The sequence below is a fragment of the Sceloporus occidentalis genome, unplaced genomic scaffold (genome assembly GCF_023333645.1).
Source record: "Sceloporus occidentalis isolate IW3139 unplaced genomic scaffold, rSceOcc1.0.p SCAF_5, whole genome shotgun sequence".
NCBI lineage: Eukaryota > Metazoa > Chordata > Lepidosauria > Squamata > Phrynosomatidae > Sceloporus > Sceloporus occidentalis.
Genome location: NW_028316985.1, coordinates 35,268,948 through 35,338,068, shown reverse-complemented (window position 1 = coordinate 35,338,068; position 69,121 = coordinate 35,268,948). Strand labels below are relative to the sequence as shown.

The 69,121-nt window shown below is 46.9% G+C and overlaps 2 protein-coding genes, 2 long non-coding RNA genes and 1 pseudogene across 4 annotated transcripts in view; 2 read left to right on the top strand and 3 right to left on the bottom strand.

The window, feature by feature from the left end:
* Positions 1–32,487: 32,487 nt before the first annotated feature.
* Positions 32,488–33,275, bottom strand: LOC149311943 (uncharacterized). Its single transcript, XR_016281392.1, has 2 exons — positions 33,037–33,275; positions 32,488–32,891 (listed from the first exon to the last, which is right to left on the bottom strand). It is a non-coding gene; the product is annotated as an uncharacterized LOC149311943 (long non-coding RNA).
* Positions 33,276–36,404: 3,129 nt separating this feature from the next.
* On the top strand, positions 36,405–38,371 carry LOC149311942 (uncharacterized; annotated as a pseudogene).
* A 283-nt stretch (positions 38,372–38,654) lies between these two features.
* LOC149311941 (uncharacterized) lies at positions 38,655–44,101 on the bottom strand. Its single transcript, XR_016281391.1, has 4 exons — positions 43,830–44,101; positions 42,836–43,123; positions 41,830–41,946; positions 38,655–39,213 (listed from the first exon to the last, which is right to left on the bottom strand). It is a non-coding gene; the product is annotated as an uncharacterized LOC149311941 (long non-coding RNA).
* A 4,190-nt stretch (positions 44,102–48,291) lies between these two features.
* Positions 48,292–53,919, top strand: LOC149311940 (uncharacterized). Its single transcript, XM_089526616.1, has 10 exons — positions 48,292–48,324; positions 48,404–48,454; positions 48,583–48,647; positions 49,164–49,242; positions 50,550–50,605; positions 50,680–50,761; positions 53,086–53,219; positions 53,315–53,444; positions 53,548–53,717; positions 53,838–53,919. The coding sequence occupies exons 1-10, from the start codon at positions 48,292–48,294 to the stop codon at positions 53,917–53,919; spliced, it is 882 nt and encodes a 293-aa protein (XP_089382742.1).
* A 9,641-nt stretch (positions 53,920–63,560) lies between these two features.
* Positions 63,561–69,121, bottom strand: part of LOC149311939 (germ cell nuclear acidic protein-like) — a 6,321-nt gene continuing 760 nt past the window's right edge. Inside the window, exons 2-6 of the mRNA XM_089526615.1 lie at positions 66,573–66,729; positions 65,849–65,993; positions 65,218–65,356; positions 64,350–64,554; positions 63,561–63,980 (exon numbers count right to left, since the gene is read on the bottom strand). Coding sequence (XP_089382741.1) covers positions 63,728–63,980; positions 64,350–64,554; positions 65,218–65,356; positions 65,849–65,993; positions 66,573–66,729 — 899 coding nt within the window. The 3' untranslated portion in view covers positions 63,561–63,727. The remainder of the gene's footprint in view (positions 63,981–64,349; positions 64,555–65,217; positions 65,357–65,848; positions 65,994–66,572; positions 66,730–69,121) is intronic.

Below are 69,121 nucleotides of genomic sequence, written 5' to 3'. Positions count from 1 at the left end.
TCAGTCAGTTAAACAGTTTGGAAGCAATAAGACACAGGGAACTGGAAACACAAAGGACTATACAGTAGTTTAAACTGTAGTTGCAGTTTTTGAGGAGGTTGTGGGAAATGAAAGAGGACCAGTGTGATTGGGACCAGGCAAGCCTTTCCAAGACAAATCAACCAGTCCAGTAGTCCCCTCCAGCTGTTGTGGCAGTCTGCTAATTCTACCCACACTTCTTTTTTGACTGGCAGTAACATCTGCAAATCCAGCGCTGAAATGTGGACTGCGTTGGAGTATTTCTAATCCATTTGTACAGCTGCAGCTGCAATTTCCAGTGGTGGACATGGCAATTCAGAACAGCATCAAGGTTTGACAAGACACGCTCAAAAAACTGTGATGCAGCCAACTTACTTTGGTAACACCACCAACAAACATTTTTTGAAATATCTTTACGTAGATTCTTCCGTTAGTGCCAAATGCACTCTTTCAAAGCATTACCATTCTTCTCTGATTTCACATGTTCATATTCTTATTTTAATTTTTTTAGCATTATGTTTACTTATTTTTTGAGAAAAAGAAATGCAGGAAACACACATAGTCAGACTGAGCATACTATCACAGCACAGGAAACAAATTAGATAAATTGCAAGTCTCAAGAAGAAGAGGCAAACTCCTACTTTACTTTATGAAAGAATACAAAATTTATCCCAGTTAAATCAACAAAATATACTCACAGTGTCATCAAGGCAGAATCAGAACATGCTTTGTTGTGAAAAGGCCTCATTGAACTCAGTAGGACTTCTTTTTCTCTAAGCACAGGGATGGGAGCGGGCACAAACTCTCTAAACAGAAAGGAGATAGGAGTTTGCTCCTTTCTTGATCTCCATTTCTGTGCTTATTGAACATACGCCAGTGGCTTGGGAGTAGAGTGTTCTGTATACAAAAGGCAACCAGGTCAATCCCTAGTAGTATCTCTAGGCAGGGCTGGGTAAGACCCCTTTCTAAAACAACTGCTCATCAATATAAACCATTCACTTCCAACCTTTTAAGGCTCAGGTCTCATTTTTAGAACTCATACTTTGTGGCGCCGCTTTACCATACTTTCCAAACTTCAACAAGATTTTCTTTTGAACTACTTCTCCTGAATGTGCCAACAAACATAAGTGTTTTTTTTAAAGAAAGAATTTGACCATTCTTTGTCCTTTGTGTAAGCTGTTATTGGAACTTCCCTTTGATAAGGCTGCAGCCCACTAATATAGCCTAACTCACTAGATGAAAATCAGTGGTATAGACTAGACCATTACATCTCAAGCTATCGGATGTGGGGAGACTGGCAATTTTCCCCCAATTCACTGGAGACTGGTACCATGTCTGTACCCATTGGCTACAATTACAGTGGGCCTTTGGTATTCTCTAGGGTTTGGTTCCAGGACCTACCATGGATACCAAAATTTGTGGATGCTCAAGTTCCATGATATACAATGGTGTACATTATATAAAATGGCAAAATCAATGTTTGCTTTTTGGAATGTATATATATTTTTATAAATATTTTCAAGCCTTAGATGGTTGGATTCATGGACAAGGAATCCATAGATACAGAGGGTCAACTGTATTTCTTTCTTTCTTGGAAACTCACCAGAGACTAGCAGCCAATGGCTTGAGGACCAGCACCAGTTTATGGGCTACTACTTGCACTGGAATAGTCCATGCAAACAGCATAATAATGATAGCTGGGATGATAAGAGTCATAGAGCCCATCTATAGGCAATTAAAGGCTTGTATAGACCCTACTGGAGTAGCAGAAAGTAAAGACCCAGTATGAGAATTGTATAGCTCTCTAGATGCTGTTGGACTGAAACTCCCAATATTCTGCACCATTGGTTCTGCTAGCTAGAGTGCTAGGAATTGCAATCTCTCAGCATCTAGAAGGCTGCATGATACTTACCTATGCTATACAACATAACTTACAACTTATTCTGTATTTATTTAAATATTTGTGTAATATTCAGAATTAATAGTACTGCATGGGGGGTTTGGTCTTTACATCTGTTTACATTATGAAACTGAATGAAACTTTTATTTATATCCTGCTTTTTGTTAAGACAATCAAATATGGTTTAATATCAAAAGCTAAAGTATGATCCAGTTCCCACTTGGTCAGTTCAACAGGAGAAACTTGTAACAACTTTCCCACTTTTACTGATTCACATGCAATAGTCAAGTTGTCTTGTTTTATGAATTTACACATTTTCCCATAGATTAGCTATGTTAGTTTAGTTGCCCAACATTCCATCCAGTGCTCTTAGTACAATACCACCGATTACATTCCACCGAACATAGTCCATCTGTTCAAGAGTAATATGGAATATGGTTTCCGACTGAGAACAGGAATTCCTGAGAAACTCAGGACTGTTTCTCATGTTACATTTTGAAGAGTGAGTATGGGTGGGGAGGGTGTGCACTGATACAAGTCTAACATACCACATGGAAAAACTTAATTAAAAAAAGTGGGGGATTACAAGAGTTTAAAACTTACTGATTTTTCCATATTCTTTAGGACATACTCAAGTTCAAGAGAAGAAATTAATGCATTATATATTGTTAAGCACCCCCCATTTCCTCAACATTGAAAAGTTCTCTGGCAGCAAGTTAGCCTTTTGTTTCCTTTAGATGTGAGAACTATGGTGGGGTGTGTGAGTGTGGACGCATGTATACTCAAGGTAAATTCATGTTGTTTTTTTAAGATTACAACTATCACAGTATTCCAGATAACATCATCAGCATCATAGTTATTTCTTACATGCCTCTCTCACATGGCAAGTGGCTTCTGGATTCTGGGAGCTGTAGTACAATAAAGAGAGAAAGTTTGGATGTTTCACTGATTAAGCACAAATACAGACGCACACAACACATACAGAGTTTCAATTGTGTAAGAGGAAGAGTGGGGTTGTGTTTGGCCCCACACTCTCTGGAACATGGCTGACAACCTGACCCTACTGTATGCTATGTGTCTGAAGGCAGCATGAGGCAGTTCTCTGAACAAATGCTAGTGGACAGCTGTTCCTCTTAAGGTCCCAAGAGCATTTGCCTCTTTTGGAGAACTGAGCTGTGTGAACCACTCAAACTGGCACCTCTGAAAGGAGTCTTGCTCCCCTGAGGTACAATAAGGATACTGTCTCACTGGCAGTGCAGAAATAAAATCCAGCTGAGTTTTGGACATGGAATGTCATCTGTCTTTGGCTGCAATGTATCTTGGATATGATCCTTATGAGATTCAGAGTCTTGCATGATGAAGATTCCAAAACGTATAGGAAGACTGACAATGTGGAGCAGGGTTCCCTCTTGTCCCTCTGGTGCCAGGCTGTTAAGGACAGGAGAGAAGGAAAAAGACCACACAGAACAACTGCAATCTCCCTCAGAAGCAGCTGGAATCTCATATGGATAAGACTCTTGCAGTTATGTTCCCCATTGCAGATCCTGTGTTGAAAAGCAGGTTGGACTGGTGTGGGCGGGGCTACGGGAGCAGGCTGCATGGTGGGAGTAAAGAGTGCTCTAGAACTGCACGTGGGGAAACAAACTTTCCTCAAGCCCAGGTCTGCAGAAACAATAACGCCTTTATTGGCAACAGTCAAGATAACAAAGTAAACTGGTGTAAAGCAAAATAAACGTGGTGGCGTTCACTTCTAGACCCGTCGTCTTACTTCAGACTCCTTGGGTATCACCTTCTGGGACCGAAAGAGAGTTCCTCCTACGTCTTCCACCCGAGTGTTTTTCCAAGGCCTCCCTTTCCGCCTTTTCCCAATCCTGGGGCTTCGGGCTTTGCTCCCAAGCTTCTCCTTTAGGATCCCACCATTCCCCTTCCAGTCCTCCTGGTTCTCGTGGTAACCACTCTCCTTCCCCGGGATACCTAAAGTCCCCTTCCACTCGAGGGTCACTCAGCGTCACTGTTTCGTGGGGACCTAGTCTACGAGGGCTTGCTTTCCCCAAAAAGGAGACAGGCCTCCCCACCCTTCGTGGGCTTTGGGTTACCTTTCCTTCTTTCCTCTCGACCGCCTCACCGCGTCCCCCTCTTCCGCGTCTTCTTCCTCTCCTTCCTCCACCTGGCCGTCTTCAGCCCTCCCAACTCTCCCAGTCTCTATCTCTGTCTCACTACACAACCCCCCCTCTAAGAGAGTTGATGGGCGTGAGACGGTCCAGGTGGCCTGCCGAGAAAAAAAATCTGCATTAGCATGCAACAAACCTTGACGATGTTTTATTTCAAAAGCATAGGGCTGCAATGCCATGTACCAACGGGTTATGCGGGGGTTCGTATCTTTCATGGAGGCCAACCATGTTAAAGGGGCATGATCAGTAATTAACTGGAATGGAGCTCCCCACAGATAATACTTTAATGCCGTTACGGCCCACTTAATAGCTAAGGCTTCTCTTTCGATAGCTGCATATTTTTGTTCTGCTGGTTTCAGCTTTTTGCTCATATACAGTACAGGGTGCTCCCCGTCCTCCCACATTTGTGACAGGACCGCCCCCAGTCCTACCTCAGAGGCATCAGTTTGCAAAATGAATGGTCGTGAAAAGTCAGGTGCTTTCAATACGGGGTAACTATACAGATAATTCTTTAACTTATCAAAGGCCCTCTGTTCTGTCTGACTCCATCGAACCCTACGAGGTTGCCCCTTTTTGGTCAACTCAGTCAGAGGGGCAGCCCAGTGTGCAAAATGTGGGATGAACCGTCGATAATACCCCGCCAAACCCAGGAACTGCCTCACTTGTTTTTTTGTTTGGGGAACCCTGCAGTCCTGCACCTTTACGACCTTTTCAGCTAAGGGCTTTATTAAACCTTGCCCCACCGCATGACCTAGATATTTTACTTGTTTACAGGCAATTGCACATTTTTTTGGATTGGCTGTCAATCCTGCTGCTCTCAGGGCCTTCAGTACCTTTGTTAAATGTTCCAAATGTTCTTCCCAGGAGTCGCTAAAAATAATAATATCGTCTATATAGGCGGCTGCACAGAACCCCAGATCTTGAAGGACCAAGTCCATCAACCTTTGGAATGTAGCTGCCGCTCCATGGAGGCCAAATGGCATCCTCGTGAACTGAAACAGACCTTTGGGAGTAGCAAAAGCCGTTTTTTCCTTATCCTCTGGGCGTAGCTCAGTTTGCCAATAACCCTTTGTCAAGTCAATGGACGACAAAAACTGGGCTTGTCCCAATCGCTCCAACAGATTTATGGCCCCAGGCATGGGGTATGCGTCAAACTTAGACACTCTATTAACTTGCCTGAAATCTATGCAAAATCGCACTGACCCGTCAGGTTTTGGCACCATTACTGGCAAACTTCTCCAAGGGCTAGTAGAAGGTTCAATGTCCCCTAGTTGAAGCATTGCTTCTACTTCCTCATTAATGGCTTGTTCAACCCTCCAGGGCCAAGGTCTAATCAGCATTCTTACCACCGCCGAGGGTTCTGTGAGTATCGCATGTTGTATTAATGAGGTACACCCTGGCTTTCCTTCGAAGACATCTCTAAATTGCTTTTGTAACGCTCTCACCTGTTCTTGTTGTTGCCCAGTGATAGGGGACATGATGGGCACCTCCCCTGTCTGTTGGAATTCTTCCACCTGGGGCCCTATAAGCCATTCTTCCTCCTCCTCTGGATCATCATCCACCTCAGTCCATAAGGCCTCTCTGACCCTCCAAGCCTTTAGGAGATTAATATGAAAGATTTGTTTTTTCGGGGGGTCACCTCCCATGTGCACTTCATAATCGACTGGTCCTACCCTTCGTAACACCTCAAAAGGTCCCTGCCAACATGCGAACAACTTGGCTTTCTGGGCTGGTAATAACACTAGCACCCACTGTCCTACCTGGAGCTCCCGCTCCTTTACCTTGCTATCATAGAGTTTCTTCTGTTCTTCCTGGGCCTTTGCCAAATTCTCTCTAGCTACCTGCCCAATTGCCTTTAATTGGTGCCTCATCTGCAGGACAAACTGGAGCTCAGATCGGGGGTTCGTCTCTTCCTTTTCCCATCCCTCCTTAACAATATCTAGGATGCCTCGAGGCTTTCGACCAAATATCAACTCAAAGGGTGAAAAGCCCAGCGAAGATTGGGGCACCTCCCGAAAAGCAAACAATAACGGTTCTATCAACCGAGGCCATTGCTTTGGTTGTTCGGCTATGAATTTTTTTAGCATACCTTTTAAGGTGCGATTAAATCTCTCCACCAGGCCATTTGCCTGCGGGTGGTAAACGGAGGTCTTGAAGGGCCTGACTCCCAACAACTTCCACATTCCTGCCAAGGTCTGGCTCATAAAATTAGAGCCCTGATCCGTCAAAATTTCTCTTGGGAAACCCACCCGAGCAAAAAGCTTGACTAATTCCTGAGCAATCCTGGAGGCGTGAGTAGTCCTCAGTGGTATTGCTTCCGGATAGCGGGTGGCACAATCCACTACCACTAATAAGTAGCGGTACCCTCCCGCCGCTTGCTCTAAAGGACCCACAATATCTAAAGAGATTCTCGAAAACGGCTCTTCTATAATAGGTAAGGGAATCAGCTTTCCCCCTGGCGCTCCTTTTCCCTGAAACCGCTGACATTGTGGGCATGACTGGCAGAAGGCTTTTATGTCCGCGAAGATCCCCGGCCAATAAAATCTCTGCAATACCCTTTGTGTGGTTTTATCCATACCCAAGTGCCCAGCCATTGGGATCTCATGGGCTAAACGCATTACTTCCGCCCTTAAGGCTTGCGGCACTACCAACTGGTCCTCAGGATCCGAGGGTCCAGTTCCCAAGGGAAGGCGATATAACAAGTCTTGCCTCAACTCAAAACGAGGTCGGGGTCCCCCTCCCCCGGGCTCTTGCGCCCTCCTAAGGGCTTCACTTAACGAGGGGTCATCTTGTTGCCATGCTGCCACCTGCGCTCTTCCCACACCCGTTATGTCCACAACTACCGCCTCTTCAGCCTTCCCTGCCAAGCACTCGGCGTCCTTCAACAGCTTACGCCACCCAGGCCAATCTCTTCCTAACAGGGCCTCTCTACTTAGAGTAGGCACAATGCCCACCTTTAGGCGCCTTCTTTCTCCTTCCACCTCAACCCAGGCTCCCACCGCCCGGTATTCCTTCAAGTCCCTGTGGATACATTTAACCTTTATGCGACCAGTATTTGGGGCCCCTACTAGGTTTCTAACTAAAGTCTGATTTGACCCCGAATCTATTAGAGCCTCCATCTCCTTCCCATTCACCTTTATCATTAACGTTTTTCCTTTGCTGAGGTCTCTCCTTACCTGGGTGGCATCCCATGTGTCGCCCCACGAACACTCCATCACCGGGCAGTCCCGGCGAATATGGCCTTCCATACCGCAAGTATAACAAATTACCGGCTTGCAGGACCCTTCCTTGGCCAAAGGTTTTCCTCCTGCCTTTTCTCCTGAGTCCGGCTTTGTAGTCCCGGGTTCCTCTCGAGGTCTGTGAGGACCCAGTCCTTCTTTTACTCCCAACCGTGGGGGACCGAGGCTGCTCTTCCCTCCTCTCAGGGGAATCCCTTCCACTCCTCGCCGAGGCCGAGCCGCCTCCGATTCCTCCGCCGCCGAAAAGGCTTCCATCAAGGTGACCGCCCTTTCTAAGTCTTTGGGTCGATGACATCGGACCCAGTTCCTTGCTTGGGTAGGTAGGCTCCCTACAAACTGCTCCACCATCACCAACTCCGCCACCTCCAAGGGGGTACGTTCCGTGGGCTTCAGCCACCGGAGAGCACTGGCCCTAATCTTTTGGCCTAAGGTTCGCGGATGCAAGCCCGGCTTCCACTTGAGATCACGAAGCCATAAACGGTACGTGTCCTCCGAAATGTTCAGAGTTTGGAGGATGGTGGCTTTAACCTTGAGATAGTCCTGGGCCTCCTCTGGGGAAAGGGTATCCACAGCCTCCTGCGCGGGACCAGTGAGGCAAGGAGTAAGAATCAAGGCCCACTGTTCTCGAGGCCATTGGGCCGCGGCGGCCACCCTTTCAAAGGTGTTCAGGAAAGCCTCTACATCGTCTTGCGGCCCCATTTTCATTAATTTCAGAGGGTTCAAACCAACCGTCCATGTCAATCCCCTCTCTTCTCCCTCGGCCGCTCGGGAAGTTCTCCATAAGTTCGATAGCTGTGTCACCAGCTGGGTCTGAGCGCTCTGCTGGGCAGCGCATACTTGCTCTAGAACCTGAGTTTGTTGAGCTGACACGTGCTGAAGCATTATTTGTTGCTGCTCAGCAAACCATGCAAACAATTGCTCTTGAGTCGGCTGCGACCCCGCCCTAGGGGCGTTGCCCGCATTCTCCACCAATGTGGGCGGGGCTACGGGAGCAGGCTGCATGGTGGGAGTAAAGAGTGCTCTAGAACTGCACGTGGGAAACAAACTTTCCTCAAGCCCAGGTCTGCAGAAACAATAACGCCTTTATTGGCAACAGTCAAGATAACAAAGTAAACTGGTGTAAAGCAAAATAAACGTGGTGGCGTTCACTTCTAGACCCGTCGTCTTACTTCAGACTCCTTGGGTATCGCCTTCTGGGACCGAAAGAGAGTTCCTCCTACGTCTTCCGCCCGAGTGTTTTTCCAAGGCCTCCCTTTCCGCCTTTTCCCAATCCTGGGGCTTCGGGCTTTGCTCCCAAGCTTCTCCTTTAGGATCCCACCATTCCCCTTCCAGTCCTCCTGGTTCTCGTGGTAACCACTCTCCTTCCCCGGGATACCTAAAGTCCCCTTCCACTCGAGGGTCACTCAGCGTCACTGTTTCGTGGGGACCTAGTCTACGAGGGCTTGCTTTCCCCAATAAGGAGACAGGCCTCCCCACCCTTCGTGGGCTTTGGGTTACCTTTCCTTCTTTCCTCTCGACCGCCTCACCGCGTCCCCCTCTTCCGCGTCTTCTTCCTCTCCTTCCTCCACCTGGCCGTCTTCAGCCCTCCCAACTCTCCCAGTCTCTATCTCTGTCTCACTACAACTGGCTCAGTTGTTCTTAACCTTTGGCTCTTCAAATATTTGGAGCTTCAACTTCCAGAATCTAAATTTCACTATGCATTAAAATCCAAAACATCTGGAGAACTAAAAATTGAAAACCACTACGCTGGATGACCTCCAAGGTTCCTTCCAATTCTTTTGTTACACGATTGCCTGAATAAGGATTTCATGTATCTGATGAAGTTTATTCAACAAATTCTTATGCCACAATAAATCTGTTAGTCTTTCAGGTACAGCAAGGCTCTTGATTATCTTTACCTGTAACAGACTAATCAGCTACCCTTTTGGAATTTGTCTGATTTGTTTATATTTGCAAGCTTTTTAGCAGGGTATTTCGGACTGAGAACTGGATAGCAAACATGGATTACTTTTTAGATATTTGATACGTGCCATGGTGGCCCAAACTGACAAACCAACAAGGATAACCAGTTGATTTTTGTTTTGAAAGTCTGGAATTTATTTATAGGTGTGTTTTTTAAGCAACAAGAAATCTAATGGTGTAATAATTTGTGGTCATGTTTACTAGTAACCTCAGTAAGGTTATTTAGTTGGATCTGTAATGGTGCAATGATATACTCTTTTGGATTAGTTTTTCCTTATTAGAGCTTAGACTGGGGGGGGGGGTCACATCCCTAGGTGTTTGTAAGTATAGTTATCTTTCTTCTTTTCTTTTTATCTTTCTTTCTGGGTGTTTGATATAAACAATATAATTCAAATCAACATAAACAAAGCTGAGAGAGAGAGAATGTAAGTAGACCACTTTGGGAGCAAATATCTTCTGTAAAGTCGAAGGCTTTCATGGCCATTTCCATAGTTTTTTGTGGGTTTTTCAGGTTATGTGGCCATGTTCTAGCAGAGTTTCTTTCTGACGTTTCGGCAGCATCTGTGGCTGGCATCTTCAGCTGGCATCTCTGAAGATGCCAGCCACAGATGCTGGCAAAATGTCAGAAAGAAACTCTGCTAGAACATGGCCACATAGCCCAAAACCCACAAAAAAATTAAACATCTTCTGTTTCTACATTGGAGTCCCAAGATGAGTGTCTGTGCCCTTAAGTCTACTCTGGCTTGACAAAGAGATGAGACTTCTCTGTGGCAGCACCTCCTTTTTGGATTTGTCTCTCGTCTGCAGTATATTTTAGACATTTATTTAAAAACTATCTTTTTATCTTGGCATTCTTCCAGCCACGAGCTGTTTGAACTCTCTCATGTCATATGGCTGCAATTTTATTGGTTTCTTTTAGGGTTTATAGGCCTGTTACATACTGCCAAAATAAAGCTGCTTTGGGTCTCTTTGGAGGTATGCTGTTTAAATGATGCATGCACCCTAAGAATCTGGAAGCTGCACCAAAGCTGCACTCCAGTGCTTAGGAATGGAGTGTGGCTTTGGCGCGACCTCCAGACTCTTAGGACCCATGCATCATTTAAATAGCATGCCTCCAAAGAGACCCAAAGCAGCTTTAATTTGGCAGTCTGTAACAGGCCATGGTGTTACTATAAACCTCTTTGGGACTTGTACAAATGAGAAGCAACATGTCAATATTTGTAATAAATAATAAACTATAGGCAAACCTTTAAGTTCTGTACCTCCATCTGAGTCCAAATTCAGACTCTGAATTCCTTAAAGGTGCCTCTCTGTTCCACACTAATGGTGCCACATTCCAGAGGTCAGAGAGAGAGAGATTTAGAGGCCATTAGGAACCATTAAAACCCTTTTGTTATATCCCTAATCACCCATCAGTTTTGGAGATAAAACCATCTGTTATAGGTCCTTTCATGTTGATTGGGATATAATGTGTCCCAGTCAACCAGGTTTTTAGAGCTAGTTAAAATTTGCACTGTGGACATGGCGTCAAAGGATATTAAAGCCACTGCTGCTGAGTTGTGTGAATAGTACATTACACACTACCAGACACCTCAATGAAACACACACCAATCTCCCTACAAATAAAATGATGCAGTAGCTCAGACTGTCTTCAAATCCTAACAATTAAAACACCTGCTTCATTAGTCGAAATGAAAAATTAAAGCATCTTTTCATACCTTCCAACGTTTCACAGATGAAAACCAGGACACAAGTGGCCATGCAACATCTGCATGTGTCAAGATGGCAAAAGTGATTAATGAGAAAGGAGAGGTTGCAGCCTTCTGCTTTTGCTTTTGCTTGATACTATTGGGAAGGGCAAGATTCTGCCCCTTCCTTTATCCTCCCTCCTGCTGAGTTAACTGAGTGCAAACGACATGGGCATTTTTATCTCAGTTTGGCAGCAACTGAAGTAAACTAAGAACAAAGATGGAAAGTGGCAGAAGGAGAAGCTAGGACCTTTTAAAAGTATCTGGAAAATAGGATGATGGGATTAATCAGGACAATTCCTGTATATTGGATGAAGGATGGAGGGTATGGCATTTTTTTCTGTGGTTTTCTTTCAAAATGTTCTAGGCAAGCCGAATGCATGCTTCAAGTACTTAGGGACAAATTCTATGTTACCTAAACAAATTTGTTGTTGTGTGCCTTCAAGTCATTTCTGACTTCTAGCAATTTATGGAGACCTGTGGGGTTTTCTTGGCAATGTGTGCCCAAATCCAACTTTGCCAAGGATTCACAAATCCAAGAGTTGGGTAGCTTGTATGTGAAATATGTTTTTGTACTTTATATATCTGCATATATCCAGAAGTCTATGGACCTTTAATTAAACGTGTGCAACAAATACAGTACATTAATAAAGGAACAGTCATCATAAGTTCAAAATGACTTAAAGACGCACAACAATAGCAAACCACAAGTGGGAGCTGTATTTGAAGATGAGGACTGGCAGGTGGAATTTCCTTCTGCAGATGACTACAGGATTTCAAGGAATGTATGAAACTGCCTTAGAAGCTACTACAAACTGCCCCCAAAGGTGTGGTCTGCAGCTGCCCCTTTACTGGCTGGATTGGGGCCATGGCAACCTCACGCCGTGGCCCTGATCCAACCTCCGGAGAGTGCAATAAGCATCTGCAACAAGCAGTTCCTTTTTGCACCCTTCAAGGGCCACCATAGCCATCAGAACGCGGCTTTATGATGCCCCTTCGGTGATGCATTATGTGAATGTAGCACCGGAGGGGTGTCATGATGGTGCTTGCTGTGTGGACTGGCGCATGCCAAAATGGCACCCTGGGGGCAGGATTAGGGCACTCAGTTTGTGGACACTGCACCCTAACTCCACCCACAAGCCAGCACAAAGTGCAGGTCTGTATAGGACCTTATTCTAACTATTTAGTCTTTCTGACTCAATGTTGACTAGTCTGAGGGAAATATTTCACAACATCTACTACCAGATCCGTTTTAATTAAACAAATTTAATTAAAACCTTTTAATGAGAGGTGCCAGGAAGAAATCTGGAATCTTCTGCATGCAAGATGTACAGCCTTATCACATGAGGAAAAAAAGAAGAAAGGGGATTGGGAGGGTAGTAGCTTTCGCCTTTCTGCATGCCATCATAGCACTTCTGTTCTCCTTCCCAAGGGAGACAGTCATAAAAGTGTGCTTTTTGCCAAATGGATTTTTCCAGTGTGACAAAAGACAAACTTTTATGGCCACTTCCCTTGAAAAGAGAATGGAAGTGCTTTGTTAGCATGTGGAAAAGCATGGAGAAAGTTACTACTCTCCCAGTCCCTTTCAGTTTTCTTTCCTCATTCAATAAGATTCATTCTCATCAACTGAGCTACTTTCCCTTTCAAATTTTCTGCTTTGGAACTGAAGAAGACTTTATTTGAAATAGCCAGGGAAGTCTGTGCTTTGTGAAATGAAACAAGGCTACCAGTGGTGTACTAATTTTCTTCTAGAAACTCCCCTCCTCACTCCCCCCTGCATTAGCAAACATGGCTTAGGGAAACCCATTTGTCTCATAACATGGATTTCCACCATGTTCTAAGACAAATTAATTCTCCAAAACTGTGTTTGCTAATGGGGTGAGGGTGGCGGTCAATAAAGAATGAATTACGTACTGCCTTTTTATGAGGCAAGTGTGGAAGAGCTCAGTGTGCTAGCTACTCTTATGGGAAGAACAGAAAGGAAGGCTTTCAGTTTGGAGCAGAAACTAGGGAGATGATTGCATTACAAAAAAAGTGACTTATCCCCGATGGGATACAGTCACATTTCAGATTGCAAGCGGGTTTTATCTCACTCAAAAACGCCACTGAGCAACCTTAACCCACATGCAGCCTGGATGATTTTCAAATATGGGAAGCTCTAGTCTTTGAAAATTGGTCATCTAAGCACCGCAGGGCCAAGATTGCATGTGGGTTGCCCAGCAGAAGCAGCAGCAGCAACAGCATTTCTTAGTGTGATAATATCCGCTTGCAATCCAAAACACGATTGTACCCATTAGGGATAAATTGCGGGGGTTTTGTAACATGATAATTTCCTAGGAAATGCTGTTGGGGCCTGGTCTGCCTCCTTGGATGCCAGGACAACTCTGAGCCTATTTTAGTTACATTTTATGCTTCCTTAACATCACCTCTTGGTTCATGGTGGGGAGATTTTAATAAACAATGCAGGCTTGCAATGAATTTTTTTAAAAAATATTGTTCCTGTTTTTAATGTATTTTTGGATGCTGAATTTGAAAAAAAAAAGCAATAAAAATACCACATACAAGTCTTTCAAAATTCAATATTTTTATCAATTCAGTTGTTACTTAGCTTTGTTTACGTGCAGATCCTGATGTTCCAGTGCCATTACTTTAATTGCTTTTGAACAGATTTTTGCATTTCATATCAGTGAATTGAAATGTTTTGAAACTCTATTAGAAGATTTTAAACTCCTTTTGACTGTTTGCAGGATCTTTCATTCAGCGAGATATTATAGCAGTGGTCCCTGCATTTTTTTAGGGCTACCACCTCCTTTCTTTTTGGGTAACAACTCTAATGCCATCCAGTGCCTATTTCTTCATATAAGATCTACTGTTTATGCAGAAGCCTGCTGGCCAGCAGCATCCACCTCAGTCTCATCCAGCTTGCCACCGCCGCCTCCTCTGCCTCCTCATGTTTGAATACAGCAGCAAAAGCAGCCCAGTCCTGCTCTTCCCTCTTGCCCACACCAGCCTTATAGCAAAAGGAAGGCTTGCTGACCAGCTGCTCAGTTGCTGCTTCCAGGGTGCCTGGTCACCTTGGAAGCAACAACCAAGCAGCTGCCTGAGCAGTGACCAAAAAGCTTCTTCCCTATGCTGGCCTTGTGGTAAAGGCCAGAGCAGGTGAGAGGCTTCTCAGTCACTGCTTGACTGGCTGCTCCTTCTCCACCCAGGCACCTTGGGAACAGCAACCAAGCAGCTGGCTGAGCAGTGACTGAGAAGCCTCTCATCCTTGCAGGCCTTGCAGTGAAGGCCAGCATGGGCAAGAGGCCTCTTGGTTGCTGGTCAACTGGTTGCTTGGTTGCTGCTCCCAAGGTGACCTCATGCAAAAGAAGAAGCTTCTCCCTAGTGAGGAAGAACTCACAATCCTTCTTTGCCAGGGTGGAGAGGGGCACAGCTGACTTCCCATTTTTCTCCCCTGCGAAGAAGGACTCTCAGTCTAAGAGAGGCATGAGAGACAAGTCTCCTTCAAAGAATCAACCCCAGATATTCTTCTCCTTCCTTCTCTAGAGACATGCCTTCCCCATAAAAGCTTGAAATCATCCCTTTTCTTCACACAAATATTGTTACTTCTGCTACCTCTTCTCTCGGCCTGTCTGGTGAAAGAAAGTGGGTGCAGCAGTGCAGGTCAACCTGCCAGCCAAGTCCCAGCAAAGCTCACAAAACTTAAACAGGGTCCCAAATGTGAAAGATCCTTTTTGCCACCACTTCTCCCCTGCTGCTACATGCTCTAACCCTTCATCCACACCACAATCCTAAAAGGTGCTGGTTCCTCTTGTCTTTCCTGCATGCCAGTACTTTGACTGAAGACTTCCCTGCTGCCACCTTTTTCCCTCATTGGCCCTCTAGACCTTTCCACCACTCTCAGGGGGATGGTAACAACCATTTTGGGAATCACTGTATTACAGCATAGAAGTGTTAAAGCAAATTGGAGAAAAAGTGTATATAATGGAGCAAATCTGAAGCAAATTTTAGATTTAGATAAACCCACATATAAAGCCAGCATATAGTTTTTTAAAAAGTTTTTATGACCTGTTTTGCAGGCCCGTGATTAGTTGACATCTGTGTATGCTGCTGTTCCCATATTGAAAAGGAATAGGTCCAGTTTTATGTCCTTGGGCTTCATGACCAGTTCATGTCATACTACTTAAGGCAGGTTTGTTGGGCTTCCTCTAGAACTCAGCGTTGAACAAATGCAACTCTCCCAAAAACTTTTTGGACTAAGACTCCCAGCATTCATCTGATTAGGGTTCTCAGGAATTGCAATCCAACAACACATTGAAGGGCTTCCCAGTCCTAGATCTACTCCGTGATCAATCTACTCCTGACAGAAAGATGGCCAGTCAGGTGCCACAATACAGAACTATACAACAGGCTTCAGAGGAGATATGTTTGGAAAAGATGAATATACCAAAGCCCCAAAAAGCTCCCTGTTCTATCCCTTTAAGGGTGGATGAAAGGTGATTTACATGGAAACCGTGTGTTTCCTTGTTATAATGGAAAGTGTTTGTTTTACTAATTATTGAGAAGAGCGACAGATAGAGGACCTTCCTTCATATCCATAATTTTTTCCCATTAATCAAGAAGAACAAACCAAATGAAACAAAAAATCCCTATGTGGTGAGCGGGAGGAGAGGAAAAGCAAGGGCTCCCTGGTGTGTCATAAACCTGATGGCCACAGGCAAAACATTTTAACCTCAGCAAACCCTGGACTGGAAAGCCTGAGGCAACAGTTGCAACAATAATGAATTATAACTAGGGTTGCCATCCCGGGGGACCTCAAAACTGGGAAAAAATGTAGGACAAGGCTTAAATGTAGGACATTTTTTTAAAATTTCCTGGCCAGGAAATTAACCAAAAAAAAGGTCCTACATTTTTAAACCTTCTCCAAGGCCTCTCTGGGCCTGGGAGACAGCCTCTCCCAAGCCCCTCGAGGACTCTAGGGCCCCGCTGGGGCCTGGGAGACTCTGTAGGCAAGAGGTGCACCATGTTAAGAACTGCATTAAGCAAACTTAGGCTGCTGCACACTGCTTTCACTCTCATCACTCCATCCTATGGAATCCTGGGATTTGTAGTTTGTTGTGGTGCCAGGGCTGGGCATTGAAATCTCAGACATAAGAGAGGCAAAAGGCTTGGGCTGCATCTACACTGGAGAAAGCATCTGGTTTGAGACCACTTTAACTGTCTTGGCTGAATGCTATGGAATTCTGGGAATGGTGGTCTGTTTCAGCACCACAGCAGAATGGCAGTTAAACCCCTGGAAAGCTATCTGACCAAGGTGACCAATGCCCTCACACCAAAATGTAGGGCACCCAAGCAAAAAAATGTAGGACATGGCCAAAAATAAAAGCTAAAAATACCCATGTAATTATAAATCCATGCTTCTTAGCCATGATCCAAATGGAGGACATGTCCTGGAAAAGGAGGAGGATGCCTGGTCACCTTGTCTCTGGTCCAAAATACACTGCAGAAATAAAACAATGCTGGGCTGAAATGCCCAGAGTTCCTCACCAAAGCTGCATCCACACTGAGGAAAGAATCCAGTTTGAGAGTGACTTAACTGTCCTGGGTTAGTGCTGGGGAATGCTGGGAATTGTAGTACACTGTGGCCCCAGAGCTATCTCTGACAGGGAGTCCCATAACTCTCCAAACTTAGTTGAACTGCAGTGCCCAGAATTCCTCCCCAGGTGCATTCACACTGAGGAAATGGTCCAGTTTGAGACTGCTCAGTGCTGGGGAATCCTGGGAATTGTAGTCTATTGTGGCACCAGAGCTCTCTGACAGAGAAGGCCAAATGCCTCAGACACCAGAATTCCAGAGCATTGAGCTTTGGCAGTCAAAGGGGTCTCAAAGTGCAGGGGGGGGGGGAGAGAAAAGCCAGGGAGTGTGAATGAGCTTGGCTGTGGGGCTGCTCCGAGAGGAGGAGGAGGAGACGGAGGGAGGGAGGGAGCCAAGGGAAGTGCCAGGACCATCCGGAGCAGCCTCCTCTCTTCCACCGCAGCCCCGAGGCAACGCCTCCTTTGTGGATTATTCAGGCTCCTTTTGTCAAAAGAGCTCTGGTGCCACAAGAAACTACACTTCCCAGAATCCTATAGCACTGAGCCATGGATGTTTAAGGGGGGAGTCAAACTATTTCTGCAGCCTTTGCTACCCCAAAGCCCTTCCTATTTACAAGCAAGGCAAAAGCTCTTCCTTTACCAAGCCATTGAAAACCAACCCAAGCGGAGGGCTGATTGCTTCTTTCCCATTGGTCAGCTTCGGGATAAATTTGCATATTACAATTAAAGGGGTTTAGGGCCTCAAAAACGATACTGTGATAAAGAATTACAAGAATACTGACGCGGTTTACATTTAAAAGATGAGGCAATTTAACTCCCAGTGAAACATGAACGATTTATGGCCTTTTTTTCTTTTCTCACTGTAACCTGGAAAGTAAGGCTTCCTTAGGGTATATATACCAAGTGGGCTCACTTGGTATATAATAGCTCTGAGTGGCAGATGTTTTAAAGAGCTGCTCTCTAGGCTACGCCAGTGCGCCAGGTGGGGAGAGTGGCGCACAGCCGTGCGCGGAGGAGCGGACCCCGAACCGGGAACAAGGCGTGGGGGGCCCCCAAACCGGGCCGTGACCGTGAGGGGCTCCCCAAAAGCGTGATTGTCACAGGGGCCGCCGGGTTATGGCATCCCTTTTAAGCCCCGGCTGGGGCCTCTCTTGGCTGCAGAGGGGAGGAGGATGGTCCGGGGAAGGCCCTGGCTAAGATTTATTGATTCTCATAGTTGCAGGGTGATACCAAGGACTGGAGATATTCAAGAATATTATGATTGCTAAACCCAGTGCTAAAGTCAGTTTTCCTAATTTGTTATTGTAATTTGATGTTTCACAACATTCATACTGTTTATGCTGTTGGATGTAGTTGTTTTACAGAAAATAAGAGCATAGTAATAAATGTAGTAAGTTAACACAATATAATGATAATTTTGTGACCAGAAAAGACAGAATTGCAATGTAACAGAGACAGAGATTGATTTTAAGTTACATAACTGATTTCAGCAGAATTCAGTACACCTAACTCTATGGTAGACTTTAGTCTCAGTTTTTTCCAGGTTTTCTTCAAAATATAAAGACAAGAGTTTAAGAATTCATATTCACGTTTCAAAACTGTGAATTAATACACAACTTGTCTTCATCCAGGAGAGACTTATGGTCTTGAGAAATACACTGGACCCTCAGAGAGATGGACTTTCAGCCATGGTCTGGTGTAGCAGTTAGCTTAGGAAGCATAGAAGATGAAGTGTACAGGTAAAGTTATATCAGGTATAATCAGGAACAATACATCATTAAATACTAAATACTAAAGTCAGAATCATTATGTACGATGCATAGTATTTCCCATTTCTGTGTCTGGTTATGAAAGCTGGAGAGTGAAGAAGGATGACAGGAAGAGAATCAACCCATTTGAAAGGTAGTGCTGGAAGAGAGCTCTATGAATATCATAGTTTGCTAAAAAGATAAATGAATGATTCCTAGAGCAAATCAGTCCTGAACTATTCTTAGAAGCCAAAGTAACTAAAATGAAGTTGTCATACTTTGTGATCCGCTTTGATTCCCTTTGAAAAAGCGGAATATAAATATATTATTATTATTATTATTATTATTATTATTATTATTATTAGATGACATGATTCATTGGAAAATAATGAATGCTTGGTAATGTGGACGGCAGTAGGGAACAAGGAAGATTGTACTACAGGTGGATTAATTCAATCAAGGAAGCCACAGCCCATTGTTTGCAGGACCTGAGCTGGGCTGTCGGTGATGGAGTTTCTTGGAGGTCTTTCATTCACAAGGTCACCACCAGCTGGAAACAACAACACAACAAAGGCTGAGGAACCTCATTCAGTCCAGGGACTGAATTCAGTTTCTGAAGAGTTTCGATATAGGGGTGTATTCTAGAGGTAGGATCAAAGAGTAGGACAAAAAATATTGGTATATTGAGCTTAAAGCCTTATTGCTAGGGTTCTCCAATCTCAGGTACTGGCCCAAAGGCTCAGGGCCTGGATGCTCTACTCTGATTCTCATGGCAAGAGGAAGGAATCTCAGCACAAGTACAAGTACAAGAACCGTCTATTATCTCCTCTGTTGTAAGCCACCCGGATTCCCAGTGATTGGGCAGCATATAAATAAATCCTATTATTATTATTATTATTATTGCCTTGAAAAAATATGTGTTTGTGTGTATGTGTGTGTGTATTCCCTTTTATTAGACCTGTGTTTTTTAGAAATGTGAATGGCATACTCTGAGCAACTGTGGTTGATGTTCAGTCTATCATGCTCAATTCCATAACCAGGACCCAAGCCCAAGATGTCACCAGGGACCATCACTAGATCTCAGGCTTTGACCCTAATCTCAGGGCTTGGGTTGGTACTAAACTGGCAACCCTAGAAGAGGTGGCTCAGTTTTTTGGAATGGGGAAAAACCATACAAAAGCTGTAAAACCAACTGATGATGGTGTCATGAGGAAAGAATTGTGTCATTCTGCAACATCCCAGACAGCCAAAATAGGATCCCTGGTACTTCAGACTATACCACCATTCTTGTAAAAGGCACTTTACGATATTCCCATTCTTGGAGTATAGTAAAGTAGCTTATAACAAGTCAGACTTTACTCTAGTATTCTCTGCACTGGCAGGTAGTGGCTTTTGGAAATATCAAGTAGGCTTTTTTCACATCACCTCTTGTCTGATCATTTTGACTGGAGATGGTAGGGAGTGACTTCAGCATCCTTTGATTCATTCATTTACCATTGAGTAATGGGATAGTGTGGTGTAATGGTCTGAATGTTGCCCTAGGACACTGGGGGATCAGGGTTCAAATCCTGGATCAGCCATGGATACCCACCGTGGGCCACAGACTCTTAGCCTCAGAGGATGCCAATGGCAAACCTCCTTTGTACAAATCTTGCCATTAAAACCCAGTGATAGGTTCACCTATAAGTCAGAAAAGACTTGAAGGCACTCAACAACAAAATAATCTCTCTCTGCACCATCAGAGATGAAAGTGACCCAGATTCCAATACCTAGGTGACAATAAGCTAATTGCTATGATGGCAAAATTTAGGAAGGAATGTAATCTGTGTTGCAGTGGAACTAAGACTCATATGGGCATGAAACACTAAAGTTTTTTAATTAGCAGGGACAGGGTTGTTGTGCCCCCTACACACACACACACACACACACACACACCAGACTTCCTTGTTCACTCTGAATTTAGCTGCAGTACTTCTAGTAGATGGCAAGAAAATTATTTTTTTTCCACTAAGAACAATATAGTATTGTGAGCTACTGCTGTTACAGTGCAAAATATTTTCAAGTTGCTTGGTTCTGAAGGGACAATTATGACTCATTAGCTTTACAAAAATACTTACTCTTGCTAGGAATGAACACTGCCAGAAGAGGTTTGTTGGTACAGATCAACACAGTCTGACTTTTTTTTTTGGCTTGTCCTTGGAGGTGTGGCTATGGAAACTAATCATGAATACCTGCACAAATAGACCAATACTCCATTGTAAATAAGTAACCTGTTCTGCCTTTGGACTTTCTGGTAAAAAAAAAAAAAAAATCAAAACACTTGCATGTTTCCAAGCTGTCCACTAAAACAATTAAGGCTAATGACCTGCTATTATAATTTAAATGAAATCAGACATTCATTCAGTAGTTTCTGAACTGGATTGAACCATGAAAGCCAATCAGTCCTAGCCTCACCCTTATATGTATTCTAGAGTTTCTTGTTACTAAAATCATGTCTAAATTCTTCTGACTTAAGAGACATCACAGGTAAATAATGAAATTGCGCATTTTCTCAGAGGTTGGAATAAGAACTGGCCCTTCTTGGGTTTTGGCACAGATTTTTTTTCCTTGGCTCAGCTATGAAGGGTGGGAACTGTACAGTAGTTCTAATTATGTACTTTCCATTGTACTCCAAGAAACAGAAAGGAGCAGCTGGATAGACTCAACCATTTTTCCTTTAACAAGCCCTTTCTCTCTTTTCCCCCTTCCCACTTCTAATTCCATTGGGAATTGCCGTGCATAAATCTGTATATTACTTCAGTTTTTAAGGTTATGGTGGATACTTTGTTAAAAGAATACATAGGCTTTATGCAGCCTTCCCCCTTCGAGACAGTTATTGTCATTTTTCACAGAGCTGTAAGATTGGGAATGGGAGATTTTATTTGCATATATTAATTGTGTGGTGATGCCCTTGGAGTCAAGCTGGGAAATAAATGTGGTGGTCCTGTTGCCAAGTAACACAGAACACATGAAGGGTAGAGAAGAGGAAAAGGACATCTAATTTTATTTCTTGGCCGGTTTGAGCTCTGCATTTGTTACCGTATTTTATCAAGTTGGCTTTGCATGGGCACCTGTTTGTGTTTGCCCTTGTGTTTTTCATGTTGGTTTTGTATTGAGGCAAGAGCAATATCATTTGATTTTTGGATCAGCTGTTTTTATTCATGTATTATAAAATAATTTGTACAGTGCCTAAAAGGGCATTTTATGGGATTATTGTAAATACAAATAATAAATAAAGAAACAATGCATGCAGTTTGAGTCAGCAAGATATTCCTTTGTCTGGAGGAATATGTCACTCAAGGTGTGAGGAGCGGGGAAAGAAACATGAAGTAGATGTCATCTGGGGAGGAAGCAGGAAATGGGCATTCTCCTGGACAGCTATGTTTAAGGGCTTAGGGCAAGGACAGTTTCTTCCCATCTAGGCTATATAGCCAGAAGTTGAACCAGGAAGGGAAAAGAATATAGAAAAGGATATGATTTGACTGCATTCCTTCTGCCTGAGGTCTGAATGGGAGCCCTGGCCCAAAAACTTACAATTCCTGCCGCCATGTGCTAGCATAGGCCCACCATATTGAATTATAATGCCTTTTTTTCCACCACAGGGTTGGGCTACGCATAAGATTATTATGCAGATGGCTGCATTTTGCACATTTTTATCATCTTCACTTCTCTCTCACCAATTTGCATCAATTCTATTTCAGTGGACACATGCAATGCCTTTGTAGTGTTGTTGCTAATTAAAATGGCACCCAGGAAGGAAGTTTCTCCCAATTATTTGTGGTCATATGTAGGTGGCCACTGTGCTTTAAAAATAATTTATCCGTCAAAGATACGAACATTCAAACTTCCACTTCTGTTGTCACGTACCACTTGGGAAGTTGTGTTTCTTGCTGGAAAGCAATCATGTAAGGGTCTGTCCTGCCTATCTGCCCTTCCTCTTGCAGCCATGCAAAGTGGATGGCCACACATTTGATAATGTTCATCCTGTGAAAAACGTGATTCCAGCTTCTCCTGAGTTTATGGAGTCCCTCCACCACCACCAATGAAAAATCCCAAATTCCTGCAAATTGTGTGTGGCCAGATTGCAATCTATTCAACTAGAAAGATGACTATTCTAATTGTGTAGACAAGCCCATTGAATCTAAACTTTTTAAAACAGCCATACAGTTTTATTTGCAGTATCAAAAAATACATGAATAACCTACATACTTGTGAAATGTTATGTAGGAGCAAAGTGAGAGAAAAAAACTAGATTGAGCAGAACTTGTTCCATCTATCCATGCTGGCTGGGGGATTCTGAAAGTTGTAGTCCAAAGAAGTGACCTTTTCAAACTCTGAATCCAATGCGTCGTGTTGCCAGAGTGAAAATTTAGAGGTCTTGTGAATCTTTAATGGCTGCAAAAATCACATAATTGCAGCAAGTTTTACTTGTTTCCCAAGTTGTGTCAAGCAACACCTGGTGAAATTCCCTGTTTTGAATAGACATTAAAGGTACAGGAGACCTGTCACATTTCACTCTGGCAACTCTACTTGCACCTCTTTATCTTCCAAAAGCATCCAAAATCACCTGATACTAGCTTGCATGTCCTAATGTCAAGCTGGAACCACTGTCCTTAGGCTGGCTGACTGAAAGAAGGGCTGGTTAGTTCAGGATAGCTTTGTCACCTAGACATTATATCAAGTAGTAATTTTTAAAGTCCTCTTCATTCCTTTTACTCTTTTAACCTTCTCAGAGCCATGTATAATATTCTGTTTCCCACCTTGTTTTCATGCAAGGTGCAGGGGACTGGCAGTTAATGTAGCTCTCCGATTAGGGCTGAGCAGAAAGAGAGAGTGAGAGAGTAGCCATAGTTTATTGTGGTTTTTTGGGGGGCTATGTGGTTGTGTTCTGGAAGAGTTTATTCCTGACACGGTGACATAGCCTGAAAAACCCACAGCAAATATTGATGATATTCCCTCTTGTACACAATCGTTAAAGGTTAAGGAGCTCTCTCCAGTTTTCAATCTGGCAAGCCTATGTGTTTAGATTAAGCCACTATCCTTGTCTGCATGTTTTCATTTGCCCATTAAAGTCTGAGAGCTCATAGTTCAGAATTTCTTTTGAAATCTAAAGGAAGCCCTAAGAGTATGGACAGGCTGAAATGCATCAGGTTTTGTTGTTGTTGTTGTTTGCTTTTTACTAATCAAACAACCATCTATTGAGCATCTTGAGACACATCTTATTTCTTCTGTGGATTCCATTTGATGCTCCCCATTTCTTTTACAAATCTAAGGTACTCAATCCCCATAGCATGGTAAAAAGTATTGTTTCCATTTGTTCAGGCCTGAACCAGTAAAAGAAACAATTGCACAACCGAAAGGGGAAATTTCAATCCAACCAATTTCCATTCTCTATTGTTCTTTCATTGCAGGAAGACAAATAAGTAAATCTGTAGAGATTGCAACACTGGCATGGCAAATGTATGCGTAGTAATATTTAATTTTAGCAGCATAAAAGGAATTTATGATAAAAGAAGAAGGGGAAATATCCAGTTAGAAGGGAAGAGGAAACTACAGTAACGGGGCTATATTTATACCATAAAAGGAAATAGGCCAACCCAGTGACTATATGAAAATCATGATTTCAACTCACTAAGTGACTTTGGGTCAGTCACAGTCTCTCTACTTATCCTACCTCATAAGGTTGTTGTGAGGATAAAATGCAGGTGGCAGGGGCTGTCCTAATATCCTTAGAAGATAATAGGATTAAAAATGTAGTAATACCCCTACCCTGTCCTTCCCAATCTGTGTATCTTTTAAGAAATATCTTCTGAGACATAGCATTAATTATCTCTTCAGACAAGAAAGAGAAGCAGAAGGAGAAAAAGAGTGATATATAGCAAAATACCAGCCATTTAATGAGAGAAATGTACTCCTTTTGCTACCAAGGTTGGTTTTAAGGCAGCTGTCATTTGGGTAAGCAAAATGTATTGCTTTGACTTCTCAAGACAGATAGCTTGAGAGACCTGTGTCATAAAAATTTTGTAAGGCTGGTGGTCAGTGTAACAATTGGCATCTTTCTGTATCCCAATATATTCTGATCTCACCCCAATACAGCTATGTAAAAACTTCTATACCTTGGCTCAGGCATTAGTCAAAATGGAAACTCTAGCCAAGAAATCATCAGACTAAGATATTGAAGGACAGCTGTGATGAAACAAGATAAGATCACCCAAGATGATTTGACAGCAAACAACAATCACAAACACCTGTGGCTTTAATATTATATAGTACTCCATCAGTGCATCTGAAGTAGTGGATTGAAATCCACAAAGGTTCATGCTAAAATAAACCCATTAGTCTGAAAAGTTCTGCAAAATTTCTTCTCACCCATTCTGCAACTTTCTTTGTCTGCTAAATTCCAGAGAATGGCGTTACAGTCAGACACCATGTGCCTGCACTGTCTTTCGTCCCTACAAGAGCTTGGCCACCATGGATATTGCTATGATAGACATTCCCATTGTGCCCAAAGAAAACTCTTGCCAGTGGCATGAAATACAACTCCCCAAAATAGAACATGCTGGAGAGTGGAGATGGCACCAGATTTGGAAATACTTTGATTTTAACTGGATTGCATTTGAAACTGATAAACAAAGGGACCAACAATTTCTCAGTACCAAGCTTCTGTATATTTACTAGTATTTCTTTTCAAAACATTGCCATGCAAGAACATTTTGTGAGCTGCAGCTTTACAAAAACAAACACTTTCTCAGTTCCTCATTAATCATGTTTCCCTCATGACTACACAACATCCCGCTCCTTGGCTGCCATGTTTCTTCCTCTTCCCAAGCACACATGCCTGCAGCTGGTGACCGGAGACAGTCTGCTTTTTTGATATGTGGTGGTTTTTATTTTATTTGTAATACTTGTTTTAAAAATAGTAAGGTTTCAGACATGTGCATTCCATTCAGAAAAGTAGCTTAAACCACAAATGGTGGGAGAGGAAACTGGCCTGTTGAAAGAGGAAGGCCCAGGATGAGCAATGCAATCTAATGTTTTAAAATTATGTTTCTTCCCTATTTCAAAAGCATTACTTAAAAAGATTTCAGAAAAGATCACTTGTTTGCATTTGCTCCTCTTTGCTTTATAATACTATTGGGCTGCTATGTGTTATCCCCCTATTTATTTCATTCTGTAATATCAATGCATGTGGACAGATTGAGGCTCCTGTTGTTAAAACAGTAGGACTTAACAAGTAAATCTAAACCTCCAGTGCCAATCCTCTTGCAGTACAAGTTGAGTCTCCCTTATCCGGAAGTCCAAAATCCAAAATACTCGAAAATCCAAAATTGTCCACATAAATGGCTGAGCTAGTGACACCTTAACTTTCTGATGGTTCAATGTACACAATTTTTCATGGACAAAGTTATTAAAAATATTGTCTATACAATTACTTTTAGGGTACGTGCACAGTGGACTCAGTATCCACTGGGATTTGGTTCTAGGATCCCTTGTGGATACCAAAAACCCATGGATGCTCAAGTCCCATTAAATACAATGGCATAGTAAAATGGTAACTCATATATAAAATGGCAAAACCAAAGTTTGCTTTGTGAAATTTATTTTTAAAAAATATGTTCAAACCTTGGATGGTAGACTCCATGGATAAGGAATCTATGGATGTGGAGGGCAGACTTATAAGGTGTATGCAAAACATACATGAATTTCATGTTTAGAGTCAAGTCTCATCTCCATTATGCATAGGCAAATACTTTGATCTGAAACATTTTAGATATGAGAGACTTAACCTGTGAAGTTGTAGGATGGGAAAACTATACTGTAAAAAGCTCGAAAACACTGTTAGTGTCATGTCTTAAAATATTCTGCCGCAAACATAGATTAATTCAGGCAAAAAGTACATACTGATATTAGAATCACAGAATCCAAGTAAAGTAGTGAATGACTACATACACAACCAATAGAGAAATCCTCAGCATTGTATAATCATCATAACTAATCTTACTGGCCAATCAAGGGGTTTGTGGGCAAGATGGTGTTACTTAGCAACTACAGCCTTTCACCTTCTGGCATCTCCTTATACCTGTTTATTTTATGTCGCAATGCAGTATTACAAAAAATGTTGTAGAAAATGCAGGGTTCTTTATGATCATTTGTGTTCACTGGATATCTCATAGGCAAGACACAAAAAACTAGTTCAGGCTGGAAAATAAGTATAAATAAGGTTATTACGTTTCAATATGCTGAATAAAAAATGATTGAATGTCATCTCATTAAAAAAAAAGATCTATTAACATGTATTCAGCATAGTCACCAGCAAAACAGCTGTCCATAGATTTCTTGATTATAACTACCTATGAGGGGGAAATATCCATTTGTGTTTTTTTTAAATCAACTGTGATTTGTTGAAAAGATTTTTTCAGGGGAAACATGGTGGATTTTAATGCTGCTTTAAAAATAAAGAAATATATGCAACAAATCCATGCAAGTGCTAATGTTTGTTTGTTGTTATCCACCCTCAAGTCCATCTCAACTCATGGCGACCCTGTAGATGAGACATCTCCAAGACTCCCTACACTCCACTGCTCTGCTCAGGTCTTGCAAATTCATACCCATGACCTTCTTAATAGAGTCCATCCATCTAGCATGTGGCCTTCCTCTTTTTCTGCTTCCTTCTTCCTTTCCTAGAATTATTGTTTTGTCCAGTGAGTTGTGCTTCCTCATGATGTAGCCAATGTTCAATCAATCTATAATCGATACAATCTTTCTGCATCGTTTAGCACCCTCAGAACTGTGTACGGTTATTATTGTTTCTCCTGCTTTGTCCTTGTGACACCATCTGAATTTCTTCCAGGGTGGGGTTTGCCATTGGCTTCCTCTGAGGCTAAGAGAGTGTGACTTACCCAAGGTCACCCAGTGAGTTTCCATGGCTGAGCAGGAATTCAAATCCTGGTCTCCAGAATCCTAGTCCAATGCTCAAACCACCACACCCCACTGGCTCTCATAGTTAAGAATATGCCTGCCAACATTTCACAGATGAAAATTTGGTCAAGATAGCAAAAGTTATTAATGAGGAATTACACAAAAGCAAGGATAGTATACAGAGAGGGGTAAGATTCTACTTCCTCTTGTCCTCCCCCTGCTGTATACATGCACTCTTGATTGGTCTGCTACAGTTCCTTTATATTTTAATAACTGAAAGATTTTATATACTCTTCTTTGCCAATGTGGTACCCCCCCCATCCACGTTGTACTCACCCATATGTCACCTAGGGCCCCCAAAGGGCCCCCACAATCAATATTTAATAAGACAATTTTATTAGCTCACTTAAAGCAGCTGAGCTGGCTTGGCCGACTAAAAGCAGGGATCAAGTCTCTGTAAATCGGTTCCGAGAAACAGAACTCAAGAGTACAAGGTTCAAATTGACTTATTTGTAAATAAAAGTTGGTGTGAGTGCTTGGATGAGGAACATCTTTCCTTTTATTCAGTGGTAGGAGGGCACCAAGTGTATGTTTACTTCATTCTTTTTAGGCTAGGACCGAGCAAATAAAAATACTGATGTTATGAAGGACCTGGTGCAGATATCTACAGACAGTTCATCACAGAGCAGCCAGAAACATTATGCCAGGGGTAGGCAACCTTTTTGAACCGGGGGCCGGGTTGCTGTCCCTCAGACAACTGGGGGGGCCGAAGCCAAAAAATAAATAAATAATTTTTAAATAAATAAATAAATAAACCGGGACAAATGTAGGACAAAATTTTCAAATAGTGGACACTTTTTTTAAAAAAGTGGAGGACACGTGAAAAAATTTGCTGATTTTTTAAAAAATGTTAATATAAATGCATGTTTCTGAGGCATCTATAGACAATTGCCCCCCTTGCCCCTGCGCGCGAGAGGCCAAAGGCCCCGGCGGCAATCGGTGGCAGGACCAGACTGGGGCCGGTCCCAAGGCCTCGCCGGGCCGCATCCGGTCCGCGGGCCACAGGTTGCCTACCCCTGCATTATGCAGATACTTTTTTTTCCACAGGAACATGAGTTCAAAACACATTTGCTAATAGAGAAACATTGGGCAACACATACCAATCGGGAATCATAGGGGAACGGCTGCCCATAGGCAATCAGGGGGGAACACTTTCCCATAGGGAAACATTGGGGAATGCCTGCCCATAAGGAAACATTGGGGAACATTGGCCCATACGGAAACATTGGGGAACATTTGCCCATAAGGAAACATTGGGGAATGCCTGCCCATAAAGAAACATTGGGGAACATTTACCCATGGGGAAACATTGAGGAACGCTTGCCCATACGGAAACATTGGGGAACATTTGCCCATAAGGAAACATTGGGGAACGCCTGCCCATAAACAAACATTGGGGAACATTTGCCCATAGGGAAACATTGGGGAACGCTTGCCCATAAGGAATCATTGGGGAACATTTGCACATAGGGAAACATTGGGTTCAGACGCTGTTTTTTCTGAGTCAGAAAGAAACACAGATCTTTTGAAAAGAGACCCCCTTTTGAGTGAACTTTACACTAAACTGGATTTGGGCTTGGATCAAGTGACTGAAGCAATGGTAGAGCTGAATGAAAAAGGCAACACTCTCCTGTTGAAATCTGGAGAAGACAGAAGACAGGAGGAAAAAAAGGACATTTTAGATATTATATTCAGTATCACTCAGTGGAATGAGGATGCTAAGAAGGACCTACAAGATTATAACATGAGAAAAAGGCATTTATTAAAACAATCTGCCATGAAGACAAAGCAGGGGAAAACCAAACAAAAGACAAAACTTGGAGGGGGCAGGAGGAAAAAAGCCCAAAGCAGGGATTTACTGGAGGAGGAGTGTGCAAGTGCAAAGAGAGATCGTTCTCCTCTTCGGCCACAGAGGCTCCTAGAAGAGGAAACATCCCTCTTTCCATTTCCCAGAGGAAAACAAGCCCACTCCCAGAGAGCTGAAGGGCAAGGCATTGGAGGAAGAGAAAAGGCTTCTGGTGGGCAGCCTGCATGGACTAGACCTTGCAGGGACTCCACTGACCTCACAAAAGACTCTCAAAGCAAGGAAGCATAGAGCCTGGAACATCCCTCCTTTGAGCAAAGAAGGGAGAGCGAAATGGAGTTCTCTGGCATCTCTTCCTTGGCTGCAACTAGTGACAGTGACACAGAGAGTAGCAGTGAGGAGGAAGAGGAGGAAGAAAGCCCTGGGGACAAAGCCCAGAGGAAAAGGGATAAGAAGAAAGCCAATAAAAGGAACTGGGCCCCTGATCCAGAAGACCAAGTCACTAAGGAGTACCTGGTCTATAAATATGACACGGATTTCCAAAGCGTGGAGGAAGGGGAACTGACGGATCGGGAGAAGACCCTTTCGGAGGCTTCTCAGCAGAAGAGGCTTTCCCGAGAAAGGCAGATCTCTGCAGCCTGGACTGAATGTCTCCATACGCGGTGGGACAAAGTGACCGATATCATCTTGCCAAAGGACTTCGATAGGTATGACACTCTGAAACTCTGGGGCTATGCGGTGGCTCACATTGCCCTGCCGACATCTAGCCATCGCCTGCCCAGCCTAAAAAAGTACAGCAGAGATAAACTTTGGGGGCTCTTGGAGAAAGGTTTCCCTCTCTTGAAGTCTGTACTTTCGGAATTAAAGGTGCCCGAATCTCAGGAGCAAGTGGCTTATGCCAAGACTTTAGCCTTAGACATTGTTCAACGCCTGCTATTGGGCAGGAAACCCAAGACGTCTCTCATCATATTACCGGACTGGCTGAAGGAGGGCCAATTGATAAAAACCTTCCAAGAAATCCATCGAATCTGGGAATGTACCCCTGAGAACCAGAAACCTCCGGTTTGGGCACAAGTGGACAATGAGGGGAAAATGGTGTCCAGAGAGGCCTTGATGGAGTGGCTCTTAAACGTCGTAGAAGACCTGAGACAACGGGCAAAAATTGCTAAACAGTCAGGCTTCGATCCGATGGAAGAAAAGACTAAAGGAACTGGAGCAGGGAGAGCTGTGGAGAAAGTGGAGAAAGCAGAGACCCCGAAAGAACCAGAACGGGCAGAAGGACGTCAGCGGACCGAGCGGCGCTCCAAAGGACATTTGCCATTGACTCCTGTCCTGGGGGTGAGTGCCACGGTGTCACCCCCAGCAATGGGTGAGAATTGCAGGGAGGTTAGAGGAAGAAGGGAGGCAGCAGGGGAAGGGAAGGAGGTGCAAGGAGTGGGATTGGGAAACACTAGGCAAAGAGGGACACTGAGTCATATCAGCAGTTCGGATTTAGAGGAAACGGCTTCCACTTCTCAAGCGAAGAAGAAACCTAGAGGGGAACAGCCTTGGTCAGAGAGAGTAGAGGTAGAATTGGGCCCAGCAACCGCAGCGGATGGAAATATCTTGGGTCTGGGAGAGGAAAACAGGGGATCAGATTCACTGGGTCAGGGTTTGGGGGCTGGAGACAACTTGATGGAAGGTACTGCTGTTTCGGCTGGTGTTCTTTCCCAGGAACAATGGAAAGACCCATCCTTGCCAACCAAGGGACTAACTGTCCAGAAGAAAAGGCTTCTAGAAAATGGTGATGCTGCTGAGAATGGTCATATCTCGGCAAGACCTCGATTGGACCGGGAAACTAACAAAGACACACAGATTGGGAACGTAAGTCTAAACCCTCTGCCAGACAGACACATAAAAGGGAAGGAGGGCAATCGCACGCATGGCAATGGCGCTCACGGAGAGGCACCACAGGGTTCTGGGACTTTGGCATCCGGAGGACCCCTCGGGGTGCCGGGTGACAAGCCGCAAGAACTCAGAAAGGAAGGGAGGACATATGCCAGTATAGCGGGAGAGTTAGGGTCTTCCGGCATGACAGAAGATGAAGAGACATACCTTGACCGGTTCTTTAGTGAAGCCTCGGATGTAAGAAACCCTAGAGCACGCTTTGTAATACGGTTTAAATATTTAGGGTCAGACCCTGAGAAAGGGTCATGGGCCTATATTTCAAAGCGGCTTCTGAAAGACACATTGGATGCTCAGAGGGAAGATATTGTGGCAGTGATTCAGCTTCCGGGATCTACAGAAATAGATGTATGTTTAGCATCTGAAAGAGTTTACAGGCATTTCTGGATTCACTGTAAGAGGGTGAAACGTCCGAACCCAGATCTTCTGTCGGAATATGAGATGTTCCCTTTATTTAGAGGTGATACCAAGGTTCTAACTATAAATTTCAGAACCACTACTACCCCTGCTGAAGACGTAGCGAGGTGGGTGTCTAAATACGCCACGATCCTGACAGGGCCAGATAAAAAGGAAGATGAGCAAGGCTACTGGACAAGGGAATACAGATGCGTAGTCTCCTTTAAAAATGAAGACCCTGAGTACAGACATGGCAAGATACCTAAGTACTTTTTCCTAGGGGCTGATAGAGGGATCACCAGGTACAGTGGCCAACCTGAGGCCTGCTTCCCATGTGGGTCCTATGAGCACCAGAGGCGCCTGTGCACCACTCCTTTGTGTTCACGGTGCGGCACCAGGGGCCACCCGACAGCTGCGTGCTACAGCAGCATCAAGTGCAACTTTTGTGGGGAACTGGGTCACACTTACTTTTGGTGCCCTCAGGCATATTATAACCAGCAAGATGCTCGAGTCTTTAAGAAGGCCCAGCAAGTAGCCAAAACGAGAAAAGAAAGGGCAGAAGTCCAGGAGAAGACAAGGGTTTTGAGGGAGGACTTAAGAACGAGGGGAGAGAAGTTAGCAAATTCAGAGCAGCAGGAGGACAGGGGCAGGCATAGCGACTCATTGCTTGCAAGGGAAGAAAGACAAACTGCAGAAGACAGACTCGCAATAGCTGCTGAATGGAATGTAGTGCTCAGACGAGGGGCAGGCGGAGAAGAGGGGAGGCCACAGGAGAGGAGGGGTCCCCGGGAACAGATAGTCACAGAGAGCAATAGGTTTCATGTTCTTGTGCATGAAGAAGAGGGGCAGAGTAGGTTGGCCAATGAGGAGCCCACCGATAATAATGATAATAACAATAATAACAATAATAACAATAATAACAACAACAATAATAACAACAACAACAACAATAATAATAATATTTATTTGTATACCGCCCTCTGGCAAACCAATCCGGGCGGTTAACAACAGTAAAATATAAAATATGACAATTAAAAACACTTTATCCCTCCCCCCTTAAGACAGTATTAAACAGTATAACATATTAAAACACAATATCAATGCATAAAAACAACAATTAAAAACTAAAAACCCTGATATCCCTCTGTTGATCCTCAACCATCACTAAGATGGGGCCACGGGAGGAATGAGGGAATCAGGGAACCTGGGCCGGGATGGTTAATCTGGAAAGGCCTGCTGGAAGAGATCCGTCTTGACCGATAGCGAAGTCTTGGTAGCTGTCCAGGAGATAGCAGATAGACAACCCATGCAGACAGAGGAATTGAAGGGGCAAAGGACTCCAAAGACCCCTAAGAAGAAAAAACAAAAGGAACATAACACACAGAGGAGTGAAGGGGAGGGGGAGAAGGTGATAGGAGGAACAGAGCAGATGGAGGTGAGGCAGATGGTTGACCCCCCCAAACCAAAGTCCTGAAGATCCTTCTAAAGACCCACCTGAAACGATGGTGATAGAAGTAGCAGCTGAACCAATAGGGACAGAAGTACCAGCAGAAGTACTAGCAGAGAACAGTGCAGCATCTGAGAATTCACCGCAGTTGTTTTCAGAAGAAACAGTAGCTTCAATACAGGAATCTGGTAATAGATTGGTGGAGCCTTGCGGGACAGGTGCAGAATCCCTTTCCTGCCCCCTTCTACCCCTGGCCCCTGACGGAGGCATTCCTCCTCCTCCTCCTCTTTCCAGTGCTCCCTCCCTTGTCTCCACCTTCCCAGTGTCCTCTTTACCAACCCCTGTCTCTTCACCCCTTTCCTCTTCCCCCCAAATTGGTGAGGCTACACCTCCGGTTGCCCCAGAGGAGGTAGAGAGGACCCAGCTGGAATCGGAGGACCAGAGGGCTGAGGAACTTGGAGAGAACAAAAAAGCCTAGAATGGTTGGGAAGCCTTTATTTGGAAAGAATTTACCTGAATGTATTTTAATTGAATTAAATTAAATTTAGGTCAAATTCAAAATTAGAATTACATTAAAATTAAGTCAAATTCAAAATTAAAACTAAAATTAAAATTCAAAATCAAAATTAAAATTAAATTGAGAAATATAGTAACAATGACAGTTTTTGTTTGGGAAGGAAAATCAATTAGCTGTTTAATGGTTATAGAAATGTTTAATAATGACATTAATCTTGACATTGTTATGATTATTTGGGTTTTGATAATCAGGGTTGAGGTAATGTTAAGCCAAGATTAATCACGGTGTCCCTGAGAATCGCCTCTTGGAACGTGAGAAGGCTGAGGATGGCCGACAGGCGGCAGGAGATCGTTCCTCTTCTGGCAACCATGGCGCACGACGTGGTGGTCTTGCAAGAGACCCACCTGGTGAGCGAGCAGCAACGCTCCCAGGGGCAGAAACTCTGGACGCAAGGACCCTCCATTTGGTCTTATGGGGAGGAACACCAGGCAGGCGTGGCGGTCTTATTTAAAGCTCGGCAGGACCTGCAGATTGACTTTGTCCTGGAGGCTTTACCGGGCAGGTTGCTGGTTGTGGACTTTACTTTGCTGGGGATTTCGAAGGATGGGAAGGAAGAAAGGACTCCTTTCCGGCTTTGCGGGCTTTATGCCCCAGTGGTGGCATCGCAACGGAAAACATTTTGGCCTCATTTGAAAGGGTATTGTGCTACTTACAGGCATTTATTGGTTGTAGGGGATTTTAATAATAGGACCAGACTATCAGACTATTCAAATTATGTGGATCGAGGTAAAACGGGGAAAAAGTCAACCGCTTTAACACCCGAGGAGAAACTTTTAGAGACCTTTTTCTCAGATCGTAATTGAAAAGATAAAGCCTTGGAAGCGAGTAATCGGTTGAGTTTTTCCCCTCTTCCCTGCAAAAAAGCATTTATGGATAAATATGTTTCACTGGAGGGAGGCAAATTCACTTGGTATCAGGAAGACAGAGCTAGTCGATTGGACAGGATCAGAGCCCCCGCCGAACTGAAGGCCTTGAGTTGCCAACTGACCGGTCACTCCGTGGTCTGACCATGCCATGCTTCACATGCATTTTGCTCTGGGTGAGATCTACTCCAGAGGGAAACCTCTGTGGAGGCTTCGCCCAAAGACGCTTGGCAACGCCAGCTGCAAGGAGGAGATTGCGGGCGTCTTGGCAAATATGCTGACGCTGCAGGATCTCTATGTTGGAGAACTGTCTGTCTGGCCAAAAAAGTCCTGAAGAAGACTTGTCAAAACTACCAATATGTTATCAATAGGAAATATTTGTAGGGCTATCAGGCAGCAGTCTACCAATTCTTGAAATGCCATTACAAGGTTAACAATGGCCTTCCAGTAAAGCAGAATGTGTTGGAATGGTCCAGAGATGTAATAAGAGAATTTCAAACTAAGCAGGAACGTAAGAAGAAATATCATAAAGAATTCAGGACCAAGGGGTTAGTGGTGGACATTGAGGATTGGGCCAGAGCCAACGCTCCTCAAGCCTCAGTGGTCATGGGGGGCTTGAGGCACAGTGAGCAGGACCCAGTCAGGAGAGACCCCAGAGCAATGCTGAGAGTGATGGAGGATTTCTATAGGGACTTATACGCAGGGGAAGAAATAGGAAGGGAGAAAATCAAGGCTTTCTTGGAACACGTGCCCCAAAATATCCTAGAGAAGATGTACCCAGGGCTGACTCAAACAGACAGGGATGAATTGGTGGCCCCTGTGACAGAGAAAGAAGTCCAGGAGGTCATTGTCCAGGGAAGGGGCAAATCGGCTCTGGGACCAGATGGACTCGGATGGAGCTTTTACAAGGCCTTTGCCAAGTGGCTGGTTCCCGCTCTCACCCGAGTCATCAATGAACTCTTGTCTAGAGAGAGCCTCACAGACTCCTTTTATCAGGGCGTTTTGATTTTCTTTCCCAAACAAGGAGATTTGACTTTGCCCAAAAACTGGTGACTGATCGTTTTGACAAATGTGGATTACAGGATTGTGGCAAAGGTTTGAATAACAGACTGGCAAAAATAGCACCCAAAATCGTTTTAGCTTCCCAAACCAGTGCCGTTCCAGGGCGCTTTATGGTGGACTCTCTGTGTTTGTTTAGAGAGGTCTTTCATTTGGCCCAGAAAGGCAAGTGGGAAAAGGGGAAATACTGCTCTTGGATCAGGCCAAGGCTTTTGATCGCGTTCACCATCAGTTTATGTGGGAAGCGCTGGCAGGGAGGGGTCTCCCCATCCGCTTTGTTAGGTATCTCCAACTGCTTTATCTGAAGGCGCAGGTGACTCCTCAGGTGAATGGACACAGGGGGACTCTGATTAGGATGAAGTCGGGGGTCAGGCAGGGCTGCCCCCTGAGCCCCCTCCTCTACGTCCTGGTTCTAGATTCGGTCCTTTGCCAAATCCAGGCAGAGGAAAGCATGAAGGGTTTGAGGGTCACCCTGAAGCCCAGCAGAGGAGTCATGCCTTTTCCCATAGACGCTGCGGTTGAGCAGGTGAAATACGCAGCCCACGCGGATGACATTTCCCTCTTTGTGAACGATCGAAAGGAGATAGCTTCAGCTATGGCTATTTTTGAGAGATATCAGCAAGCTTCAGGGGCTCAGATAAACCTGCAGAAAAGCTCTTTGATTTCCTTTTCCCGAAAAAAGGAAGGTTTAATTTTGACTCCAGTAGAAGTTGTTAGTAGGATTCAGGAGGAGCAATGCGAAAAGTCAGAAAAATTAGGGGAATATAAAATGTTAGGTTTAATGTTTTCTATTAAACTTTTCGGGTGGGAAAAGAACTGGTATCTCTGGTTGGGAAAAATAAAGGCGTGTTTTGATAGATGGAAACCATGGCAGTTAAATGTTTACCAGAAAGCATTGTACATAAAGACTTACCTGATGCCGCAGGCCTTGACTCTCGCCGCAGTGTATCCTCCTCCCCAAAAGGTTTTGGGGGAGGCAGAGAAACTGGTCTTCCGTTTTCTCTGGGGAACGGCCTTTTTCCCTTTGGCTCAATGGGCCGTGGCCTATAGGAAAGTGGAGCAGGGGGGGCTAGGCCTCCCTGCGTTGAGACTCAGGTTCCTCTCAGCTTTCCTCAGCCAGAACTTTGGGAAACTCAGCCAACGGTTTCATCGTGGATCTGGCCTGGAGGGGTGGCTAGCCCTGTTTGCCAATCACTGGGTGAATGAGAGCTGGGCCCAGAAATGGTGGCGGGAGGAAGAACCGGGGCCTTTCCGGGTGACGGCCGCCATGAAACAGTCCGGCCCCCAATTTCCTCAGGGAGGTCTATGGGCAGATTCAGCAGAACAAAGTCCTGGCAGAGTGGTTTCGGACCAAGGCGGGATGCATCAGGACCTTGAAGGGTTTTGTGTATTGAGAAATGGTGAGGGTGGTTTACTTACAGCCTCAGATGGAAAAAGACACCAAGAAGGACCAGTTGTCTTTCTATTTAAAAGATTGGCCCCAAAGCATTGAGTGTTTCACGGACCGGAGGGTCCCCTTTGGTCTCTGGGACATTCGATGGAGATTTTACCACCAAATATCTTGTTTAAAGGGGAATCAGCCTTGGCTGAAGGAAGCAGAGCAAATGTGTCCTAGACTGTTGGGTCAAAAACAATCTTGTGTGACTGGAAAATTGTACAAAGAGACCACAGAACACTTTATAAAGGACTGTCCCTCGGCCAAGGACACTTGAGAGAAGGTAGCCGCTGCGTTGGATTGGCCGGACCTAGCCGGTCAGCCCTGGGAAGCGGTGGCCTCTGGACTGGAGCCGGAGACAGGGGTCAGAGGACCGCGTTGAAGGCCAGAGAGGAAAAGGAAGAGAGGACACAAAGGGGGGACAGTGGACTCATTCTGGGAAGTCCCTTGGTCAACAGGGAGAAATGTAAGGTACTGCACTTAGGGCGAAAAAATGAAATGCACAGATATAGGATTATGAGGGACACCTGGCTTAAGGAGACAACATCTGAAAGGGATCTAGGAGTCCAAGTAGACCACAAGTTGAACATGAGTCAACAGTGCGATGCGGCAGCTAACAAGGCCAATGCAATTTTAGGCTGCATCAATAGAAGTATAGTGTCTAGATCAAGGGAAGTCATAGTGCCACTATATTCTGCTCTGGTCAGGCTCCACCTGGAATATTGTGTCCAGTTCTGGGCGCCACAGTTCAAAAAGGACATTGAGAAACTGGAGCCATGTGTCCAGAGGAGGGTGACTAAAATGGTGAATGGTCTGGAAACCATTTCCTATGACGAACGCCTTAGGGAGCTGGGTATGTTTAGCCCGGAGAAAAGAAGGTGAAGAGGTGATATGATAGCCCTGTTTAAATATTTGAAGGGATGTCATATTGAGGAGGGAGCAAGCTTGTTTTCTGCTGCTCCAGAGACTAGGACCTGAAGCAATGGATGCAAACTGCAGGAAAAGAGATTCCACCTCAACATTAGGAGGAACTTCCTGACAGTAAGGGCTGTCTGACAGTGGAACAAACTCCTTCCTCGGAGTGTAGTGGAGTCTCCCTGCTTGGAGGTCTATCAAATGGAGGCTGGATGGCCATCTGTCGGGGATGCTTTGATCTGGATTTCCTGCATGGCAGAAAGGAGTTGGACTGGATCAGGGCCTTTGCAGTCCCTTCCAACTCTATGATTCTATGAACAATTAGACTAGTAAATCTGTATGTTTTGCTAGCTTTGGTTTTCCAGAGAAAGAAAGAGTTAGTGACACAAACGCAATCGGATGTCAGCATCGCTGTCCGTTTTGTATTGAGCAAAATAAAGACTCTGACTGTAATAGAATGAGGGAGGATGTCATCCAACAAATGGAGGAAGTTCTGGCCATGGCTGACGGAGGCCACACCAGGCATCACCTGAGAAATGGCATCCATTGCGCATATACTCTTGTCATATGTTTATGTCATGTATGTGAGTTTTGGTTCTAGATTATTTATGTATCAGGATGTAAATTCTGGGTTTTGAAAGATTTGAAATAAGTGTAATTACAAAAGTAAAAGGAGAAGATTTATAGTTACAAGGGTTTTATAATGTTTAATGTTTTGTAATAGTATAATGGTTTTGAAACAGCTGAAGTAGCAAATTTGTTTGTAGGATGTACTTTTGTATATTAAACTTCATTTAAATTTTATAATTCACACTCAGTGACAATAAAAACAACATTTCCAAAAAACAACATCATCTAAACCATTCCAATTTTACCTATAATCTGTATATCTTGCAGAACTGATGACCGATTTCATGACGCTTCATAGATTATGCCTGCTATCTTTAACTCTAGACACTTCCTAATACTTACTGAGTGCACTGTATCCCTTACATAGATGTATCATACTAACTCTTAGTAAACAAAAACTATATCACAACTATAAAAGTCATTAGGATCAGCTTATAAACCTTGTGTTCCTTAATCTTCATTTCTACTCATCGTAACTAACAATACCTTAAACAGAGATTGTTTAAAATCCTGCTAAACGTTTTCCCTCCTTTATTAATCATTCTCAAAAGCAGTAACTAATTCTCCCTGAAGGTCTTTTTGCAGGTATTTTCTCCAAGGCTTCCATTCTTTATCAAACATTTCCAGCCTTTTTTGGCTTATGAGAGTAGCTAATTTGTCCATTTCGTACATATCTAATGCTTCCATGCTTCTATTGTAGGGATCTCCTCTGTTTTCCAATCTTATGCAAAGACAGTTCTTGCCGCTATAATCATATAGAATAAAGGTTTTTCTTTCTCTTCCCCCAAATTCCAGGTATCAGTCAGATTCAGAAGGTAGACATTTAATTCAGTTCCTTATCTATTCTTCCCCAGAATAACTTTGACTTAGGACACTGCCACCAACAGTGTCAATATCTACCTATCTCCTCCTTTTTGCACCTCCTACATCTATTAGGGTTATTACTGTACATTTTAGATACTTTATAAGGAGTAAGGGACCATCTATACATTGATTTGTAGAGGTTTTCTCTAATCTCAGTTCTTGGTGTGTGTTTTAATTTATTTTGCCATAATTTCCCCCAAGAATGTAGTTGTAAAGATCTTTTAAATCTCTGGCCCATTCAATCATATATTCCTTCAGTTTCATCTTCTAATTCAGGATTCCTAATCAGGTCACATAATTTGCTCATCTGTTTCCAGGACTGTTTTATTATTTGGTCTAATTCAGGTTCATCTCAGCCAATTCCTAGATGCTTACTATCAATTAGAAACCTTTCTTTTAATTATCTATAAGCAAACCAGTTAGATATATATCCTTCCTTTTGGAGTTCTTCTGGACATTTTATCCTCCTTTTCCCCCATCAACCGTTGTTATATTTTCCTATGTCACCCATTCGTTTTCTTTCAGATCTTCGATTTCAAACAAAGCGTCATTTGAAGATGTCCGTAATGGGATCCATGGGCACCATTTCTTTCTAGATATCTCCCATGTTCTAAGCAATGCTTTCCTAATTAAATGATTCTTTGCATTCCCATCCAATTTTGTTTCATCATATATCAAATATCCATGTAACCCATGATTTAAATCTCGGCTCCCTGGGGGCCTTTCCTTCGCCAGACCTCTCTCTCCGGAAGGAGGAGGAAGGGCCCCTGAGGGAGCCCGGGGCCTGGCAGGGCGTCGTCCTGGGCTCCCTGGGGGCCTTTCCTTCGCCAGACCTCTCTCTCCGGAGGGAGGTCTTGAGGAGGAAGGGTCCCTGAGGGAGCCCAGGGCCTGGCAGGCCACCCTTCTGGGCTCCCTGGCGGCCTTTCCTTCGTCTTTCGGCCGAGGGGAAGAACTGAAGGGAAGGGCCTGGGACGGGTGCCCAAGCCCTTCCCTTCGTCTCCTTCCCCTTCGGTTAACAGGGCCAATTCGAGCCCGTTTGGCCGAAGGAAGGGACAGAGGAGGAGAAGGCGGGCACACACCTCCTCCTCCCCACGGGGCTTTGGTAGCCCTGAGGTGTCCTTCGGAGGACACTTCAGGCCTGGCGAAGCCCCGAGGAAAGGAGCAGGGGCTGCACGCCTGCTGCTCCTGCCCCTCATGGGCCCTTACTGGTCCTCACCTGTCTCTGAGAAGCAGCTGGGGGCCAAGGAAGGGCAGGCGCACGCCTGTCACCCCCTCTCCCAATCCCACCTCCCACTTCTAGCTGTCTCTTAGACAGCTGGAGGTCGGGAAAGGGAGCAGGGAAAGCCCCGTCCCCTGGAGGGTGGAAGCTCCACCCCCAGCACGTGGCCCCACCCCCGGAGGGTTCGGCCCCCCCAGTAGTCTGAGAGACAGCAATCCGGCCCCCAGGTCAAAAAGGTTGCCTACCCCTGCCCTAAAGCCTAACCCCTAACCCTTCCATCAGTCTCTCTTGTCTAGGTCTTTCCCCCTTTCTCCCTTCATTGTAGTCTATCGGGGGGGGGGGGGGGGGAGGTCATCTTTGGACATTTCCAGTATGCTGGCCAGGGGTCAGTCTGGATGACCACAAGATATCCCCCTTTTCTAACCCTTCCATCAGTCTCTCTTGTCTAGGTCTTTCCCTCTTTCTCCCTTCATTGTAGTCTATCGGGGGAGGGGGGGCATCCTTGCACATTTCCTGTATCCTGGCCAGGGGTCAGTCTGGATGACCTCTAGATACCCCCTTTCTATCAGTTCTAGCCTCGGTCTTCCCTCTCTTCTTTTTTCACCAGAGACGGACTCTCCCTTCTCTATTCTTTAACCGCAGCTTGACCGTTTCCTGCTTCATTCCCAGCAGCCTTGGCCTGGATGATCTTTAGATATCTACTTTTTACAACTCTTTACTTGCCTCAAGCTTTCCCCGTTTCTCTCTTTGCAGTCAACCAGACTACCTCACAGGGGCGGCGGACTCTCTTGTTTCTTAAGCACAGTCTGGATAACCATTAGAGATACTCATTTCCAACTCTGTTCTATTTCTGGTTTGAGCCTCCCAGCCTTTCTTGTCCTTAACGTCAATCATTCTGAATGACAGACTCACCCTCCCATTTTTTAATGGACATTTCCCTTGTTTCTGGGGAAGGAGGACAGTTAGTCTGGATGGCCTTCAGATATCCCCTCTTTCCAATTGTTTATTGTGTCTGGTTTAAATAATCAGCCTCCCCCCACCTTCCTCTCTCTGTTGCAGTCAACCAGACTACCTGACAGGGGTGGGGGACTCTTCCTCCTCCTTGGATGACCTTTAGATATCCCCCTTTCACCAAAAACCCTTTATTATCATCTCAGGTCTAAGCCTTTTTTCTGTCTTCCCTTAAGGTTTGGGGGTCTCTTTCCTTTTTAAATGCCACTAGGACCTTTCCCTGCGTTGTTGCCGGGCAGACAGACTGGAAGACCCCCAAAAACTCACCGCTGGATCTTCCCTCGCTCAGAGTCCTTCAGCGTCCCTTTCCTTTGGCCGGGGGTCAGCCGGGAAGAGAATTCGGCCACGCTAACCCCTCTGAAAACCTTGACCAACAGCAAAAGCCTGGAGGAAGGAAGGAGAGGAAGCGGTCAGAGAGAGATATGGACGCCAACCCTGCGAGGGAGGAAACCCCGGGAGGAGGCGGCGTCCCAGCATCCCCTGCTTGCTATTGACAAAGCAGAGAAGCCGGGAAGACTTCAGCCGAAGCAGGAAGTGCAACAGGAAGAGCAGTTTCACCTCAGGCTGCAAGGGCCAAAATAGTGCTAAAAGAAGGAAGGAAGGAAGGAAGGAAGGAAGGAAGGAAAAAAGGAGGTTGGTTTGGAGCTGATACAAGATGGCTGCCCTCATGCTCTCCTCTCACAACGGTCTTAAGCGGTTGACTGATGGACAGGATTTTGGGTGGATTTAAGATGGCCGTCCTCATGCCACCTGATAGTTTTGAGTGAGTGGCTGCAGTCCAGGCAGCACTGAACCACTGTGCCACCAGGGCTCCTCAATTCAGATGCAGCAAGTTGGAGAGAGGGCAAAGGGGCCAGTTGCCTGGAAATTCAGATGATCTCTCTCACACACAACTACACACACACACACACTAATAATAATAATAATAATAATAATAATAATACCAATAGTGGTGTTTTCTTGGCCACATTTTCCTCTGAGGTTCAGACAATGTGAGTTCCCCAGTGGGTTTCCGCAGATGAGGGAACGGAGACTCGAACCCCAGTTGCCCAGCATCCTTGTCCAGTGTTCAAATCACTGAACAAATGTACTTTGTTGGCTACGGTATCTATCGTGTGTGTGTGTCTGTGTGTATGTGGGGTGTCACTAGCCCACCTTTGAACCCCTGACACACCCAAAACGGCAGCCTCTTTGGGGTAAAAGCAGCCCAATTTTGGGGCGCCATGAGAGACACCAACGCGTTTCACACAACAAGCAGCAAAAGCAACCTCACCTCCGTCCGCTTCTGCCAAATTGTCATCTTCCTGTTGCTTCTTCTTCCCCCTCTTTCTGCAAACTTGCCGCTTTTTCTTTCCGGACGCCTCCTTTGAACCGCTTTCGTCCTCCGGCTGCAAGGCCTTGCTCTCCGGACGCCTGGGTTTCGCAGAAACGGTGCCTTTGGGCCGCGCTTTCTGCAGCTTCCGCGTCCGGACGTGTCCTTGCAGACACCGAAGCAGCGCTTGGGAACGGCTTCCTACGTGGTGTCCCTCTTCTCCGCCTTCTCCGCCACTGACATCCTTTCCTGGGGAGGCAGGAAGAAAGATGCTTTAATTACTTTAAAGTATTGGTAAAGCCTTTTAAAAGTCATGTTTGCTTAGAGGTCCCAAACCTGTGCATCATGCAGTCCTGCATTTAAAGAGATTATAACTCCCTTCTGGAGGGTTCAGCCCAGAGCTTGGAAAAGTTACTTTTCTGGGCTCATGTTTCCCAGAGCCTCCAAGAACCGTAGGAGGAGGGGTGGATTCTGGGACCTACAGTTTCCACTCTACTATACCATAGGTTTTCCTCTTTGCTCTGCTAAGGCCAACACACTTTGGGGGGACTACAACACCCAGAACCCCCCAGTTTATGAAATCGGCCTTCCTAGGGATTAGAAAAGTTACTTTGAGGGGAGGGGGCTTTACAAGTCCCAGAACCACCTGCAGCCTTCCTGAGGAAGGGGATTCTGGGGTTCATTGTCCCCCCCTACTTAAAAGTAACTCCCCCTCCTTGCTCTGCTTACTTTAGAGGCAACAGCTGCCCCCCTTTTTTGGAACTACAACTCTCAGAACCTCCCCCACTCCATTCAGACTACCTTGGAGCTTGGAAAAGTTACTTTGGAGGGGCTACATTTCCCAGAACCTCCAGGAGCTGCATTCTGGGATTTATAGTCCCCCCTTTAAAAAGTAACTCTTTCCTTCCATCCCGATTCCCGCCCCAACCCAGCTCTGTCCAAAAAGGAGCCAGACCTCAACGTAGGCGCCCTTTGTCTGGGACTATGACTCCCAGAATCCCCCCAAACCTGGCCTTCTGGGGGCTGTAGGGGGACTACAACAATGTTAACTCTTGTGGCCCTTTATGTATAAAAGGGGAAAGAAATGATGACTCGGGGACGGCGACTCAGGCAGCTGGAAAGGCAGCCCTGATTGGGGGCCTTTTAGCCACGCGGGAAACTCCGGGCGCCTCCTGATGACGTCACCGCACTCCAAGTGCGATGTACCGGCCCCGTTGCCCCTAGCAACGCAGCTCTCTCCTCTGGGGCGGGGAGAGGGAGAATAAAGCAGCCAAGCAGACTCGCAGGGGGCGTGGCCATGTAAATGAGTCCTCGCTGAGCATGATGGGAAGAGGAAAAATCCCATTTCCCCCCTTTTGCCCTCTTATTTCCCCCTCTTCTCCCAGGAATCTGGCTTGGCTCTTCCTTCCCCAGATGGACTCCCCTTTCCCATCCAGCCTCGAAGAGAGGATCACTTTCAGGCCTTCTCCCTCCATTTTAAAAAGAGAATGGCAAGCAATTTTCCCAAAGGTGGTCCCACCCTCAGAAAACAACAGCCCTGCAAGGCTGGCCCCCGAAACCTTAAACAGCTCTTTACAAAGTGAAGCAACCCAAATTCCCAGCAAAAGCCTGCCTTTGCAGCCTAAGAGCAAAGCCAAACAATTAAAACCGTCGCGTCTCTCGAGAGGCAAGTCAGAAGGCTTCCCTTACGTTTAATTTAATATACACTTCATAGAATCCTAGAATCAGAGTTGGAAGAGAGCGCAAGGGCCTGCCATGCAGGAACTCCCAATCCAAGCATCCCCAGCAGATGGCCATCCAGCCTCTGCTCAAAGACCTCCAAGGAAGGAGGCGCCACTACACTCCGAAGGTGGATTTAATGCTATCAAAACGTTATCATCATCCTGGCATTTAATATAAATGTAAACACTATTTTCAATGCTGATGACGGACGGTGGCCTCAGAACCCCGTCCAAATGCTATCAGGGCCCCAACAGCCAGGGCTGCCTCTCCTCCTCCTCCTCACCAAAGACTACTCAGTGAATGCCTCTATTCAAGGGAGGCTTATTATGGAGGGAACATCACTATCTTTGCAGGGAATATTGTTATATCTGGAGCATGTTCAGGGCTTCTAGGCAGCAAAGCCCAGAGAACCCTCTATCTAGCCTTGCTTTCCCTCACAAAGGTTCTGTATCTGCTCTGGAACCTGCTTGACTCCATTCTGGAACCCTGCCGTTGGAGACCAGTGGCTGCTTTCTGTGAGGCTCCTTGGCCTGGACTCAGGACTCAGGCCTCCTCCATTGACCATGCCTGGCTTCAAGCACCGCATGAAAGTGAGTGAGGGCTGAAGGTCAGAGGCCAAGTGGTGGGAGGACAGCCCCTTCTTCTTCTCCCCTGGCTCTCCTTCATTGTCTCTCTCCTTTGCTTCCAGGCCGCCGGGGAACATATCAAGCCTCCTCCATTGACCAGGCCTAGCTTCAAGGACCGCGTCAAAGTGAGTGAGGGCTGAAGGGCAGAGGCCAAGCGGTGGGGGGACAGCCATGGTGCCCCTTCTTCTTCTCCCCTGGCTCTCCTTCATCAACTCTCTACTTTGCTTCCAGGCCGCCGTGAAACCTTTCTGTTTGATGTTCCAATGCGTAAACCCCAGTGATTCTCTATGGGCCAGAATGGTTTCTCTATGGGCAAATATTCCCCAGTGATTCTCTATGGGCCAGAATGGTTTTTCTATGGGCAAATATTCCCCAGTGATTCTCTATGGGCCAGAATGGTTTCTCTAGGGGCAACTATTCCCCAGTGATTCTCTATGGGCCAGAATGGTGTCTCTGTCGGGGCAAATATTTCCCAGTGATTCTCTATGGGCCAGAATGGTTTCTCTAGGGGCAAATATTCCCCAGTGATTCTCTATGGGCCAGAATGGTTTCTCTAGGGGCAAATATTCCCCAGGGATTCTCTATGGGCCAGAATGGTTTTTCTATGGGCAAATATTCCCCAGTGATTCTCTATGGGCAACTATTCCCCAGTGATTCTCTATGGGCCAGAATGGTTTCTCTAGGGGCAACTATTCCCCAGTTATTCTCTATGGGCCAGAATGGTTTCTCTCGGGGCAAATATTTCCCAGTGATTCTCTATGGGCCAGAATGGTTTCTCTCGGGGCAAATATTCCCCAGTGATTCTCTATGGGCCAGAATGGCTTCTCTGTGGGCAACTATTCCCCAGTGATTCTCTATGGGCCAGAATGGTTTCTCTAGGGGCAAATATTCCCCAGTGATTCTCTATGGGCCAGAATGGTTTCTCTAGAGCCAACTATTCCCCAGGGATTCTCTATGGGCCAGAATGGCTTCTCTGTGGGCAAATGTTCCCCAGTGATTCTCTATGGGCCAGAATGGTTTCTCTAGGGGCAAATATTCCCCAGGGATTCTCTATGGGCCAGAATGGTTTCTCTATTGGCAAATGTTCCTCAGGGATTCTCTATGGGCCAGAATGGTTTCTCTATGGGCAACTATTCCCCAGTGATTCTCTATGGGCCAGAATGATTTCTCTAGGGGCAACTATTCCCCAGTGATTCTCTATGGGCCAGAATGGTTTCTCTAGGGGCAAATATTCCCCAGTGATTCTCTATGGGCCAGAATGGTTTCTCTAGGGGCAAATGTTCCCCAGTGATTCTCTATGGGCCAGAATGGTTTCTCTAGGGGCAAATATTCCCCAGTGATTCTCTATGGGCCAGAATGGTTTCTCTAGGGGCAAATGTTCCCCAGTGATTCTCTATGGGCCAGAATGGTTTCTCTAGGGGCATCTATTCCCCAGTGATTCTCTATGGGCCAGAATGGTTTCTCTAGGGGCATCTATTCCCCAGTGATTCTCTATGGGCCAGAATGGTTTCTCTAGGGGCAACTATTCCCCAGTTATTCTCTATGGGCCAGAATGGTTTCTCTCGGGGCAAATATTTCCCAGTGATTCTCTATGGGCCAGAATGGTTTCTCTTGGGGCAAATATTCCCCAGTGATTCTCTATGGGCCAGAATGGCTTCTCTGTGGGCAACTATTCCCCAGTGATTCTCTATGGGCCAGAATGTTTTCTCTAGGGGCAAATATTCCCCAGTGATTCTCTATGGGCCAGAATGGTTTCTCTAGGGGCAAATGTTCCCCAGTGATTCTCTATGGGCCAGAATGGTTTCTCTAGGGGCAACTATTCCCCAGTGATTCTCTATGGGCCAGAATGGTTTCTCTAGGGGCAAATATTCCCCAGTGATTCTCTATCGGCCAGAATGGTTTCTCTATGGGCAAAATATTCCCCAGTGATTCTCTATGGGCCAGAATGGTTTCTCTGTGGGCAAATATTCCCCAGGGATTCTCTATGGGCCAGAATGATTTCTCTATGGGCAACTATTCCCCAGTGATTCTCTATGGGCCAGAATGGTTTCTCTGTGGGCAACTATTCCCCAGTGATTCTCTATGGGCCAGAATGGTTTCTCTAGGGGCAAATATTCCCCAGGGATTCTCTATGGGCCAGAATGGTTTCTCTAGGGGCAAATATTCCCCAGTGATTCTCTATGGGCCAGAATGGTTTCTCTAGGGGCAACTATTCCCCAGTGATTCTCTATGGGCCAGAATGGTTTCTCTATGGGCAACTATTCCCCAGTGATTCTCTATGGGCCAGAATGGTTTCTCTTTGGGCAAGGAATTAATAATATCCTTATGGTCAATAATACTCATCTCCTTCTCCTGTCCCTCTCTCAGTCTCCCAGAAGTCAAGGTCAGCTATGTTGACGAGGACATCCCTGAGTCACTTGCATCACGGAGTTGTATCTCTTTAACGGTAAGGAAATATAGGCATCCCCCCCTTTTCCTCCCCTTTCCTGCCCAAATTCTGTCCAAATTCATTCTTCATTTATCTTCATAGGATAGCAGGGGAATAGACCTTTCAACTCATGGGTAACAAAAGGGAAAAACTGGGGGCGGACGCATCTCCCTTCTCCCCCTTTTTAGGGAACGGCTTTTAGGCTCAAGGCCAACCCAAGAGCATCCCTTTATGGCCCATGAACTCTCCTTCACTTCTCTCCTTCTTTTGTAGGATTCGGAGAGCGATGGCTGTCCTGCAGAGGCTGATCTTGGGCCCAGGTCTGACAGGTAAGGTCTTCTCCGTTTGGGTCCTGGATGGGGACTGAATGACCGGCGCATGAAGAAGTCTCCGCAAGCGGTCTTTCCACTTTGTTCCATGCTCTTTTCCTTTCTTTCTTTCCTTTGTTTTTTCTGTCTTTCCTTCCTTCCTTGTTGCTTTCCCTTTCCCTTCCATCCTTCTCCCTTCCCTTCCCTTCCTTCCTTCTTTCCCTCTTTCTTCCTACTGGGACTGAGAGGGTGATGATGATGATGATGATGATGATGGTGATGATGATGATATCCTATTCCTGTCTGTGTTTCAGTTTGGAGGGGATCCCTGAGATGCTTGAAGCAGAGAGCCTTCCCTCTTTGATGGTAATGTAATAAAGTCCTTTCCCCCTTTTCCTTCTTTATTGGAGGACTGTCCAAACTCATTCTTCTTTTTCCTTGATAGGAAAACGATGAAGAGATGGAAGCCGCAGGGAAAGGAAAAGATGGGGAGAAGGTGAATAACTCTTTGGGCTCATGGGGAACAAAAGGGCGAAACTGGGGGGGAGACTTTTAGGGTCAGGGCCACCCCAAGGCCACCCCCTTGTGTCCCATGGTCTCTCTTTCACTTCTCTTTATCTATAGGATTTGGGCAGCCATGATCCCTGTCCTGCAGAAGCAGAACCTAATCCTACACCCGCTTCAGACAGGTGAGTCCTTATGTCCCCGCAAGCGGCCTTTCCAGAACATCACCCTGGCCCCAGTTATTTCATGGTCTTTTTCCTTCCTTCCTTCCTTCCTTCCTTCCTTCCTTCCTTCCCTTCTATCATTCCCCATCCCCTCCTTCTTTCCTTCCTTCTTTCTTTGCTTCCTTTTTCTTACTTTCCTTGTTTCCTTCCTTCCTTTCCTTTCCCTTTCCTTCCCCTCCTTCCTCTTTTCCTTCCTTTTTTACCTTGCTCCTTCCTTTCATTCCTCCCTCCCTCTTTCCTTCCTTCTTTTCCCCTCCCTTTCTTTTCCACCTTTCATCCCTCTCTCCCTCATTCTTTTCCTTGAACCCTTCTCTCTCTCCCACCCTCCTTTCTTCCCTGCTTCCTTCTCTTTCTCTCACTTTCCCCTTCTCTCCTTCTTCCTTCCTTCCTGCTCTCTTTCTTTCTTTCCTTCCTTCCTTCTTACTGTGACTGAGGGATGATGATGATGATGATATGCTTTTCCTGTTCCTATTTCAGTTTGCCACAACCACAGGGGACCCATGCAGAGGAGACCATCCCTGAGACGCTTGGCCTAGAGAATATTTCCTCTTTGACAGTAATTAAAGAGTCCCCCCTTTCTCCCCCCTTTTCTGTCCAAATTCTGTCCAAATCTATTCTTCTTTCATCTTAATACGATGACCATGAAGTTAAGGAAGCCCCAATGGGGGCCGCAGGGAAAGGAAAAGATGGGGAGGAGGGGAGTCATAGAACCCAAGGGCCCTGATCCAGTCCAACCCCCTTCTTCTGCCATGCAGGAACTCTCTATCAAAGCAGGCCCATTGACAGACAGCTGGCCATGCAGCCTCTGTTTGAAGACCTCTAAGTAAAGAGACTTCACTACAATCTCTCAGGAAGGAGTGTGTTCCACTGTCAAACAGCCCTTACTACTCCTAATGTTGATCTGGAATCCCTTTTCCTGTACCTTGCCTCCCTTGCTGCATCGGGTCCTATTCTCTGGAGCAGCAGAACACAAGCTTGCTCCCTCTTCAGTAGGGCATCCCTTTAATATTTAAACAGGACTGTCATATCACCTCTTAACCTGCTCTTCTCCAGGCTAAACATCCCCAGCACCTTAAGTCTCTCCTCAGAGGGCTTCATGGTTTCCAGACCCTTTCCCTCCTTTGGACACATGGCTCCAATTCCTCAATGTCCTTCTTGAATTATTTTGCCCAGAACTGGACACAGGGCTATTCCAGGTGGAGCTTGACCGAAGCAGAATAGAGTGGCACTATTACTTCTCTTGAGACTATAGTTCTATTGATGCAGCCTAAAATCACATTGGCCTTTTTAGCTGCTGCATCGCACTGTAGACTCACATTCAACTTGTGGTCTAATCTAGAACTCCTAGATGCCTTTCACAGGTATAAGTCTCCTTAAGCCAGGTGTCTCCCATCCTATTTAAATATTGGAAGGGATATCATGTTGAGAAGGGAGCAAGCTTGTTTTCTGCTGCTCCAGAGACTACAGTGGATGCAAACTACAGGAAAGGAGATTCCACCTCAACATTAGGAGGACCATCCTGACAGTAAGAGCTGTTTGACAGTGGAACAGACTCCATCAATGGAGATTTGGGTGGCGTCTCCTTCCTTGGAGGTCTTTAAGCAGAGGCTGGATGGCCATCTGTCAATGGAGATGCTTTGATTATGAGTTCCTGCATGGCAGAAGAATGGGGTTGGACTGGGTCAGGGCCCTTCTTGGGGTCTATTCCAACTCTATGAGTCTATGATTCTATATTTGTGCATTTCATTGTTCCGCCCTAAAGAACTCTGAAGAACTCATAGGTAACAAAAGGGCCACCCCAAGAAGACCCCCTTGTACCCCATGTTCTCCCTCTCACTTCTCTCCCCCTCTGTTTGTTTCTAGGATCCAAGCGCCGGTCCTTGTCCCATAGAGGCTGATCCTGGGCCCAGGGCAGACAGGTAAGGTCTTCTGTCCAAAGGGCCGAAAGACCAGCGGTGCATTTATCTCATGGCCTTTTCCTGCTCCGTTTCAGGGTCCCAGAACCTCAGGAGAAAAGCTCTGATGAACAGCTCGTTGGTCAGGAGTTTCATGGGCATCATAGTGGCACTATCCTGGTAAGGAAGGAAGGAGACCCTTAAAGAAACATTGGCTTATCTCTCTTCTTCCCACTCCTTTCCTCTTTGGTCTTCTGCCTACATTTCTGTCTCACCTGCTCTTCTTCCGCTCATCTCTTTCTTCTCCTTCCCCTTCGTTCTCCTTCCCTAATTCCTTCTGCCCATCATTCACCTCCTCAGTCAATAGCCCTTATCAGATGAGTCTGGAACTGGGGGTCTTCAGCACTGGGCGGTTCGAATTCACGTTATTTCGCACAATACCATCATACCTGGGAGCCCCTCCGAATTGGCATGATTCAAATTGGCCAATATGCATTCGCGCAAAGTGCATTCAGTGCAGAATGTTTTGTCACACCGGTGCTCAACATGAGGATTGGCCGATTCGTATCGGCCCCCTCGCACATGCTCAGTGGTGCCCTGCATGGGTTGCGACCTTAAACGCTTCCGGGGTGAAAGGGGAGGTCACGTCATGACAGCCCAGTAAACAGCTGGAGAGCCAGCTCATGCACATTAACAATCGCGATACAACGTGCCCTCTCTACATTCCTCTCTGTTTCCTCTCTACATTCCTGCTTGGTTTTAACGTTACCATGACCTTCCCTTGCAACAAATTAGCAATGCCCGGTTGTACGTGTGTGTGTGTGAGTGTGTGAATATGTATTCTGGGGGGGGGGGGGGGAGGACCAGTTCCAGCGGCTGTCAAAGAGGCTGGATGGCCATCTAAGTAAATGGGGATGCTTTTTTCCTCCTCCTCCTCCCGGCTTGGGAGCCAGCATAAGCTGCATCCCAAGAAGGGAACAGGCGCGGGGCCGCTAGAATCGCGGCGATCGCCGCTGTTCCAGCGGCCCCCGCGCCTCTTCCCTTCTTGGGATGCAGCCTATGCTGGCTCCCAAGCCGGGAGGAGGAGGAGGAGGCTGCCAGAACCACGATTCCAGCGGCCCCCCGCGCCTCTTCCCTTCTTGGGATGCAGCTTATGCTGGCTCCCAAGCCGGGAGGAGGAGGAGGAGGCCGCTGGAACCGCCCCCCCCCCGCTTCCCTGGAACCGGCAAGAGGAAAGACCCACCGGAAGTTAAAATTGGAATCTGGGGGTCTTGCGATGGAATTCAGGATTGGGTAGTCACACCAGAGCCATTCGCACTGAGATCGAACAGAGCCCCAATCCAGGATATTGCCAATCCCCTTATCAGCGCACTGGCCAACACGCTCCAAAAAGAGGAGCCAGTACGCATTCAGTTCGGCATCTCGCGCATTCACGTGAGTTCGGATTGGGCCATTCGAATGCTGGTATGATGGTATTGTGCGAAATAACGTGAATTCGAACCGCCCAGTGCTGAAGACCCCCAGTTCCAGACTCATCTGATAAGGGCTTTTCTAAACCCTACTCTTACCTTTATATCCTCCTTGAAAGCTCTTTCCTACTTCCTCTGGCCTTCTTCTCACATCCTCCAGACCCTTTTCATACTTACTCAGATCCGTCTCCCTTTTTACCTTTTCTGCGTTCTCACATACTTTCTCTCCTTCCCTATCAATCTCTCTCCTTTCGTTCTGTGTGTTTCTCTCTCAAGATCCCTTCTCTCTCCTTCATTTCTCTCCCTTCCACCCTCCTGGTCCCTTCATCTCCTTCTCTTCCTCTTTCCTTTCCCCTCTTCTCTATACTAGAATATATTCATCCCATCTTCTATCCTGTTTGACATGCCCTTCATTCCTCTTTCCTAGAGTTCCCTTCTTCATGTTTCCCTTCTTCATCATTAGTCCATTATTATTATTATCATTATTACTATTATTACATCTGTCCAGTTTTCCTCCCAATCCTGGACTGCCTCCTTCCAATCTTCTTGGCAAGAGCTTCTAGGTTTTCCATCTCATACATCTCTCAAAGTTTTATCTGCCAATCCTTTATTTGAAGATTTGTATATTCCTTCATTGGGATTTTTAAAAAACACTTCTTTATTACAAGTCAGCCATGTTTTGGAAGTTAGGCTCCTCTCCTTAAAAACGCCGCATGGCTGGACTCCCGCTTTGGGGCTTTCGGAAACAGTTTGCTTTGACACTTGCTCCAGGTCCTCTGCAGTGGCTTCCTAATATAATGGTCTGGGAATTCTTGATGCAGCTTGTCTTTCTGAGACCAAAGGTAAGCGTGGAAACCGAAATGAGCATTAAAACCTTTGAGAGACAATAGGTTCCCCCTCTTTTTAGAGTTATCCAACCCAAAACCCACATTAGAGAGCAGGCCTGATAGGAAGGCAGGACATGTTCCCAAGGCTTGTCACATCCAACGGGAGTCACCTCCTTTCCCCTGCTGCTGTCTTTTTCTCTCCTGACAGACAGAGGCGGACATACATCAGATGTGCCAGACCTACCTCACTTGCTCCAGAGAATTGAAGAGGTTGCTTGCAAAAGCCGTTGCATCCAACTATTTGGACTTGTTTCTGCAGCATTTCCTGAACTCAAAAGAAACGTAGGCAGCTTCCCCCTCCCAGGAGCCCCCCATTTCCCTCCCGGGGTCTGAGGGGTCTGGCAGGGATGCCATTGGCTCTCCTTCCCTTTCTCTAGGGCCTGCGATGAGTTCACCTGTACTGTCTTCTCTTCACCCGAGTGCAACCTAGACATCTGCATGAAAACCTTCTTTCTCAAACTGAACGAATACCAGATTCATTACAGCAAAGAACTGCCTTTGGCCAAGGTAAGGGTCTGACCCTCGCAGGGCTCATCCGCAAGGTAGGAAACCCAAGGTAGTTTCCCATCTGCAGGTGACCCTCCTACAGAAAACCTGCTTCTCTCCTCAGGTGAAGGCGCTCAGAGGGATCAGGGCCATTGTAACGGAGCACAGCACCATCCAGGGCCTGAAGGACTGGCTGGAGGCCCACTTTGTGACCCTGTCCAATGTCTTGATCAGACAGTTCCAATTCAAGGAGCACGGGACCATCGACAAGGCCAAAACGGGCCTGATCCCAGGGTCCGTTGGCTGCAAGGCAGGGCTGGGGCAGGAGTGGCCAGTGGGCTGGATGCAGGGATACAGACCAGCCCTGAACCAACCCTCTTTTCTGTCCCCTCTCTCACTCTCTCTCTCCTGCAGGGAAGTAATTGATATCTTGACCGTCCTGCTCCAGAGGCTGGACCTGGTGAGCAGCATGACGTTCACGCTCCACTCCATATAAATGCGGTGAGTCTGGGTTCTTTCCCTCTCTCTCTCTCTCTCTCTCTCTGGGGAATGGCTTTCCCTTAAAATGGGAAGACTCACGAATAAAAGGCATCTCTCCTTCCCCCCGCAGGACTGAACAGACGTCGCTTCCACCTGCGGCGTGCCTCCGCCCAAAAGGACCTCCATCCCCAGCCTCCGGCCGAGGCCTGAGAAGTCCCAGAAGACAGGGGGACTCCCTGCTGCTCTGGGTGAAGACAAGGATGCCATCATGCGGCCTTTCCACGCTGCCGCCACTCGGACGTTGGGTGCGGACATTTCCCCATTTGGGGCGCGACAATCCCAGTTCCCCCCAGGGTTAAAATGTCCCATCCATGTCGAGCCACCGGTCCCAGGTTCCAGTGGCGGTGAGCGCTAGCAGCCAAAGCCCCATCTGGATGGAGCTCTGGGGCTTCAACTCCCAGAGTCCAGCTGGGTTCTTTGAGCGCTGGCTGGCATCAAATTCCCACTCTGCCGAGGAAGCCAGAGGGAGGAAGGAAGAGAGGACTACATCTCCCAGCAGCCTCTGCCCACCATCCCCTTCCTGACACTGCTGGTCAGTCGTATGGGCTCCCCGAAACACCTTGCTTCCTCCCATTGCTCCCCTTTCCTTCCCCTCTCTCCTCCCCCTCTTTCCTTTTCTTCTTTCCTTTCCCTCTTTCCTTCCCCTTTCCCCCCTCCCTTTCCTTTCCTTCATTCCTCCCCTTCCTTTCCTTTCCCTCTTCCCCTTCATCTCCTTCCTCCCCTGGCTCTCCTTCATCCTCTTTCCTGTCTTTCCTCCTCTTCTTTCTCCTCTTTCTCTTTCCTCCCTAATACTTCCTTCCTTCCTTCCTTTTTCTTTCCTTTTTCCTTTCCTTCCCTCCTTTCTTCTTTCTTCCCTCCCTCCTTCCTTCCTTCTCTTTCTTTCCCTTCCAGCTTTCTTTCTCCTTTCTTCCTTCTTCATTTCCTCCTTTTTTTTCTTTCCATCTTTCTTTCTTTCCCTCCTTCCTTTCCTTCCTTCCTTCTTTCTTTCTCCTCCCTCTCTCCCTCTTCCTTCCTCCCCTCATTCGTTCTTTCCTTTTTACTTCCTGCCTTCACTCCTTCCTTGCTTTCCTCCATCCCTTCTTTCCTTCCTCCTTCACTCTTCCTCTCTTCCTTTTTACCGCCTTCCCTCCTTTCCTTCCTCTCTTCCTTCCTTCCTTCCTTCCTTCCTTCCTTCCTTCCTTCCTTCCTTCTCTCCCTTCCCTTCTTTCTTTCAAATCATTCCTTCCCTCCATACTTCCTTTCTATTTCCTTCCTTCCTCCCTTTCTACCACCTTCCTTCCTTCCTTCCTTCCTTCCTTCCTTCCTTCCTTCCTCTCTTCCTTGCCTCCTTCTTTCTTTTAATCACCCCTTCCCTCCTTCCTATCCCTTCGTTTCTTCCTTCCCTTCCCTTCTTTCTTCCCGCTTTCTTTCTTTCTTTCCTTCCTTCCTTCCTTCCTTCCTTCCTTCCTTCCTTCCTCCCCTTCTCTTCCCTTCCTCCCTTCCTTTCTATTGCCTTCCTTCCTTCCCTCCCTCCTTCTTCCCTTTTTGTCTTCCTTGCTTCCTTCATTCTTTCCATCATTCCTTCCCTCTTTCTTCTCTTCCTTCCTCCCTTCTCTCTTTCCATCCTCCCTCCCTTCTTTTCCTTTCTGCTTTCCTCCCTTCTCTCTTCCCATCCTCCTTCCCTTCCTCCCTTTCTACTGCCTTCCTTCCTTCCTTCCTTCCTTTCCTTCTTTCTTTCCATCATTCCTTCCTTCTTACCTACTTTCCTTACCCTTCTTCCTTCCTTCCTTCCCACTTCCCATCCTCCCTCCCTCCCTTTCTTTCTAGCAACTTCCTTTCTTCTTTCCTTCCTCCCTTCCTCCCACCCTTCTTTCTTTCCTTCCTTCCTTTCCTTGCTTCTCTCTTCCCTCCCTCCCCCCTTCTTTCTTTTCTTTCTTCCTTCCTTTCTACCCTTCTTTCTTTCCATCATTCCTTCCCTCTTTCCTTCCTTCCTTCCTTCCTTCCTTCCTTCCTTCCTTCCTTCCTCCCTTCCTTCTTCCATCTTTCCTCCCTCCCTTCTTTTCTACCACCTTCCTTCCTTCCTTCCTCCCTCCCTTCTTTGCTACCTTCCTTCCTTTCCTTGCTTCCCTCCCTCCCTCCTTCCTTGCTTCCTTACTTCTCTCCCTCCTTCCTTCTTCTTCTCCCCTTCCTTCCCTCCCTCTTTCCCTGCTTCCTTCCTTCCTTTCTCCCATCCCTCTTCCCATCCTCCCTCCCTCCCTCCCTTTCTACCACCTTCCTTTCTTCCTTCCCTACTCCCTTCCTTCTTCACTTCCTTTCCTTGCTTCTTTCTTTCTTTCTTTCCTTCCTTCCTTCCTTCCTCCCTACTTTCTTCCTTCCCTTCCCTTCCTTCTCTTCCAACATGCCTTCCCTCCATCCTTCCTTTCTACTTACTTCCTTTCTTCCCTCTTTCCTTCCTTCCTTCCCACTTCCCTCCCTTCCTCCCTTTCTACCACCTTCCTTCCCTTTCTTCTTTCCTCCCTTCCCATCCTCCATCCCTTTCTACTGCCTCCATTCCCCCTCCCTCCCTCCCTCCCTCCCTCCCTCCCTCCCTTGCTTGCTTCCTTCCTTCCCTACCTTCCCTTCCTTTTCTTTCCCTCCCTCCCTCTCTCCTTGCTTGCTTCCTTCTTTCTTTCCTTGGTTCCTTCCTTCCTTCCCTTCCTTCTTTCTTTCCTTCCTTTCCTCCTTCCCTCTGTCCCTCCTTGCTTCCCTTCCTTCCTTCCCTTCTTTCTCTACATTATTCCTTCCCTCTTTCCTTCCTTTCTTTTCTTCCCTCTTCTCATCCTCCCTCCCTTTCTTCCTTTCTACTGCCATCATTCCTTCCCTACTTAATTCCTCCCTTGCTTCCTTTCTCCCTTCCTCTCCTTCTTTCCTTCCCTCTTTCCTTCCTTCCTTTTCCTGCTTCTCTCTTCCTCCCTTCCTTCCCTATATCTTTCTTCCCGTCCTTCTTTCCTCAACTATTTCTTCCTTCCTTCCCTTCCTTCCTTTCTCAACTATTTCTTTCTTTCCTCCCTCCCTCCCTCCCTCCACTCTTTCTTTCTTTCCTTCCTTGCCTCTTCCTTGCTTTCTTCTTTCCCTCTTTCTTTCCTTCCTTCTCTCCCTTACCTCCCTCTTTCCTTCTCTTTTTCCTTCCTCCCTTCTTCTCCTTCCCCTCTTCCCTTTCCCCTCTTCCCCTTTTCCCTTTCCCCTTCCCTTTCCCTTCTCCTCCCCTTCCTCTTCCCCTATCCCTCCATTCCTGTGCCTTTCCCATGGAAGAGGAGGATCCCAGATCCAGGACTGGGAGCCAGAGGCAAATGGAAAGGGCACACATTGCTCTCTGCCCAGGCAGCTCCAGTGTCAGGAGGAAATGTCCTTGCCCTTCCTTCCTTCCTTCCTTCCTTCCTTCCTTCCTTCCTTCCTTCCTTCCGCCTGGCCATCTCCAGAGAATGGCAGGAACTAGCTCCCATGGGACAAGGCCAGCAAAATCAGGCCAGACTCCCATGAATGGAGGAAGAGGAAGAGGAGGAGGCTGCGGAGCCCAAAAGGCCTACTGCTCTTATAGTTTTTAAAAGTATTACCATATTTGAAGTATTGCATTGGTGTAGTGTTCTTTTATTGTTGTTGTGATGATGATTCTTATTATTGCATAGCTTAGGGTTAGGGTTAGGGTTATAGTAGCATTTGTAATTAGTGTAACTTTTAATGTTTAGACTGCTAGCCTTTTGTTATAGCAGTTATTACTGAACCTTTGTTTTGATGACTTTTCTAATAATAAACCCTTATGTTGAGTAGTAACTTCTGTGTCCATGCACTTGGCTGTGTTTTCTCTTCTAACCCTCTAAAGCTTCCCACTTTCTCAGCTGCTTTTAAGAATGCCCCAGTTTCTCTGTCCTTTTCCTCCTTCGTCTTCAGCTTCCTTCCATTGCAAACCCTCTATTTCTCCCAATTAATGGGGAAAGGAGAAGAGAAACTGGGACAATCAGCGACAGAAATAAATGCAACAAGAATGATAATAACATTATATACTGTACCCACACATTTCCAGTGGACCCTGGTTGGACGTTGCGGGGGTTTGCTCCAGGGTCCACCGTGGACTTAAAAACCCGTATGCTCAAGTCCACATTGAGATTTACCTGCAAGGGATGGCAGCCAGGCTGAGAAGCCTCTCATGGGGGGGGGGGGGGGGGGGAGTGCAGAAATGATGCCCTTGGACACCGCTTTAGCTGCCACGGCTCCATCCTACGGGATCCTGGGATTTGTAGTTTGTTGTGGCACTTTTCTGACAGAAAAGCCTAAATATCTCACAGAACTAAAAATCCCATCAGGGCCATGGGAAAACACCAGTGAAGACATGCGAACCCAGTTACAGGGACACAGAGTCAGATGGTCAGCGCCAGCCAGAATTGGTGGCCCACCAGAGTGATTCTATGACCCACCTCTGGCAGAGGTTGGCCACAGAGTTGCCCTGGAAGACCTGGAGATGCCTAGACGGAACATTACTAGGCCTTTGTAGCTCCTCCATCGCAGCTCCACGGTCAGTGTCTGTCGGACGTTGGCCACAGAGTTGCCTTGGAGGACCTGGAGATGCCTAGACAGAACATTACTAGGCCTTTGTAGCTCCTCCATCGCAGCTCTTCGGTCAGTGTCTGTAGGACGTTGGCCATAGATTTGCCCTGGAGGCCCTGGAGGTGCCTAGAGAGAACATTACTAGGCCTTTGGAGCTCCTCCATCGCAGCTCTTCAGTCAGTGTCTGTCGGACGTTGGCCATAGAGTTGCCCTGGAGGTGCCTAGAGAGAACATTACTAGGCCTTTGGAGATCCTCCATTGCAGCTCTTCGGTCAGTGTCTGTCGGACGTTGGCCATAGAGTTGCCCTGGAGGCCCTGGAGATGCCTAGACAGAACATTACTAGGCCTTTGTAGCTCCTCCATCGCAGCTCTTTGGTCAGTGTCTGTCAGACGTTGGCCACAGAGTTGGCTTGGAGGACCTGGAGATGCCTAGACAGAACATTACTAGGCCTTTGTAGCTCCTCCATTACAGCTCTACGGTCAGTGTCTGTCAGACGTTGGCCACAGAGTTGCCTTGGAGGACCTGGAGATGCCTAGACAGAACATTACTAGGCCTTTGTAGCTCCTCCATTACAGCTCTACGGTCAGTGTCTGTCAGACGTTGGCCACAGAGTTGCCTTGGAGGACCTGGAGATGCCTAGACAGAACATTACTAGGCCTTTGTAGCTCCTCCATCGCAGCTCTTCAGTCAGTGTCTGTAGGACGTTGGCCATAGATTTGCCCTGGAGATGCCTAGAGAGAACATTACTAGGCCTTTGTAGCTCCTCCATGGCAGCTCTTCGGTCAGTGTCTCTTGGACGTTGGCCATAGAGTTCCTAACCCTGGAGGCCCTGGAGATGCCTAGAGAGGCATCCTCTCAGGTGAAAACCTGGTGTTTTTGTTATTTGTGGTTTTTCCTTATTCACAGGGGTCTTGTGCCCCTAGCCCTAGAGAATATGGAGGGACATGTGTTTCTCTGTGTGTCTCTCTGTGTGTGGAAGAGACACAAGGACTCCCTGAAACAACATCTCAGGCTTGGCCAAATTGATCACCAACAATGATCCTCCCTGGCCTTGCATCAGGAGGCATGGAGGCGCACTATCCACGATGCTGCAGCCTTCTAGCGCGGGATCATGAGTCCTTCCTGAATCTTCATTCGCGAAGCAAAGCCCAGAGAGAGAGAGAGAGAGACACCCACATATATATGTATTGGTAAATCAATTAAATATATATGTATACGTGTGTGTATGCACAAACACACAATGCACAATATATATATATTTACACACACACACACACATATAGACACACTTATATATGGAATGACCTGCCGGAAGAGATTTGCCAGTTCTCCTCATTGGAGGCTTTTAAAAAACCCTGACCCAGTCCAACCCCTTTCTGCCATGCAGGAACTCTCAATCAAAGCATCTCTGACAGATGGCCATCCAGCCTCTCTTTAAAGACCTCTAGTTGCAAAGTAACTGATTTGCAGCCACTGGCCAGGGAAGCCCTTTGTTGCTGGACTGTGGTCCTAGAGGCAAATGCGCCACCCATAGAGAACCTGGGTTCTAAAGGCGACGGGGCCGGTCTCTAGTCCAGACTCACTTGCTATACTTGGCGACCAGGTAGCCAATGGCCATGGGCCTGAGGAGTCCTCCGAGGGCGAAGATGGAGACCACCAGGGACCAAAGGAGGGTGAGGGTCTCTGGGGGGAGAGGGAGGCCCCCAGAGCACTCCGTCCAAGAGGCGTTCAGGAAGGACCTCATGTGCTGAAAAAGGAAGGCGCTTGGGCTGGAAATGGCTGGCAAGGCACAGCACTGGACAGAAGTAACTACACTTGGTGTAACTAGTTAGCTAACTAATTAACGTTGTCTGCTGCTACCGGAGAAGTGAAGGTGATCATGGAGACCTGGAACCTGGCCTGGAAGGTCCCTCTGACTCCCAAAATGAAGATCATCTGGAGCAGCTTCCGGTGCTGCATCTGTTGGCAAAAGGCAGAAAAGGACTGACTGGCCGATCAATCGATCGATTGACCATACTGCCTCCTTTCAAAGCCCCATTCCTCTCTTAATGGGACCAAAAGGCCCAGAAAAAGACCCAATTGGCAAAACGTGGGTGGCTCAAGGAAGTGAGCCAAGTGTTTTATCAGTCCAGTGTTTTACTAGTTTAGCCCTCTTGCATTGTAATACTCTGTCAGTCTTGTCCACTCACCAGCTCCCAGAGGTTGGTGGTCATCGTGGCTGCCCTGGGCTAATTCTCCACCCCTAGGGTCCCTGTCCAGCTGTCCAGCTGGTCAGTGGTTGCTCTCTTTGGGTCCAGTTGGTGGCCTTTCCATTCAGACCATGACGCTGGCCAGGGGCTAAGGACCTTTCCGGGAAGTGGTCAATGTTTCATCCGGATTCCCCACCGCCAGACGCCACCCCTGCCAGGGAGGCCTGCGGTTAGGGCTCACCTCCGGTTCGTCCTGTGAGTGTGCATTGTTTTAATATGGCGATGCACATCACATACTGATGTGTATTATTTAGTATTGCAATGCCCACCAGACTTTCCTCCTTTCTGTCTGGGTTCCTGCGTGACCGAAGAGCGCTGGATAGGACGACTGCTTGGGTTATTCATAGGATCATAGGATCATAGAGTTGGTAGAGACCCCAAAAAGGGCCCTGATCTAGTCCAACCCCTTCATTCTGCCATGCAGGAACTCTCCATCAAAGCATTGGCAGACACCCATCCAGCCTCTGCTTAAAGACATCCAAAGAGGGAGACTCGGGGTTTCCTTGGCGACTGAAGGCACATGGCGAGGGAGCCGCTGCCCCACCTGTAAGAGCTGTGCTATGGGGGTCACCTTGCCGGAGGTTGTGTATGTGCAGAGAACGCAAGTCGGTTGCTCTGCTGGAAGAGAAGGTCCAGCCAGTGGAGACCCATTTAGCCACTCTTCTTCAGTATATGAAGGAGCATGAGGTTTTCTTGCACAGAGCAGAGTCCTAGAGGAGCGCATTGGCCAGGGAGGATGCCTCTGGGGAGGGAACTGGTTCCCATACATTTGCAGGAAGGGGACTAGGAATTGTTCTGTGCATCAGTTTGAAAGGGGATGGCCAGGGCCAGCCCTCGGAGGATGCGCAGGAGGCCTTGGGAGGCTCAGGGCATGGGATGGCCGCTGGAGAACCTTGGAGGATGCGTCTGGGGAACCCCTTCCCAGGGGAACAGGGCCAGGGGCTTGAGACCTGGCAAGGTGTCTTCCTGGGGGAAAGATCCACACTGTTGTCAGATACTGTCAAGCCTGCCGACCCCTGCAAGCCCCCTTCCCTGTCTTTCGGTGAAAAGACAGACAGGATTCTTTGGTGTCACCAAGCGGTCAAGGTAAGGCTTCTCGCCTGGGAAAAGGGCCATGCGCAGGCGGAGGGTTTCTGCGCCTGATTCGCACTGGGAGGAATGCGCTCGTCATGCAGCAGCAGACTCTCATATTTTCCTTTCAGTACTGCAGACAGAAGCATATTAAACCATGCTAATGCAAAAGCTTAACTTGTCAAGAAATGGGGCCAAAATCTGTGAAGTGACAGTCCGTCTGACAAGCCCTGTCCAGCCTGCTGACCGCTAGCCCTTCCTTTGGGTCCATGTGGGAAGCAATGACACCGCAAGGCACAGAGGCCCCAAAGTAGGAAGGGGAGCGAATACAGGATCAGGATTCAGGGATACAACATGAGCATTAAAAACTAAATGCAGATATAAGATGTGGGGCACCTGGCTTGACAGCAGTACATGCAAAAGGGATCTGGAGTCCTAGCAGACCACAAGTGGAACATGAGTCAAGACTTGCAGGTGAATGTTAGCCAAGGCAATGCTCAGAAGGAGCCCAGGCCTGGCAGGGAGGCCAGGGAAACGTCAGGGACGGCTATGTTCAGAGCAAGAGAGCAAGGAAATGGCCGGCCGTTGGGCGGAGAAGGGACAGAGAGGAGGCTGTTCAGCAGCCACTTTGCCTCCGCTTTCTCCCAAAAGGAAAGCAGCATTCTAAGGGCTGGAAACAGAACCAACCATGGAGTACCAGGACTACAGCCCAGAATAGGCAAAGAGGGAGTAAATGGACACCCAGCTGCTCTAAGGGAACCCAAGCCTCCAGGGCCGGATGAGCTGCGCCCAAGAGCCCTAAAGGGACTACTTGCAGGTCTCACCTGATAGCAAAGGTCCACTAGCTGTGAGAATTGCTGGAGGACAGGAGTGGCCCCAGCAGACGAGAGGAGGGCAGCCCTGTTCCCTTTGCCCAAAGTATGGACTAGGCACCGAGACATTGGTTCCAGGAAGCTTCTGGAACAGGTCACTAAACCATCGGTCTCTGCACACTTAGAAGGGAAACTGCCATTACAAGGAGCCAGCGAAGCTCCGTCAGAAACAAGTCTCCAGAGAGACTTACACTTTGTAGGGAAGTGTTGTGGCTGCAGCAGTTCATGATCTCAGGGAGGCTGTTGGCAAGATCCTCCTCAATAGCCTTGCAGACAAGCTGAATAGGGCTCATGCAGCACTACTAGTAGGTGGGTGTGCAAGCGGTTGGCTGGTCGGACCCAAAGGGCGGTGACCAGAGGGTTACGCTGCACTGCTAGTAGGTGGGTGTGCAACCGGTTGGCCAGCTGGACCCAAAGGGTGGTGACCAGAGGGTCACACAGCACTACTAGTAGGTGGGTGTGCAACCGGTTGGCCAGCCGGCCCCAAAGGGCGGTGACCAGAGGATTACGCAGCACTACTATTAGGCGGGTGTATTGCACTTCAGCCCCCCCTGCCCCCCAACCTTTGGGGTGTTTTGCCCGACTTCATTCCTGACCTGCAGAGTGACTTGTGGGGCTGTGCGCACCAGCCGCGCAGTGAGAACAGATGGCAATAGGGCCACATGGCACCAGGGGCCACAAATGGCATGTGTCCTGCCTCAAGGGCTCCTGGCGACTCCTCCATGGATGAAGCCAAAAGGAACACATGCAATACACACAGGTGGTTCACTTCTCTTTATTCATGCGCTGCCCACCTGATTCAATGCCCGGTGGGAAACTGAGCTCAGAGCCCTAAGGATTACGTTTAAACACACACAAGGCCCGAGGTGAGCTAGGTGTGGCTGGGCTGCAGAGGAGCCTGGCCTTTCCCAGGCAGCCCTTTCCAGGCCCTTCTCCCTCTCTTCCTGGGAAGGAGAGCATCACCTGCAGCCTCCGCTCTCCCGAAGCAGCCGCCTCATTTCCTGCAAGGGATCAAGCGCTGAGCCCACGCTCCTGGGAGGCAAAGCCTGCGCCAAGTTTCTTCATGATGGCTCCGTGGCTGAGGCTCGGCTGCAAACGCTTCACAGAGCTGTAGTTCTCTTTCACGTACTTTGCAAATGGAGTCAGAGGCCTCTCAGCCGATGTGCCATCCTTCCGCATGGGCTGGCGCAGCACCAGCTGACCCTGGCAAAGAGCGCAGACAAAGTGTTGTGTGTCCAAGGACTTGGAGTGGCGCCCGATGATCCTGGAAAGCAAAGCACAAGGCTCTGGCTGACTCCCCCCAATGCAGGCAAGAGGGGCAACCGAACCCCCAGCGCTCCCAACACCCATCAGGACGGCAACAAGCCTCTAGCCAAGCTACAGCCAAGAGAAGTCACACAAGGAAGACCCATTAGCATTCCTAGCAGAGCCCTCCAGCGGTTGCTGAAGCACACCTGCAGCAGCCCAAGCAGCAGGGTCCACTGTCAGGGATGCTGGGAGCTGCAGTTCAATGATACTCAGAGGACCAGGCTGCTACCAACCCACCCTTGGAGGTCACAGAAACAAGCTCCCTTCCACTTCCCAGGAGAGGAAGAGGCAGGGGCCGAGGGCATTTTCTCCCCCCGCCACTTACATCTTCCGGCACCAAACGCACTCATAGGTAAACTTGTACTTGATCTCGTAGTCGTGGCACCGTGACACCACAGGGAGCTCCGGGTGAACCATGGCAGCCTTCTTGGCATACAAGTTCCAAAAGCGGCCGTGCCCATCCCGAACCCCATGGATCAGCCATGTCGCTGCATGGCAGAGTTCGTGGATCAGAGTGTCCCGCAGGCGATCTAAGGCAGAGATAAAGTCACTTCAGGAGTCACAAAAGGAAGGGATGCCAGCCAGGGACTCCTAGGGCAAGGTGCCAGTTCGGCTCTAGTATGGCATGAGCTATTTGGCCTCCACTGGCCATGAAGCTGCTCTGAACAAAACCAAGGCTGCACAAAGGCAGCCCACATGCAGTGGAGGCGAGACCCCCACCCCATCACTATGGGGCTGGCATTTGCCTTCAAAGCCCCAAAGGGCTCAGGACTTGGCTGCTGAAAAGGGGGGGGGGCTGTTTCTACAGGCATTAAACAGCCTCCAAGCACTTAGACTACAGCCAAAGTGGATCTGTTCACTTGGAGAAGACTGAGAAGGGACAGGACAGAGCCATGTTCCAGGGATCAGAGCCTGAACCATAGGATTCAAGTGACCAGGTTCCAGCCGGACTCTAGGAAGAATGTCTCGGCTGTAAGAGCAGCTGAACAGTGGAAGAGACTGCCCCAGAGAGGAGGAAACAGAGTCTGGATGTGCATCGTTCAAGAGTGCTTTAGCTATGTACTTCTGCCTGGGTTGGACTGAAGATCTCATGGCCCCTTCCGACTCCATGATTATGTTCTTACACAGCAAGGCTGCGAGTGGCTTTCTTACCGCTTCAATCACCTCCGCTTCTGCTTTCTCAGGCCGCTTACCTGCAGAGTCACAGACTTTCTCCGAGAGCATGATCCGGGTGTAGCGCTGCCTTCCAGGCTCCTTCTGCTGCCCAGAGACGCAGCAGCCGGCTGTTTTCCGCATCTTCTTGTTCCAGAGGATCTCCATTCTCCCTGGCAACTAGGACAAAAGGCAGGCAAAAGGAGATGCCTAGGACTCCAGCGCAGCAACACACAGCAGCTCCTCAGCTGCAGCTTGCTAGAAGTGGGAAAGTCTCTTGGATGCAAGTACCAGAGGCAACCATGGAACCCAGGCCAGGCAAGGGAAGGTCTTCCCCACTTAGTTCAGTCTGTGACCCAGGCACAGTAAACTGCGCAGAAGAGAGAGAGGTGACCCAGCTTCAGGTCAAACGCACGCTGCTAGGGACCAGGGCTCCCTAAGTCTAGCCAATGGTGGCAAATGGCATCCCCTGCCCTGCTTCCGACCCATAAGAACGAGCCCACTGGGCTTTTCAGGGGCGAGGTGTGGGGGCCCCTCAAGAAAGGGCAGCTCTCCTTTCCTAGGTGCTCCGCATGGGTCACCCAAAAACACTGGCCAGGAAGCCATCTGGCCATCCATGGGTCCGTTGCTGCTAGGGCCGATAACAGAAACAAACTGCTCAGACCATACTACCTTTTCCTGGAAGACGGAAGTGTTATAGAAGGCATAGAGGTCCTGTGCCAGCTTCTCTTTCTGACTGCGGAAGAGCCTCGATGGCTGGGAGTCTGGGTCTGACAGCTCCTCCAGGAAGCAGCCTGGGATTTGGCAGGAGCTTCCCCTGCAGACAGAAATAGCAGAACAGTTCAGCTGGACGCTCCCCGTTTCTTGAGACACCGTTTGAGATTGTGTCTTCAGTATCTCTCCTTTGAGAAAGTCCCATCCCTCCTGAACTCCCTTCTCTGTTAGTATTTCTGACCAGGGATCACCTGCAATACGTCTCTAGGTTTCCTGAAATCCGCTCTCCTAAAGTCTAGGATGCGTGTCTGACTCTGCCTGGCTTCTCCTCTCCATTGTATAACAAACTCCAGGAGAACATGGTCCCTTCCACCTGAGGATCCCACCACTTGCACCCCATTAACCAAGTCATCCTTGTTGGTTAGGATCAGATCCAAAATAGCTGTCCCCCTTGATGCCTCTTCCACCTTTTGGACCATGGAATTGTCTCCAAGGCAAGTGAGGGATTTGCTAGAGCTTGAGGGTTCACATGGGGGGAGGCCACCCCGCAGCCCCCCATGCCCAAGCCCCAGGGCCTCCATTAGTCGGACCACCCGGTCTCTGGGCTCCTCTTCGATAGGAAAGTGGGGGTGAAGGAGACAGGAAGGCGGCAGAGGCAGAGGCGGCAGCAGTGGAAACCTACCTAGGAGTCTGCGTCCGGTGCAGCTGGGTGACATCAGCAAGCGCTTTGTTCTTGGGAGCCTGAGCGGACGTGGACGGATCAGGCCCAGGTGGCTGGGAGGGCTCCTTCTTTGCTGCTGGGAGGAGGCTTCTTGGGGAAGGCCTGGGGCCCCTCTCTTCTGCCAGTCAAAACCAAAGGTCAAGGCCTTCAGCACAAGCAAAGCATGCTCCATGTCAGCCCAGGAACATCTGGCTAAGCCTGGGTCAGAACGGGTAAACAGCCTGTGGCCTGGCATCACTCCACAATGGGGCCTGCCCCCCTAAGCTAACAGCTGCACAAACCCACACTGGCCCCTAAGCATTTCTCTAGCCAGAGTTCTGGAAGCTGGAGCTACAAAACCACTCCCCAGGTCACCTGCCCAGCTCCTTTGCTCTAGTTCCACTCACTGCCCATGACTTTGAACCCTAACATCATCTTCCTATCTCTGAGGCAGCTAAGTCCTTGCCTCTGCCTTTCTTCAAGCCCAGAATTGCTCTAGCGTTAGTTGGAGACAGAGAGAAGCATGAGACAGTGCAAGCTTTAAGGAGACGTTGCCTTTGCAAGAGGAAAGCATACATCTGGAAAGGAGGTCCTGAGGATGGATTGAATCCACAAGTGCTCCTTGTTCTGGCTCTCTGCTCTCACAGCAACCAGCCAAACTGGGGGAAGAAGAAGGTCACCCGCAGAACAAGAAGACGACACACTCTTAGTGACACACTCTGCTTGTAGAGTGGCTAGCACAAAGAATGGCCCTCCAGTGGGGAATAATTCTCTCAGTACAGCCTGCTTTGTTATTGGGAAAGAAAATTACCCCAGTGATGTCATTAATAAATAATAATAATAATAAAATCTTTATTTATAGCCCGCCTTTCCAAAGATCAAGGCGGGTTACAATATAAAAACAGTGTTACAAAGTCACCCAAAAACACATCAATTAATACATATTAAAAGATACAAATTAATAACATCCGATCTAGCACGAATGCAAACAGTAAATGGAGAGCAGGGGCTACAACTGGGACATTAGGGGAAAGCCTGCTGGAAAAGGAAGTTTTTTAGCCCCTTCCTGAAAAGGTCGAGGGAGGTGGCCGAGCGGAGCTTGCCAGGAAGCGAGTTCCAGAGCTGCGGGGCCGAGATGGAAAAGGCTCTCTGTGTTGTTGTAGAGTATTTTGCGTCTGGAACTTGTAGTAGTTGCTTCCCGGCAGACCTGAGTGTGCGGGGTGGATTGTATGGAGAGAGGCGGTCTGCCAAGTACCCTGGGCCCAAGCCATTTAGGGCTTTATAGGTAATAACCAACATTAAAGTTAGGTCCTTCTGCACAGAAATAAACTCAGCTATTTTCCTGCAACATTTATGTCAATTTCCTAATTTGGGGAGAGGGGGGAAAGAGTCCACAACAAGGTTTTTGATTGGTTGGTTGGTTCTGGCCTTTTCTTCTGTTGAAAATAATAGTCACAAGGGAGCCCTGGTGATGCTGTGGTTAAATGCCAGTACTGCAGCCACAAGGTTGTCAGTTTGATCCCAGGCAGGGTTCCAAGATCCACTCAGCTTTCCATTCTTTCATAGGTTGCTAAAATGAGTACCCAGCTTGTTGAGGGCAATTGGTTTACAGATTGTAAACTTCTTAGGGAGTGCTAGTTCACTGCTGAGCGATATAGAAGTGTACTTGCTATTGCTATAGTCAAAGTATTTTGGGGACACAAATGATGATGGTCACCTTTTCTGCAGACAAAGAAGTATCCCAATTACTCAGAACAAATTTCTGCCACATGTGAATGTATGTTTTTTTGTTCAGGGAATTTGTGTATTGTAAAACATCGTTCAATTTACACTCACAAACATTCCTGCAGCCAGGAGTGGGGCATTTGTATCCTCTGAAACACTGGAATTTCCACGAAATCAGGGAATGTCCCCAGAAGTCACTCAGTGCAGTTTTTTTTTTAATCCATCTAAATAATGATTCAGCAGAACTTGTAGAATGCTGCTGTATCTTGGGCTTTAAAAACAAAAGGAAACAAAACTGCACCTTCTCTTAAACAGACCTCTCTACAAACGGTTGTACAAACAAAAATATTTCACCTTTATATGAAAGTATAACCTATACACATGACTGCAACACTGAATCCTTTCAGACACAACATGTCAGCTTCAGTCTGTTGCAGAAATACACAAAGAAAATGAATATGCCTATTTAATTGAATCATTTCTTGATGTTTTAACACAGCTGCAGACTGAAGTGGAAAACCAGGGAGAAAGAAGGGGCTTCTTAACTCTTTCATCTCTGGCATTTGAAGGCCCTGAAAATTGTGCTCCACAGCACAGGCAGTTTTTCTCTCTATTGTGGAAAAAGATATTGCTACAAGCATCATTTCCTATGGTGGGAAAGAGCTAAAAATTTTCTGCAGGGGAGAGGGAGTGCCAGGTGATAAGAAAAGAAATGTTTACCCCCCCCCACCCGCCCCCATAGGAGTCTGTTTGAGAGAAGTGCTTCATTGTTTGCATTTTGTAGGACAAACACACTAAATCTGGAG

Excerpts from the sequence above, each read along its gene's own strand:
- LOC149311940 (XM_089526616.1), top strand. The coding sequence starts at position 48,292 with ATGCTTGAAGCAGAGAGCCTTCCCTCTTTGATG. Across the intron at positions 50,606-50,679 it reads CCTGGGCCCAGGGCAGACAG|GGTCCCAGAACCTCAGGAGA; the intron begins GTAAGGTCTTCT and ends GCTCCGTTTCAG. Across the intron at positions 53,445-53,547 it reads AAGAACTGCCTTTGGCCAAG|GTGAAGGCGCTCAGAGGGAT; the intron begins GTAAGGGTCTGA and ends TTCTCTCCTCAG.